Source organism: Girardinichthys multiradiatus, chromosome 9 (assembly GCF_021462225.1).
Source record: "Girardinichthys multiradiatus isolate DD_20200921_A chromosome 9, DD_fGirMul_XY1, whole genome shotgun sequence".
NCBI classification, from domain to species: domain Eukaryota; kingdom Metazoa; phylum Chordata; class Actinopteri; order Cyprinodontiformes; family Goodeidae; genus Girardinichthys; species Girardinichthys multiradiatus.
Genome location: NC_061802.1, coordinates 2,579,104 through 2,635,473, shown reverse-complemented (window position 1 = coordinate 2,635,473; position 56,370 = coordinate 2,579,104). Strand labels below are relative to the sequence as shown.

General features: G+C 42.3%; 4 protein-coding genes across 5 annotated transcripts; 1 reads left to right on the top strand and 3 right to left on the bottom strand.

The window, feature by feature from the left end:
- Positions 1 to 3,717: 3,717 nt before the first annotated feature.
- Positions 3,718 to 6,765, bottom strand: LOC124873771 (interferon-induced protein with tetratricopeptide repeats 5-like). Its single transcript, XM_047374725.1, has 2 exons — positions 6,511 to 6,765; positions 3,718 to 5,218 (listed from the first exon to the last, which is right to left on the bottom strand). The coding sequence occupies exons 1-2, from the start codon at positions 6,513 to 6,515 to the stop codon at positions 3,904 to 3,906; spliced, it is 1,320 nt and encodes a 439-aa protein (XP_047230681.1). The 5' UTR covers positions 6,516 to 6,765; the 3' UTR covers positions 3,718 to 3,903.
- A 1,577-nt stretch (positions 6,766 to 8,342) lies between these two features.
- Positions 8,343 to 10,733, bottom strand: LOC124873769 (interferon-induced protein with tetratricopeptide repeats 1-like). Of its 2 annotated transcripts, XM_047374723.1 has the most exons (3): positions 10,650 to 10,733; positions 10,333 to 10,562; positions 8,343 to 9,880 (listed from the first exon to the last, which is right to left on the bottom strand). In XM_047374723.1, the coding sequence occupies exon 3, from the start codon at positions 9,640 to 9,642 to the stop codon at positions 8,557 to 8,559; it is 1,086 nt and encodes a 361-aa protein (XP_047230679.1). In that variant the 5' UTR covers positions 9,643 to 9,880; positions 10,333 to 10,562; positions 10,650 to 10,733; the 3' UTR covers positions 8,343 to 8,556. The 2 variants fall into 2 exon arrangements, with proteins under 2 accessions (XP_047230679.1, XP_047230678.1); XM_047374722.1 differs by lacking the exon at positions 10,333 to 10,562 and having other exon boundaries at positions 10,650 to 10,710.
- A 2,745-nt stretch (positions 10,734 to 13,478) lies between these two features.
- On the top strand, positions 13,479 to 34,265 carry pomgnt1 (protein O-linked mannose N-acetylglucosaminyltransferase 1 (beta 1,2-)). The gene is made up of 22 exons (XM_047374759.1): positions 13,479 to 13,637; positions 13,734 to 13,927; positions 19,721 to 19,823; positions 21,068 to 21,183; positions 22,137 to 22,202; positions 22,380 to 22,493; positions 22,575 to 22,692; positions 23,992 to 24,090; positions 24,356 to 24,483; positions 25,177 to 25,247; positions 25,948 to 26,023; positions 26,325 to 26,408; positions 26,485 to 26,526; positions 26,606 to 26,664; positions 28,004 to 28,076; positions 28,517 to 28,645; positions 28,981 to 29,106; positions 29,358 to 29,422; positions 29,500 to 29,544; positions 29,638 to 29,773; positions 29,855 to 29,964; positions 32,806 to 34,265. The coding sequence occupies exons 2-22, from the start codon at positions 13,808 to 13,810 to the stop codon at positions 32,885 to 32,887; spliced, it is 1,962 nt and encodes a 653-aa protein (XP_047230715.1). The 5' UTR covers positions 13,479 to 13,637; positions 13,734 to 13,807; the 3' UTR covers positions 32,888 to 34,265.
- Positions 34,266 to 37,589: 3,324 nt separating this feature from the next.
- Positions 37,590 to 48,687, bottom strand: LOC124873863 (tetraspanin-1; the record flags this gene model as incomplete). Its single annotated transcript, XM_047374885.1, has 6 exons — positions 37,590 to 37,815; positions 39,976 to 40,059; positions 40,251 to 40,391; positions 41,528 to 41,626; positions 46,937 to 47,011; positions 48,469 to 48,687. Coding segments are annotated over 6 exons (678 nt in total), but the record flags the coding sequence as incomplete, so codon positions are not given.
- Positions 48,688 to 56,370: the final 7,683 nt, after the last annotated feature.

Here is a 56,370-nt window from a genome sequence, read left to right as displayed (position 1 = left end):
AATAGAAAGGCTTACAGTTTATGATGAAGGCTTCCAGGTCTGGAGAACAGTGCTGCTGAATCACTGTCACGTCGTTGCACCAACCACTGTTGAGGTAAAAACAGATTCCTCCACCTTTCGCTTTGCCGGAGAGTTCCGTGTCTCTGTCCGCTCTATAGAGCTGGAATCCTGCCAGCTGCAGCGCAGAGTCTGGTATTAATCCACACAGCCACGTCTCCATGAAGCACAAAACTGCCGATGAATAAAAGTCCCTGTGTTTCCCCAACAGCAGTTGTAGTTCCTCAATTTTGTTGGGAAGTGAGCGCACGTTAGAGAGAAATATTCCAGGTAACGGTGTTCGTAGTCCTCGCTGGCGAAGACGTACCAGCACCCCAGCCCGTTTCCCTCTCTTCCGGTGTTTCACCGCGTGAACAAAGGTGAGCGCACCTTTGACCAGAATGTCCAAAAATTCCAGAGCAGTAGGCAGAAAAGTGGGAAATAACTCCTCTGGTGTAGTAGCCCTGATGTTCATGAGTTCTTCTCTGGTGAGAGAGCTCCGGGTACCATCACAGAAGACCGTTTTAAAGCAAAAAACAAAAAAAACAATGCGCACCAACACGCCGAGGCGACCATCTGCGGCGCCATCTTGGATCTCAAACTTGGACTCATCAGACCAAAGCACAGATTTCCACTGGTCTAATGTCCATTCCTTGTGTTCTTTAGCCCAAACAAGTCTCTTCTGCTTGTTGCTTGTCCTCAGCAGTGGTTTCCTAGCAGCTATTTTACCATGAAGGCCTGATTCACACAGTCTCCTCTTAACAGATGTTCTAGAGATGTGTCTGCTGCTAAAACTCGTCCGTAGCAGAGGTGACTCTTGGTCTTCCTTTCCTGGGGCGGTCCTCATGTGAGCCAGTTTCTTTGTAGCGCTTGATGGTTTTTGCGACTGCACTTGGGGACACTTTCAAAGTTTTCCCAATTGTTCGGACCGACTGACCTTCATTTCTTAAAGTAATGATGGCCACTCGATTTTCTTTACTTAGCTGCTTTTTTCTTGCCATAATACAAATTCTAACAGTCTATTCAGTAGGATTATCAGCTGTGTACTGTATCCACCTCCTGCACAACACAACTGATGGTCCCAACCCCATTTATAAGGCTTGAAATCCCACTTATTAAACCTGACAGAGCACATCTGTGAAGTGAAAACCATTTCAGGTGACGACCTCTTGAAGCTCATCAACAGAATACCAAGAGTGTGTGGAGCAGTAATCAAAGCAAAAGGTGGCTACTTTGAAGAACCTAGAATATAAGACATATTTTCAGTTGTTTCACACTTTTTTGTTCAGTATATAATTCCACATGATTTAATTCATAGTTTTGATGCCTTCAGTGTGAAGCTACAGTATTCATAGACATGAAAATAAAGAAAACTCTTTGAACGAGAAGGTGTGTCCAAACTTTTGGTCTGTACTGTGTATATATATATATATATATATATATATATAGTCATTTCTACCGCTTATTCCATAGTGGGTCACGGGGAGCTGGTGCCTATCTCCAGCAGTCTATGGGCGAGAGGCGGGTACACCTGGGACAGGTCGCCAGTCCATCGCAGGGCAACACACAAACAACCACACTCATTCATACACCTTAGGGCAATTTAGAGTTACCAATTAACCTAACAGGCATGTCTTTGGACTGTATATATTTGAATATATATATACATATATATATTGAGAGAGAGATGTTTACATTTTCTTTACATTATAAAAAATTGTAAGCCTTTCCATAGGGATTGTTGAGGTAAAATAATGCTATCACTGATATCCTTGCGGCCTCAACCTCACCCAGTCCAGATGTCGTGAGAAAGAACAGATGAAGAGCAGGAAATTAAGATTAACACAAGTTTAATTTGGAAGATAATAAGTCCAATGATTTCCAATGCAAAATGAGTACACAAAGAAAGAAAATTACGTAAGGCCTTACGGAGATATCGTAGGTTTCAGCAAAGCATGGCTGTCTCTACCCAAATGTCTACCTCATTACAAATGCCAGCCCATCTTATACCCTCGACTTCAAAGCTTACTGACTGTGCCTTTCCCTTATGCAGTCTGGTGCTGTAAATCAGCCAAGGTCCCTTATGGTATCTATACCATGCCCAAAAGTTGACATTTATTGCTTTATTATCCATACAGCCAGCTTTTACTGCTTGCAGTTGTTGAGAACTTCCTAACCTCTGTTTCACCCTTGTTCCATCCTGACTCCTGCTGTGATCTGTGATTCTTCCTCAAGGCCCACTCATGTTAAATCTCAGTTTAATGTTCCCACATGCAAACTAAACTAATAGCATGAAAGTACATGATTTTAATTCTCAACAGGAACCAGTCTTTCCAGTACTTTAATTTTATCTTATTTGTTAAAGTTGAAGAGACATTCATAGATTTGCATTTCCCATCTCATGTGTGATGAAGTTTGTCAATTTTGGTGTTACAAATTGGAGTGAAGCTGAAAGAAGTCCTGAGTGAGTGATCCTTGAGTTTACTGGTGGCGAGCCAAAAGTTGGGGGTTACACATGTTTGTTCCTTACAGAAAACCCTGCTGTAGAACTGTGGGTAACCACAAATACCTCAGAATGATCTGGGTGGGTGAATCTGAATCATTGTGAATTTTCTATCAATACTAATTCCTTAAGAATGATCAACCAAAACCTTTTCCAATGTGCATTAGCATAAACAACAGTTACATAAAGATATCTGATGTGGCTTTGGAGCCTAAAAAAACATTGTTGGGTAACAATCCCACACATTAATGCTCTTGTTGGACAAATGAGGCTACAGGTAGTTATTTGGTTTGATTTGGGGTCAAACGCTTTCATATGTTAGGAGTCACCTGGCCCTCACAGGGATTTGAACCACATTAAATTAAATTATTAGTTATCCATCCATCCATCCATCGAGAGGTGGGGTTAAAATCATCAAAAGCTATGAGATCCAGAGTACAAAGGTCACTATCCCTTTCAGTAAAGGCATTATCAGTATTTACCACTACACTGGAGAAGAAATCTAGAAGCTGTTCTAAAATCCAGAGTAATGCTCTGGAGGTTTGGAATATTATCTGTTTGAATAAAAGGATTAAAATTTAAATCTGTCCAGATGGAACCGACGCTGATGTCAGGAATCTGGGTTGGACCTGAACAGGTGTGCTTCCACACACCTGTTCTTCATCAGTTGTCTACTGCTGCATATGAGGAGCTGTTGGCCAGAGTGTTAACCCATGTGGGTAAACTCTACCCACCATGCCTGTTAGTTCTGTGTGTTCTCCTCACTAAAGTCTCCTTGTGTTTCTCCCTTCCTAGAGATTATCACCAGACCAAGCTCTCCCTTCCTCGTGTATATTCTGGATCTCATGTCTCAAGGACTTCTACAGCTGAAACAAGCTTTCTGGTTTCTCACCCTCAACTGGCTCCTTATTACCTGTGTTCTGCTGGATATAACCTGTCCGCCCTCCGACGTCTACTTTGTTGCTGCTCTGAACATCAACGCCCTCTACTCACCACCACAACCACTACACGTACCTCTCCCCCCAGTTTCCTGCTCCCTCTCCCTGGTGTTCATCTTCCACATGAATCACCGCAGCTTCTTGTCAAATGAAGCTGACCTCAGGGTGGAGGCTGCTCTAAACTGGAGAACTTGAGGAGTTTTTAACTTAAAAATATAAATGAACAACGTTATGCGAAGATAAGGCAGTTAGACCCAAAGGTGTTTATTACTGTTACAATTAAAATTTTACAGCAGACAAGAAAACGTTCCAGCATATGAAGCAAAACCTCTGAGCTGCTTGAACAAATTCATTTAATATTTACTTTATTCCAGTTATGTTTTATGTTAATGTGAAGCAGCTTAGTTCAGTGAAAGACAGACATAATTATTCCAGATTCAGTGTTGGTTCTGATAGCTCAGCCTTCAGTTTAGTCAAAAACTCCTTTATTTCCCTGCACATTTCAGGGTCTTCGTTTCTTCCTGAAGTCTTCTCCAGCTCTGTGATGCTGCTCTGTCTGTACTTGGATTCTTCCTTAATCTCTGCTGCCTTCATGTGGTACTCAGCAGAACTTTTACTCTCGTCTCTAATGAAGAATAAATGTCTTGCGTAACAGTTGTAAAGCATCTGTTTTCCTGCTGGATCCAGACCATCTTGTTCCAGCAGCTCTTTGTAAATCTGATCAGCTTTTTCTATGTCAACCTTTGCATATAAGTCTGCTAGACACATTTTTTCTTCTAGGGACGATTCAGGATAAGCTTTAATCACTTCCTTCCACAGACGGATTGCTTCATCGATCCTCCTGGGATCAGGATAGCTTCGCTGAGCAAAGATCTTCCTTGTGTAAGATTTTGCAGCAGACCTTTTAGTATAACGTGAATCAGGATGTCTCCTCAGGGCCTCCTTGGCTATTTCAACAGCTTCATCTACAGAAATGTGCTTAGTGTAAAGATCTAGTAGTGGGACGATTCCACAGTAGTTATTCATGGGCCTTTCTAGAATCCTTTCAGCTAATTCTCTCGCTTCATGCTTAATTGAAGCAGCTTGTGCCTCTAGATAAAGAGCAGCAACACATAAGTTATCTGGATCTCGTTCTTTGGCAGATCTAAGTTCCTCCAACCTCTCAGCATACAGTTTCTTTATGTTTTCTTCTAGATTTTGTGCTGATAATATTGCAGAGCTGCTCTGCCACTCCAGGGTGTCCGGCTGCTTCTGGATGGCTTTCTTGAAGAGCTCTGCAGCCTGCAGCTTCTTCTCTTTGTCAAACTTCATCAGGGTCCAGGCCTTCTCAGCACATACCTCTGGGTGGAGCTCTTCCTCAGGTGGAGCTGGGTATTTCCTCATCAGAGCATCAACCTTTGAGAGGTAATCTTGACTCTTCTCATCTTCATCTATAAGATGGTGCATCCAGGCCAGATTCCCAAAGTTCACCATCAACCAGGGACCTTCATCAGTATTTTTCATCTGCTTGAAGGTCTCAGTGGCCTTGTTGAAGAACTTCAGGGCCTCTTCAGTGGAGCCCAGCTTGTACTGGATGAACCCCTGCAGGTTGTAAATATGACCCAGCCAGAAGTTTCTCTCTTCAGTGCCGATGACCTGCAGGATGTTCCTAAGATAAATCAAGTTTTGCCGACTAGCTTCCAGATCCCAAGCGAAGTGGCTCTGCAGGGCTTTCAGTTTGGACTCCAGAGTCTCGGTAGAACTGTTGGGAAAATCATGTAAATGTAAGACAGAAAAGTAATCAGATATGATTTTTTTTGGCCAAAATATATTTATTTCAGTTTTAATCGGTTGAAAGAAACACAGCTGAAAGAAATCTGCAAGAAGTAGAAAAACAGTAGTAGTATTACTGAGACACAGCATTTAATTCAAATAACAATACAACAAAGAGTCTTGATCACAACCCATCACACAGTGGGAGACAGTTAACATCTATCGGACCCATTGGTTGACACTCGGTCTGTGAGTCTTTTTCCAAAACAACCATCTACATCTTTTTGCATTGAGCAAACTTATGTTTATTCATGTCTGTTCATTTTAATGTCATTTTATTTTTCTGGGTACAGTCCAAATAAAAACAACTTTGGATCCAATATTATTTGCTTGGAGAAGATTTCCTCAGTTTCATCCTTTCCCTCCAAAACAATGTCATTTTCCTCCAGTACCACAAACAGTGAGCCAGAGTCCCTCTGTCTTCTGTATGTTTCCTTGTTATACCTGGTGTTATATTAACCTGCATTAACAATCTGAATTGGATCATTTTAAGACCCGTGCTAATAGAACTAAAGTGGGCCAGTGTTCATGCAACTTGCCAATCTTCTTCAGATTGCAATAAATCTTCTTCCCAAGCTTTAAATCTATCAAAGGATCCTTCAGAAACATGCAACATTGATGAGTAATAAAATTCAGATATGATACCTTTCTTCAGACAGTCAGATATGATTTAATCTGCTCTGCAGCTCCCAGAGAAAATCAAGTGATTATGATTCAAATGACAGCTTTGAAAATATGAAGGAGGGAGGAAATAAAAGAATAAAGCAAGATGTTCTGATGAGAAGAGAAAGGAAAAATGACAGAAGGAATTATATTTAGATATTTATCAGCTTGATTTAAAATTTAACGTTTTTAAACCAGTTAAAACAAACATTTTAATGAGAAATAATTCAGAGAAAATATCCAAAACAGAGAAGAAAGGTTTAAAACACTGAGCACCAACTGCTGGAAATCAGGATATAAAATGTTTTATTTCTTCTGGGTTTACACCTTTATACATTTCTTTCTTAACCCCCAACAACAAAAACAGATGAAGTGACTGAAGAGGAATTTAACTCCGAACAGACAGAAGATCAAAGCAGAGGAAAGCAAAGCGGGATAAAGAACAAGAAGATCAGACCTGAAGAAAACCAGAGCAGAGGGAAAAAAGGTCAAATCAGCCCAATGAGAGATGAATATTTTCACCTAATCTCAAATATTTCTCATTATTCCATCACTCACCTCATGTTTCAGCTGTTTTCTGTGTGAATCCCTTTGAAGGTTTGTGGATTTTGAAGCTTCTCCAACGTCTCGGTGAGAGGTGCTCCTGGAAAGTTCTCCACCTGAGCTCAGAGACACTTATATATGTTTGGATGTAGCTGCAGGAAGTCAGAGAGATTGGTGGAATGAGGTTCAACAGAAGGAAACACACCAGTTTAACCAGTCTGGGAGAGGCTGGGGTTTAGTCTCCTTTAGATCTGACAGGAATAGAAACTTAACCAGAGAACCTAAAGTAAAACTTTAGGTTCTTTAAGAAACTTTTCTTCTCCTGGCGTCGTTTTCTAAGCTAAAATGTGGTTTAAAGTGTTTCAGACATTAGAACCTGTTACATTAGATGCACTTTAAAACTAATTTCCAGGACAGTTTTATAATAAGTGACCCATGACCTGGATTATGTCAGACTGAGATCAGTGAAGGTTTGAGGCGTCTGAGAAAAGATTGAATCCAGAAAGCGGAGAACAAGTCTGGATCAGGGGCGCTGCTCAGATTTATCAAGGCTGGGAGGCTGAGCCCGACCGAGATGAGCCCAGAACAGGAGCCTGTCAGTCCGCATTAAACGGATCAGATGGTTGATATTTAGGGGAAAATAATTATACGAGGAGACGTGTCAGTCATATGGATCTGCTGGTTGTTCCGACATGAGATAGAAATAAAATCTGTCATCATATTTGCTCCGTTCTTGTTAGCAGCAGCTGTAAAACACAGACGTTACAGATTTATTACTGATCTGAATCATGGATAAAAACCAAACTCATGTATCTGTGTTTTTTCTGTTTCTACTTTAATTATTTGAGAAGAAACATCTCGTCTGCTTTTCCTTCTCTTCTTCACTGGACTAACATCCTTACAGCTCTTTGATGTTCTTCTTCCTCACTTTGACTCCAAATAGGCTTTCATTACTTTATTGGACATACGTGAAAAATATTCAGAACTATAACTGGGCTTTAATATAGATTAACAATTGCTCAGTGTTTTACACACAGCATATTTCAGACTCTATTAACGTGATTTCATTGTTATTGTTGTCTGATATTTTTAATGATTTCCTTTTATTTTCTGCCGTAACGTAAAACCGTCTCACTTCAACATTAAGTCTAGTTTGCACACAGCAGACAACATGTGCAGCTCCTGCAGCCTCTATAACAACAAGCCTGGTTAAACGTCACATTATCTGCTACCTTTGTCTCTATTTCTGTGTTCACATCAAACTTTATTTGACTACAGTCATGTTTCTCTCATGAACACTTTCTCCTGGTTTTATTAACATCTGTATTTTATTTCATAGAGCAACGTAGAACAGAATTGTGAAGAAGAATGAAGGTGATGCCTACATTTCAACATATCTGACAAATAATCTGAAAAGTGCGGTGTGCATCTACAGTTATACTGAGTAAATGATGTGTTCTGATGAGGCTCGTTTGTCAGGTTAACCTTTTGAAAATAACTTTAAGCAGGTATCAAACATACTTCTCATTAAGCTCATTTTTCTGAGTTTAAATGTTTTTATTGGTCTGATGTCAAATTCTAACCTTAAATGCTGTGTTTTCATTGGCTGGAAGCAGAAAATCTTCACTATCAGAAACAGAGGCTTGAAAAATCAATCTAAACCGGATTAATCTATACAATGTGTTTCACTTAGTGATGAAGTTACTAAAATAAATGACTTTTCAGTAGTAATCTCTTGTATTGAATGGATTTGCATACTCACCGAGCCCGAACCAGAACTCGGTAGAACCACCTGCTGATGCAGATCTTTGTGGGTTTGTCTCAAGCAACAAATAAAAGAAACAAACTTCTTTATTTCCTCAACAGCAACACTTTTATTCTGCAGATTTTTAAATGAGTTAAAGGTTGTGATAAAACACGTCTTTATTTATCATTTTAATATATTTTTATTGTATTTTACAGAGATAAAATCTTTTGAAATGACACTAGAGTCATATGCGTTAAAGTGAAACATCATAGTGATCTTATATGATCTTCAGTGTAATTTCAGGTCTTTAACATTCACTGATTCTGGGTTTCAGGCAGATATCCCAGCCTGGTCAGAAGCTCCTTGATCCTCCTGCACATTTCAGGGTCCTTGTTTCTTCCTGAGGTCTTCTTCAGCTCTGTGATGCTCTTCTGTCGATAGTTGGATTCTTCTGGAATCTCTGCTGCCTTCATGTGGAACTCAGTAGACCTACGACTGTCCTTTCCATTAAAGTATAAATGTTTTGCATAGTGGTTGTAAAGCCTCTGTTTTCCTGCTGGATCCAGGTCTTCTCTTCCCAGCAGCTCTTTGTAAATCTGATCAGCTTTCTCTTTGTCGACCTTTGCATATAAGTCTGCTAGAGTTATTTGATTTTTAAGAGAAGGTTCTTGATAAGCATCCATCATTTTCTCCCACAGACCGATGGCTCGGTTGATCTCAGGGGCTGGGTTGTTCTCAGGTTTGTAGTCCTTAGAAAGGATCTTCTTCACGTGGCAGATTGCAGCAGATCTTTTTAAATAACGTGAGTCAGGATGTCTCCTCAGGGCCTCCTCAGCTAATTTAACAGCTTCATCTTTAGATATATAATTTCTGTACAGCCGCAGTAATGGGCTGATTCCACTGTAGCTGCTGGCGGGCCTCTCCAGAACCTTTTCAGCCAACATTCGAGCTTCAGTCTGAATGTGTTCTACTTTTGCAGCTCGTGCCTCCAGATAAAGAGCAGCAATGTATAAGTTATCTGGATCTCGTTCCCTGGCAGATCTTAGCATCTCCAACCTCTCAGCATACAGTTTCTTTATGTTGTCTTCTAGATTTTGTGCTGATAATATTGCAGAGCTGCTCCGCCACTCCAGGGTGTCCAGCTGCTTCTGGATGGCTTTCTTGAAGAGCTCTGCAGCCTGCAGCTTCTTTTCTTTGTCAAACTTCATCAGGGTCCAGGCCTTCTCAGCACAGACCTCTGGGTGGAGCTCTTCCTCAGGTGGAGCTGGGTATTTCCTCATCAGAGCATCGACCTTTGAGAGGTAATCTTGACTCTTCTCATCTGTACCCAGATGAAGGTGAAGCCAAGCCAGATTCCCAAAGTTCACCATCAACCAGGGACCTTCATCAGTATTTTTCATTTCCTGAAAGGTCTCAGTGGCCTTGTTGAAGAGCTTCAGGGCCTCTTCAGTGGAGCCCAGCTTGTACTGGATGAACCCCTGCAGGTTGTAAATATGACCCAGCCAGAAGTTTCCCTCTTTAGTGCCGATGTCCTGCAGGATGTTCCATAAACAGGGAAGCCTGGGTCCTCCGGGATTGAGGTCCCAGGTAAAGTGGCAATGCAGGGCCTCCAGTTTCTTCTCCAGACTCTGAGCAGAACTGATGGGATATAAAACATGAGAGAAGTTAACCTGCAGCATTAGAAATGTCACATATTGTGTAGCAGAAAAGATAGATGGAAAGAAGGGATAATTATTAAAATTTTTAAAGACTCGATGCTTCAAAAATACATTTGGAAAAAATTGAAAAAAACTCAAACTCTAGACTATATCCAATAATCTGAGCTCTATATCCAGAGCAGGAAGATGTAAATGAGGTGAATCTGCTGTATTGTTCATGATGATGTCAGCAGCCTCAGCCTAAATGATCATCTCCAACGCTCCCCGTCTGTGGAGAAGTTCTCTGGTGCTGCTATCTCCTCTCTAACTTCTGAATGCAGCAGGAACCAGAGCTGCTCAAATTTCAGGCTGATGCTGAAAGCAGAGGGAACGATGCATTGATCTACTGGGAATGTCTGTTGGTTCCCACCGTGATCCCAGAACCAAATCTACCTTTAACACTCCTCTCTTCTCCTCCACCAGCAGGCTCTGCTCCTCTGTTCACTTCGCTGATCTCCACCTTTTTTCCTCAGTTTTGTTTTGGTCGTTTGCTTCACTAACATGATCCCAGTATCCAACATCAGTGTTAATGTTAGTTCAGATGTTTCTGTCTGGGACGTCGTCATCATCAGAACAATGATTGAATGAAACTGCTCCGGTTCTGCTCAGGAGGTTCAGGCCTCCTGTAAACAGTCTCATGTTAACCCTGTTTAATTCAAGCTTGAATAAGTAAAAATCTGCAAGTAAAAGCAGCAGAAAGAGTGACTCACCTCATTCTCCAGCTGTTTGGTGTCTCTGTGAAATAAAACCTCCTCAGGTTCTGCTCTCATATATTCTCTCCTCCTGTAGGTGCAGCACCATAAAGATGTTTAATCACAGTCCTGCTGTTCATGATCTCCAGCTGAAGGTTTAAACTTTCATTTTCCATGAAATAGAAACTTAGAGAAACATGTTTGTTCCTCTGAGGAGGTCAAACCTCCACAAATTTATTATCACCATAAATGGACACAGAAAGGGATGAAGGTTCTGTTTATTAAGGGTTCTGATCAGATATGCTGTTCTTTTTATGTCTTTATGAGCAGGTAAAATGAAGGTTATGGTATCAGATGTCCTTTATTGTTGAGATCTTCCAGGAAACGGTGAGATATTCCAACTCACCAGTTAAGGTCCAGTTAAAATGAAGCAGTTTATGTTTCTGCCTCATTAACAAACTGATTTTTACAGACAAGAACATGAAGAAGACATTAAATCTGTTTATTATGAATGATTAATAATGATGGCTTTAATGCCTCATATTACACTAATAAAGTCTGTGAGTTCATCTGAGATGAGCTCACAGACACCAACACTGTAAAAACAAACCTCCCTAACAGATATTTTCTGCTAAGTTAGAATTTTTATTAGTATAGTTTATCACAGAAATTCTTGACATATCTGATAACTGATGTTTTAAAAAAAACAAAATCTTTTAAGGGAATATTTCAGCTTTCTTTATAAAAACAACTATTTAAAATGTATGTATAGATTTACTATATTTCCTCAAATACTGACTGCTTTTAAAATGAACTTACAGTAATAAGCTCTCTCTCTTATCTTTTTTCTCTTGTTCTCGGTGGAAGACACACGTTTTCTCTCCCTCCTTCCCTGCTGATCTCTTCTTCTGCTTTTTGTCTGTGTTTTTCTCAGAGCCTCTCTTTGCATATTCTCCAAATGTTGAAATTATTGATTTAGTCAGCTGGTCTCTCAACGTAATTGATCAAATTTTCTTCAACGGGAAGACAGGGTAAAGGAGACACTCTTGTCCAGACGGGACGTTCTTCTCTGGATACACAAAAGATTCTTGGCAGCAGTGGAAGATTGTGTTCCTGACTACGATGTCGGTCGAGGACGTAGAAGATGTGTACATATTTGGACTTTTGATAACAGGATTTCTGCTTTTTGGAGTTGGTGGTTACCTGGCTTATCGAGTGATTCACAAAACGTGGGCGACTGTTAAAAGCATCCCAAAGCTGCCTGCGATGTTAGATGGAGTCTGTAGAGCGATCAACACTCAGACTGAAATGTTAAGAGAGCAGAATCACAAGCTGGACACGATTCTTGAACAGAATCGCAGCCTGGCAGCGGTTGGACTCAGAGGTAAAAGGATATAATCTTGGAGAAGTTGTACGCTCCAGATCTGCGGAAAATACCAGAAATTTGGCTATTTGGATTCACAATTGAGACATACCAGTAAAACTCTTAAGGTGGTTGGAAATTCACAACTGCCTGAACCACAACATTTATTGTTTTTCTAAATCTGGTTCCCCAATGTGGCCTTGGCAACTTCTGCTAACTGGCTATCAACAAAATATCTCCTGGATGTTATATAAACACGACACTCTTCCCCAGCACTCCCCTACCAGCTGTGTGCTGATAGGACTATGCAGCCGATTGATAAAACTTCCACCTCTCTTCTCAAGGACAATGGCGCTTCTATCAGTGTTGACAGTCTAATTCTTACAAACACACTCAGACTTATATATATTTACACCCTCAAGATTCCAGCGTATCCTTGATAAAACTTTACTTATGTGTGTTGCTTACCTCTGCTGAGGTTTTTTGTACTACTTCAAACCCTATTCTGCTAAGAATAGAGTCTGAAATATGATTTTTATTCCTCCTATCTTACTTCACCTAAATGTGTGATTTCATTAGTTTTCATAGATTTTCAGATTTCTCAGAAGGATTACCAGCAAAAGCCAAATATTATTAGTATTAAAATTTGGACTAAAGCTGTTTTTACACCAATGACCAGAGATTTTTTGATTTCTTAGAAGGATTGTATTACAACTATTTCATACCAGTGAAACCAAACATTATTAGTATTAAAAAGTTTGGACCTACCAGTGACCCAGCTTCTCTACTTAGACTTCAGTGAGCGGCCATGACTGTTACTATTTGAATGATGCGACCACAGCTGCCTCATACCAGCAACCTCAAGGATTAATATTATCATTTTTCTTCTAGCACAAGATGAATTCCTTACCACAGAGGAATAATGAGCTAATTACCTCTATTAGAAAGATTGGATTAGAACCAGCTCTTACCAGTAAACTCCCAAGGATTATTAATGTCATTTGATTTGTTTTTCTGTGTTTTATTTTCTGTATCATTGTAATGTTTTTCCTCATTTACAGCGCTTTGAGTGCCTTGTTGCTGAAAAACGCTTCATAAATAAACCTGTCTTGACTTAACTTAATGTCACTGCAATAATTCTGTGTTTTTAAATAATATTTCTATAAATTCTATGTTATGTAAAAGTTTTTTTTAGGTAAATTTAAAGTAAATTATTTCCATAAAGATGTTAAAATACCAAAATATTAAATGAATTTAAGTTATGTTATCATTAGGAAAACATTACACTTCTTTTGAACTTTAAACTGACAGATTTGTGAAAACTGAAAACTTGAGAAAACGAAGCATTTTAAAGTATAACAAAAAAATCTTCCAGGAAAATGTACAATACTAATTTAATTTATTTATATTATTTTTTGATTGTTTATTTGAGCATTTCTGCTTTTCCCTCTTTATCCACCTTTATATTCTCCAGCCAGCAGGGGGCAGCAGAGCGCCGACCCACCGGAAGTAAACAGAGGATGAAGAGCAGAGCCTATAGGTAGCATCATGTAGCTGCAGGTTCCTGCGGGTTTCAGTGGTTCTTCTAAGTCTGTCTGCTGACTCGGAATGAAGCAAGCAGAACCAGCATCTGGGAAGAGCCTGTGAGTTTACCGCGAGTTTTAATCAGAACCGAACCGGCAGCGGTACCTCTGCATGTACAGTCAGCTAAACTTTCTCCGTGACCTTCTATCTCCCAGGTGACCATGTGACGGTGGCCCTCCGTGGGTCAGTTTGGGGGTGGTCTTTGTGGATTTGTGGAGGATCCTCCGGGATGGAGACCTGGACCCCGAACCCCCGGGCCAAGCCGTTCATCCCGCGGCAGCAGAGGAGCTGGTACCTGACCTGGAAGTACCGTCTGACCCAAAGGAGGAGCCTCCGGAAGTTCTGTCAAGTAAGTGTGGTTCTGGTTCTGCTGGCAGAATTCCTTAGGCCATTATGAAACGTGTGTGAAATGTTCTGCAGCACCAGAGCTCTCTGAAGAGTTCTGTTCTCTGCAGCTGATTAAAAGCCCAGTGGTAGGGCTGGGCGATATGGCTTAAAAATAAAATCTCCGATTTTTTTTATACCAAATCCGATTAATCGATTTAGTTTCCTCTTTCATTTCATGAAAACAAATTTGAGAAATTATTTTCAGAAACAATCATCCACCTGGAAGTTGACCTGACTTCAAATCTCAACTAAATACAAGCCGTTAAACGTGTTTGTAGAACAAGATGCAGGCCTCACCAAGATGGAAGACCCTGTCATCATTAACCCTGAAAATACAACAAAAAATGCCTGTGATATTACACATTAGCTAGTTTCTCAGTTTTGAGTATACATCTCAAAACAAGCCTAACTTCACTTGTTTAACTTCAACAACTAGCTTAAAAAATAAAAGAATATATAAAAGTGCCTTGTCTTAGGGTAAAAAACGTTTCCCCTTTAGAATATTTTGACAGTATATTTTCTTAAACAGAAAGTCAGCACTGTATGCCATTATCAAAACATCTTCCCCTTTTGGGACTAATACAGTGCAAAATAAAATTGCATTAGATTTCACAAAAGTTTTAAGAAAATATAGCTTATGTATACAAAAGAGTATTTCAATAAATCCCTGATACAATCATGGAAAAGATTACATCATCCTTGATTTCTTTTTCTAAATGTGTATTACTTGAAGAAAACAATGAACAAGAAATCAAGGGTTATGTAATATTTTTATTCTATGACTGTATGTAAACCAAATGAAAGAGTTACTTTTCAAACATATATTCATTGCATAGTCAGCAAAATCAATATGACATACTTGCTGTCTTTTGAGGTTTTTTCTACAAATTTTTGGCAAGAAAAACAAGCCTGTCTACTGCATCTGGCTTCAGGCATGCCCTGTAGCATGTAACAATGCCCCCTCCCACACTAAAAACCCTCTCTGATGGGGCACTTGTAGCAGGGACAGAAAGATATTTCTTGGCCAGTTTCCTGAGTCTTGGAAAGTTTGGTTCATGGCGCTTCCACCACTGAAGTGGATCGGTGTCTGGGTCGACCTCCGAGGTCAACAGGTAGGTTTGCCAGCTCAGTTTCTATTTTCACAGTCTCTGATTCATGGGGACATGGCACTGGCACATTTTTTTTTGAAGAAGTCATTTTCTTAATGGACGGAGCCTGTTCTTCTTTGCACATATGCACAGCTGCACCACTTAGCTGGTGTGATGCACTTGTTTCAGCAGGTAAAAACATCAGTTCAGTGACTGCCCTTTTTTTGATGTGTTCCACCCTGTCTGGGTCAATGTAGGTTGTCTGGAACCTGGGATCCATTAGTGAGGCCATGTCTAAGAGTTCATCCTGCACATTGTTGCTGTATTTATCATTAAGGTACTGCTGTATGTTTATTTTTATTGTTTTAGTGAGCTCAGCGTCTTCCTCCGCTGGCTGTAGGAGACTGGTTTTAAACAAATGGAGAACCGGTTTAATGTAGGAAACACTGACATATGCCTCACCAGACAGGGCATCAGTAAAGTCTTGGAGGGGTCGAACAGCCTTATTTACAGATTCCAAAACATCAATGTCTTGCCAAGTGGGCACAAGATGCCGGCTTTTCTTGTCTGAACCCAAGACACGAACTATCGCTTTTTCCTGTTCCAGAAATCTCTGTATCATTTTTTGACGCGAACCCCATCTAGTTGGGGACTCTGTTATTAGTTGATGCAGGGGTAGACCAAGCTCAGCCTGTACTTCACTCAGTTCTCTTCGTTTTTTCCAACTGTAAGAAAAGGCAGCAGTAGCCTTTTTACAAACCCCTATGGCACGTTCAATCCGTGGGTCCTTCACACCATTCTCTGTATAATAATGAAAACACAAATGCATCAGGTTTACTGTTATAATAAACTACAATTAACTTACTGGTCAATTTTGACTTTTTTCTCTGATAGTATTTTACAGATGTAGGGACACAGACACACACATACTTACATGGTACATGTACATACGTATATACATGTTCTGATATAGAAAGTTCCCCTAAACTCAGGCTCAATTTGCAGCGAGGAGCCGATTTCTGAATGTAATCAGAGCTATGGACTGGACCCATACTGCTATAAGGGCCCCATCTGGAAGTGAACATGAATTTATGAATAGAAAGTGTTTTCATTTAATAAATGTGCGACCTATTAGTGACGCGCTGATGTGTCTCACTAATGCAGCGTTGGCCTCCTCAGCTCATGATTCCTTTATACTATAGTAATTATTATAAGTGTTGGGAAGAAAACCTCAAGCAGACTCTGTGGCGATGGTGGCTTCTAGATGATTTTCTGTTTTTTTATGTGGCGTCCTGAATGGTTTTAAAGATTTAAACTACTTCACATAGTGTGTGGTGACAGTCTTCCTAATAGAAATATGGAAGGAATATTCACGTCATTATAATCAGCATTGAGCTATAATTGAGCTCAGTGCAGCAGCTAGAGTGCCGTGTGGATGTGATGCAGACATTGTAGAATTTAAGGGGTTCGAACCGACAACCTTTTTATTTCAAGTCAGGCTTTTATCACTGCTGTCCTCTTTGGGTTGAACGGTGGTTACTGCGGTTTAATTTTCCTACGTTACAGACCCGCGTTCAGGTTTAAAACCATCTCACTCAGACACATCCTTGTAGCGAGTCAGGAGTTGGAGTTGTTCCTCCACCTTCGCAGCAGCAACAGCTTCAGGTATCTCAGAGTCAGCGCCTTGAGTCATGGGGTCAAACTGATGAGGCTCAGGGTCGCTGGGCTCTGTAAAGCCTCCCTTAAAGGGGACAGAAACTGGACAAAGTTGTTGGTGCCCCTCAGTTCATGAAAGAAAAACCCACAGAAATAACTTGAATCTAACAAAGGTAATAATGAATAAAAATTCTATGAAAATGAACAAATGAAAGTCAGACATTAATTTTCAAACATGTTTCAATTGAATTATTATTAAAAATAAAGACCTCTAAATGCAACTATCTGGTTTAATATGAAAAGAGCAAAATTAGTTTGACGTTGATTTCTTCTCTCCACCGGTTGAGGATGGATCAGGTCTGAAGAAGAATGAGGGGAGGGATCACGCGTCTGTGATCAAATTAAGAAAAAACAAACGGTAACTTCTCATCCGTCCAGGAGGGGGAAAGATGAAGAACCGTTTAGTCGACTGAATCAACAAGAAGGAAACTCATCTCCTTGGAAATAAAACCTCTGTGGGTTTTTCACCTGGGCCGGGTGTCGGCGTGGTCTCCGATCGGTGAATAAATCTTCTGACCTTCTTGTATCAGACAGATTTCCAGCTTTCAAGCTCTACCAGGAATGGCCTTGTGGAGAAAAAGTTCGCCTGCGAGCTTTAGTCTCTCCAGATATGCGCCTCCGTTGCTGTCAGATGTGATTCTCATATTAAAACTATTCTAGATTTCAAATATTTTAGTCTGTTTAATACCTATTTTACTTCAGTTAGTTTCCTTATTCCAGCTTGTAATGTTGACATTCAAAATGTTGTCCTTGGTTGTTCTCCATATGACATCATCAGATGATTTGAAATGCTGTAGACTAAAATAAAGTTAACAATAATAGAATTGAGGATGCAGGTTCATACTTACACTCACATACCAAACAGAACTTGTCCTGAACAACATTTAGCTTTCCTTATCAGAAATGCTTCCCTTCAACAAAATATTTGGAGTGTGTTGATCTACATCATCGAGGAGCAACTAGTCAACGTGGAGTTGCCAAAACCCCTTACTGTAGACAGTGTCTACTCACCATAATTTCATGTAATTTCTTGTTTCCTTGCTTCCCAGAATACAAATTCTTTCCCCTGGACCTATAGGAAGCGCACCAGCATCGCTGTACTCTGGTTTGGTTTCCCAGGGGACAGCGTGCGATGTATTCGCTCCAGTATGAATGACTTGTCAGATGTTAGCCCCAGCCACTTCGGTAGCACGTTGTTAATAAAGTCGAAGAGAGGTTCCCTCTCGTTTGCAGGTTCTTTCGTCTTCCCTCATTTTCCAGGTCATCTGCTTTAGCCTCCAGAAATAGGATTATTGTTTTATTTCTTTGGTAGCTGATTCCAGCGATGTTTCTGTTGTTTCGAGTGTGCTCTCTACCTCTGCGATGCGGGCCTCAGCCTCCTCCATGTGCGCCGCCTGGTTTAATCTGGCTTAACCTCCGACCCTTTACCCTCCAATGCAGTCAGAGCGTTTGCCATTCCCGTCAATCTTACATCGATGCTAGCCATGTTAGCATCTGTGCTGCACGTCGGGCTCGTTGTGGTTGTTTTAGCGCCTGTCTTGCGTCTTTGGGAAAAGATTTCACACTTGTTTCACAGACGAAGCCTTTGACATATCAATGCTGTATTCTTCGAGCCACATCCACAGTGTTTACAAGGGTTTTAATGGAAAGTTAGGAGCTATCCCACTTTGCTGCCATCTTGAAGTTCGGTCACATGAGCCCCCCCTCTCAGCGTAGGCATACTTGAGCTTGGACTACAAAATCGCAGCGAGAAATAAAATGGCGGACAAGCGAAATAGATCAGCCGGAAGTTCAAGAGCTTATTTAGCAAATACTGTGTTGTAACAGATGGAGAAAAGCGAACGAACTGAAAAATACGACCCAAACAGAATATAAAGATATCTCTTCAACACCTGGAGAGACTAAATTCAGCTTTTCTGCTCTCCTACAAACTCCAAGTACCAAACAACATGGATTAATTAAATAAATGGCTAAAAACATGGACTTTGTGTGATATGTCCCCTTTAACCTTTCCCTCGTCCTGGGGGCGGAGTCATTCTTTTACATGGGGTTTACTGACAGACAGCTGGACGGGTCGGGTCGTACAGTGGCCTCACAGCGACCCTGGAGTCACAGGGTGGATCAGACACTTTATTGTTATTTGTGGTGGACTCCAAGCTGAACATCTTAAAGGTTTTACATCACAGTGAAGGTAAAACAGACGAGCGTTACTAGTGTCTGCCTGACAGCACCGTTAAACATCATCTCACCTCACCGCTCAGTCCAGGTTCTATTTGAAACTGGGTTTAGTTCTGCAAATTAAATTATACATTTTTCTGACTGTTTGTCTCCGTAATTCATGACAATGCAATGAAATATGAACTATGAGATGAATTTGTACATGGTTATTGTTTGTTTCCAGATATTGAACGGAAGAAAGAAGGGATGAAATGGGGTCGAAACTGAAAGGTCAAATTGATCCAGATTCTCCTTCCTACTTCCAGGTCCTCACTGTGAAACAAGTCTGGAACTTTATATGTCAGTTATTACATTTTTTTTGTCAGTAGGCAGACAGGAAGTGGGGTGGAGAGAAGGGAAAACATTCAACACAGGGCTCATGTGGCAGGAGGAAGCTGGAATCAAACCCACAACTTCCCGAGACCACTACTCCTCCCATTAAGCCACAGTTGGCCGTGTTTAACGTCCCCAGCGATGATTTTCACCACAAACTAAATTTAAAGAAATAAAATAGTCTGGGCAAAGATGATTTTGTCACAAACTATTTTTAATCATGACTGTTGGATGTGAGTTTTTCTTGTAGTTTGGACTATAGGACCCATACAGCAGATATAGCCACCTTCCGGTACTGGAACCTTCTCTGGTGCGGTCCAGTAGAAACAGAACCATGGGAAGGTTTCCTGGTCCTGTGACTGGAGTTTTCAGCAGAGAAACCGTCTGTTTTCCTTCCACAGGCCGGTGCCATGCTCTTCCTCCTCGTTACCGTCATCGTCAACATTAAGCTGATTCTGGACACCCGGAGAGCTGCTGATGAAGACGCTCCAGCTCAGGAATACGGTGAGAAAAATGCTTCCGGTTTATCATTTTATTTCTGCAACCAAACATGTTTCCTGCTTTTGTTTCATCAACTGTAACCCTAACATCTGGAATACTGATCCTTCTAAACATAATCTACTTTTGCATCCTAAGACGTTGCTTCCCAGATGTCTTGAGCCAGGACTGAACCCTGCATCTGGACATAAATTGAGCATAAGACTTCCTGTCTTTACAGTCTGGTTTGAATCCTGGGAATCTGGATGGCTTCCTGGTTTTGTTTCGATCTTGTTCTGGTTTGCTCCAGATTTGATCCCACTTTGTAGCTCTGTATTGTATTGCTGGACTTTGTGGTTGTGTCAGCTGTTGCTAGGTGACGTTTTTGGATGCAGAGGCTCTACTGTTCTCTTCCAGACGGCATCTTGTAGTGATTACAGATCATTATTAATACCTGAAATTATCAACAGTAAATAAAGATTTAATACAACAAGGTTTATTCTTCAACCGTAAATAAGGAGAAAGTTCTGTCTGATTTGGATCCTTAAATAAATCAAGATAATTGTGGCAGTTTTTTAATGAGCAATCTGCATGAAAACCCTCAAAAAGAATTTGTGTTATTAATTTATCAGCTGCAGGTCAATAACATAACTCACTATGTCATTGGCTCAAAAGCGTTATTATATTATTGGCAAATTATTGTGTTTTTGGCTCTATTACATCTAAAATGACAACATGACTAGTTTCTAAACTTCCTAAAATTCCTCCATAATCTTTCAGTGTTTCATTTGCTCTTCAGAGGGAAAAATCTCTTCAGTCCTCCTGAGGAAAATGGTTTTAAATCACTTCGGTGATTTTCTCACACACGCTGAACCCTGAGTAGTTGCATGTTTTCCTGAAATAAGTTGAAGTTTTATGTGCAGGAATAGAAGATATTAAGACTGTCAGTGAAGTTTAAAAGTTCAATATTGAAGCTTCAAAGTCTGTAATGAAAAGAAGGTTAAAGGAAATGAAATCATCTTCCCAGTAACTCTGGTTTTAGTTTTCCCTCCAACACTTCCTGGGAGGAAACGTCTGCCACTAATGAGTTTGTAATCAAAGTTCCTGTGTGGATCCCAGGGTTCTGAATGCTGCTAACGGACTTGTTCTGTGTAATATTTCAGCTAAAGTTACCATTACTCCATATTTATTCATGTCTTTGCTTCATGTTGTACACGTTGTTTTTTGCACTGTAAAGATGTAATTCTTCTGATCTATCAACGCTCCTGTAGAGGATGTGATTCCCAACATGGAGACTCCTCGCAGGCCGGCCAGCGGACGCAAAGTTCTGGACATCGAGGTGTACTCGAGCCGCTCTAAGGTCTACGTGGCTGTGGACGGCACCACGGTGAGAAACCTGCTGTAGCTTTATAAAACTACCATTCCCAGTTTATTCAGGTTCTGGTTTTAATTTGGGTCCAAGTTTTAAGCGTCTGCAGAGGAATGCTGATTTTACCTGTGAGGACACCCTGGACAGGTGGCCAGTCCTTTACAGCGTGACGCAGAGACACACATAGACACACAGCCATGTACACACACACTCATAAGGACACCTTAGAGACCATTTAACCTAACAGTCAGGTTTTTGGACTGTGGGAGGAAGCTGGAGTACCTGGACAGAACCATGCACGCACGGGGAGAACATGCAGAAAGACCATGGCTGGGGTTCGTACCCAGGACCTTCTTGCTGTAAGACAATGGTGCCACCAGCCGACATGGATTATATAAAGCACCTAAACCTGATCTGCAACAGCGTTTCTGTAGTATGGAGGTAAAACATCAGAGCTTGGATAGAGGTTAGGATCTATGGTGAGTTAATCTCAGCTTGGACCTCAGAAGGTGCTGTTGGTTCTGCTCTTCTGACCTCGACGTGTCTCTACACACATGAAGTCTGCAGATGTTTTGGAGGCTAACAGGACTCTTTGTGAGGCTGCTGGTTCAGCTTCTTTGGGTCATGAAGTTCCATAAAGTAAATCTCAGTAAATAAAAGCAGTTGATTCTTTAATAAGTTCAGTAATAGATTATAATTTAAAGGTTGATAGTAATGAAATGGAAATAACTGATTTTCTGAGCATTTCCTCCGAGAGTTCCTCTATTTATCTCGTTTTAGAGCAGATGCTGCCATCTAGTGGCCGAGTTGTAGATGGCAGCAGCTGCATCTATGGAGCAACTTCCTGGGGGAAAACAATCATCTCCATCTGGAAAAACGCAGCTTCATCGTTTGTTCTTGTGCTTCTTTACTCTTCCTACCTGACCTGTTTCATCACATCATTAAACGGGTTGTTTCTGTCCCGCCGGCAGGTTCTGGAGGACGACATGCAGGAACAGGGCCGAGGGATCCATGTGATTGTTCTGAACCAGGCCACTGTGAGCATCCACTGTTTTCTCCATAGATCCAATCCCATCCCCTGCATGATAACAGCTTCACGGATCACCTGTTTAAATTCTGCGTGTTCCTGTAACTGATCCGAACTCAAAGCTTTGATTTGGATCCAATGTTTCCGCTCTCAGGAGGTTCTGACTGCTCTGCTTTTATCGTTTCAGGGTCACGTGATGGCCAAGAGGATTTTTGACACCTACTCCCCTCACGAGGACGAAGCCATGATCCTCTTCCTCAACATGGTGACTCGTGGTCGGATCCTCATCTTCACCATAAAGGTGGGTGTGTCGGTTTGGTTTCAGAGGGCCATCCAGCTGTTTGAGTTTGGTTCCGTTTACCGGTTGGGTTCTGTTCTGCAGGACGAGGGGACGTTCCACCTGAAGGACGCTGCCAAGAACCTCCTGAAGAGCCTGGGCAGCCAGGCATCCCTGAACCTGAGCTGGAGAGACATGTGGACCCTGGTGGTGAAGAAAGGAGGTCAGATTCACTCGGGGTTTGAAGGGGAAACTTCCTGGTAAATGATTGCTCATGGGTCCAGGCAGGCAGACGACCCGTCCAGGAGCCAGTTATTTGACAGAACAGCACATGGGTTGGTTGAGATCCGATCCAGAGCTTCTCACAGTAACAGCCTGGTTGCTCATGGTGGTCTGATGCAGGCTGAAACCTCACCTGCTTACTTTGGATCTGTAGTGTGCAAAAGTTTCAGGTCATCAGTGATGATGCAGCAGCGGTGGTGGAGAGTGAGTGGTGAGGGTATGGCAACCATTGCGTCATATCATCATGTATGACGTATGAATGCAATGATTAAGTTTTCTCACTTTTTATATCAAAATCTCATGAATTTTCTGATTTTTAACAACTTAAATTCCATAAATTCTTTCCATCTATGCAAACTGAAATGTTCTGGCTGTATCTGAGCCACGGCGGGTCGACGTCTGCAATTTTGGTTCTGATCCATTTTTCTTGTTTGTTCCTCATCCTTTAGATCGATCAAAAAGTACATGAAAAAATATCTACCTGCTAAAAGACAATAAATCATTCTGGAGAAACATCAAAGAATGGACAAAATAAATATAAATAAATTTGCAATTATAATAATTAAAAAAAATGTACATTTTGATCATCGAATGGATGAAAAAATCTAAATTAATTTCAAGATACACGAGCTGGACACTTTATGCTGTTTGCATCAACAAGCCAACGTTGAGCATAGACTGACTCCGTCGGGTTGGATGTTCCTATCTGGGTCTCTGGGTCCAGTCTGAGGCCCAGATGCACAGAAATCATCTGGTTTGTGTAACGCTGAATGCCGATCCCAGATTCCCCGTCTCAGACTGGAATTTTTTCTTTTCCTGTCTCCAACTAGAAGTTAGAAACATTTTCTGGTTCATCGTTGAAGAAGCATTAAAAACAGACGTCATTTTCAGTTTGTTAAGCATTCAGTTTTTACCTCTAAAGCACTCGGCGCTGCAGCGAAGTCCACGGTTTTTTGTTCCGATGGGAGATGGAGGAACAGCTGATCCAGTGGAGATGCTTTATTTTGTCTCCGAAGTTCAAACTGATGTTTGGACCCAAAACAACCTAAAATAAGTTGCTTTTAAAAAAGTTCTGGTTTGAGACAAACACTTCTGGGCTGAAACCAGATTCCCCAACTACCTGGGGGGAAGTTGGACCAGGTTGGTTTCCTCTTCAGAGGAAGAACCGATCTGATCCATGTGATCCATCACTTCATGTCTTCAGGACGCCAGGGTAGAATCTTTATTCCGTGTTTTTCAGGTCCAGTGTGCGGAGAGAAGCACTCCAAGTCTCCGGCTCTGTCCACGTGGGGCGATCCGGTTCTGCTGAAGACCGAAGTGCAGCTCACCGCTGCTGAAGGTATCTGAGCTGGAAAAACGTTGTTGATGTCATGTTGATGTTCGTAAAGTGTTGGGATATTCCTTTACGTCCAGACTCCACGCTCTGCTGTAACCCTGTTTTATCATCTGTTCAAACTCAGACGGTTTCAGAGACGGAGAAAAATATTTTATCCACGGGAAACTGGAATATTTAACTGAGGCAGAAACCTTTCAATTGAAAATAAGCCGTTTCTCCGTAAAGTCACGTCCTCCTGATCTATCTTCTCCATCCCACCGTCCTGCAGAGGCGGAGTGCCACTGGGCCGACACGGAGCTCAACAGGAGGAGGAAGTTGTTCTGCAGCAAAGTGGAAGGATACGGGAGCATCTGCAGCTGCAAGGACCCGGCGCCCATCGAGTTCAACCCCGATCCTGTAAGATGCTCGGCTGAGTCTGAGATCCTGATGTTTGGTTCCTCAGCAGCTCTCTGCAGGAACATGTAACCCGGTTATACTCACTAGATCAGCACATATAGATGTTAGTCTGGGTTTTAGGCTCTGAAATGTTTAAATGAGTTCACAAAAATGTAAGTTTTAGTCATGTTAAGTTGTATGACACTGCCACCTGCTGGCTTAAAGCTTGACCTGCAGCAACATTTAGGCTGGTCAGAAAACAACAGTTCTAATGGCGTTCTGCAGACCTCCGGACCTGTTGGTCCTGTACAGTCAACATCAGCTGGTTCCTTTCTACAGAAAAGCTGCAGGAACTCAGGATGCATTTATTGCATGGCAGAAAGTTGAAGGCTCGGTTCTTCATCAGATGTTGATGTTCTCCAGTGTGTCTTAGGACTGGCTTCTCTGTGCTCCTGGCTCAGACAGTTTGAATCGTCAGCTGTCTGTTGGCTCTGCAGACTCAGCCTGGTGCTACATTGATGTTTTGCTACCATAAATCATAGTCTAACCTCCAGTTAAATCTGGACTTTGGCTGCAGCTCTGCAGCGCCACCTTCAGATGTTCATGCTCACTGTAACTGACCACAGCTGGATCTGAGTTCTGAAGCACAAGCAGAAATATGGACCACCCCTCTGAGCGATTCATGGTTCTGATGCTTTTCTTCTCTGCTTCCAGCTTCCCAACAATAACGTCTTCAACGTTCCGGTGGCCGTCATCGCCGGGAACCGACCCAACTACCTGTACCGGTGAGATGCAGACCGAGCTTCAGAACCTGTTTGATCCAGTTTGAATTAGGTCGACACAGTGAGGAGACAGCAGGAGAAACTTTAGATTTTCACTGATGGGTTTTGAAAACTCCAGGATTTTCTGGAAGGACCTCCTGAGTATAAGTGGGAAGGTCAGGTTCTGTCAGGTGATTGACTGCAACCACAAATCCTTCTGAAGGACACAGATCAACGTCATCCTCATATTATTAGTCTGCTTTTATTCTCAACAGTCTAGAGAAGTTCTAGAGAACTTTCAGCACGTTCCCACAGATTTCTGCTGTGCATCATTCCCAAAGCTCCTGTAGCTCCTCCTAAACTTTCCCATATCTGCTCAGTTTGGTTTTCTAGAAACCGTTCCTGATGCTGTCAGGATCTGTCCTCCAGCCTCACCTTCTGGTTCCTCAGGAGCCTTTAGAAGCATCCATGTGGTGTCCGACCATAAATCCTTCCTCCAGGGATCTAAAACTCGGTCACAGGAATATTTAGTCATTCCGACTGTTGGAACTGTGGAAAACCTCCAGAATAATCCAAAATCAAACATTAACTGTAGATGGTTCTGGAGCAGTTCTCAGGTTACTGTTGGTTCAACATGAGGAGAAGTAAAAGCTTGTTTCTTCTTCATTAAACGCTGTTTTCCTGAAGAAAACCGGAACTGAACGTTCCTGTCGTCTGTTTTCAGGATGCTGCGATCGCTCCTCTCGGCTCATGGAGTCAACCCGCAGATGATCACCGTCTTCATCGATGGATACTATGAGGTACTAATGCTCAGCTTCATCATCAGATCCTGAAGTTACCTCTGACCTGACTGAATCTACTCTCAGCTTCAGAAAGTTCTCGTAGGTTTAGAGGACCGTATCTTTCCTCTGTTTGTCTTGTTGTGCAGCGTTCCATAGGTTTATTTGGACCTGTGTTTGTATTCTGTGATATTGTGTGTCGGATCAGTCTGTCTGCAGGTCGGTTCTCCTTCCTGTCCTTCTGATCCTGTAGATCAAACATCATGTAGCAGCAGAAGCAGGAGGAGCAACACACTAAATCATTGCTATGTGTTTGATCCAGGAGCCAATGGACGTGGTGGAGCTGTTTGGACTAAAGGGCGTTCAGCACACGCCCATCAGCATCAAGAACGCCCGCGTGTCCCAGGTAAACCAGAACTCCCAGCTCCAAGCAGCTTGTACTGGTTCTGATTCTGTAACAGCCCATTTTCTGTTGGTTTCAGCACTACAAAGCAAGTCTGACGGCCACCTTCAACCTTCACCCTGTAAGTCTCAGCATCAACATGCGTTTCTGGTTCTGCAGAGGTCCGATCTCATGACAGAACGTTTTCTGTCCTTGAACAGGATGCTGGCTTTGCCATCGTTCTGGAGGAGGACCTGGATATCTCTGTGGACTTCTTCAGGTGAGGAGATGGAGAAGGTGGGAAAGTCTTCATGCTCCTCAGGTTCTGCTCAGTGACATGGACTCCCTGAAGGACCCGGTTCAACTGAAACACCAACTGTGTTTCCAACCTGTAAACATCAGCGTCTCTGTTCTGAGGAATGTCCACTAGGGGGCAGCATATCCCCAGCAGTTCTGCTCTTCTCTCCAGACTTCCTTTGTTGAATGCTGTTCGTGGCGGAAAAAGCTGTAGGTTCTAATTGAAGGACCAACCTCAGATGGACAATGATCTTCTCCTGCTTCCTGATTGCTCTTCAGGCTTTCAGAAACCAGAACTTCCTCTAAAGCTTCTGTTCTGTAGTTAATCTGTACAGTGGTTTGCAAAAGTATTCAAACTCCTCAGAGGTTTGTTGGAGAACATTAGAGAACAACCAGCATAATGAAGACCAAGGAACACAGCAGACAAGTCAGGAAGGAAGTTCTGGTTCAGTTTAAAGCAGGGTTAGGTTCTACAGCAATATCCCAAGCTCTGAACATCTCTCAGAGCTCTGTTCAATCCGTCATCTGAACATGGAGAGAAGATGGACCTACCTTACAAATCTGAACTTAAAGAAAGCCACACTAAGACCTGTTTGCAGTTTTGCTACAAGTCAGAGGAGACTCAGCAAACATCTGGAAGAACGTCCTCTGCTCAGAGGAGACCAAACGTAAACCTTTTGGCCTAAAAGAGAAACAGAATATGCAAAGCATAAAATAACACTGCAGAGATGACGAGAAGATGGAAGGAGATAAATCCAGGACCATCCTGGAAGAAAACCTGTTAGAGGCTGCAGGAGAACTGACACCGAGGTGGAGATTCTCCTTCTACCAGGACAACCAGCCTAAACATACAGCCAGAGCTACTAAAAGATGGATTAGACCAAAACATATTCATGAGTAAGAATGGCCTAGTCAAAGTCCAGACCTAAATCCAACTGGGCATCTGTCCACAGGTGTTCTCCATCGTGTCAAGCTAAACTATTTCACACAGAATGGGCAACAGATCCAGCCTAGAAGAAACAAAACCCCAAAAAGACTTGCAGCCAGAAGCGGTTCTATAAGGTTCTGACTTGGGAGCTGCATTCAAAAAATACATGCCACACTTTTCAGTTTTTCATTTATGAAGGTGTTAACCCATGAATCGCTTCCTTCATCATATTAACGCTGACTTTGTGTTGGTCGTCCCATCAAAGTAAAAACATTCCAGGTTTCCCAGATTCATCCCTGTCCACCATGTCCCCGTGTCTCCTTGTCTGGGTCCAGTCCGGGATCTGTCTGGGTCCAGTCTGGGTCCTGTCTGATCCGTGTACGTTTCCCAACAGCTTCCTGAGTCAGACCATCCACCTGTTGGATCAGGACGACAGCCTATACTGCATCTCGGCCTGGAACGATCAGGTGAGTCTCGACCCAATGCTTTGTGCACATGTTCTGACTCTGCATGTGAAGTCAGAACCGGCAGGTTAACCTGTTGGTTCTGGAGAAAGGCTGAAGTAGAGTTGTAGATGTTCAGGCTTTCTCACAGTTTCAGAAGGCGACCAGTAAAATAATCAAATTCTGTCCTCTGGCGCGTTGTGGATCAGAGCCTGAAACTGAACATATGAAGAGGAGAATTTTCTTTTTTTGGTACCAGATTTAAAAGTAATTAAATGACCAGACTCTCTTTTTTTAATTCTGGATCTGTCCCTAAGTATTCCAGAAGGAAAAATGAGACAGAGCAGCATCAGGTTGGACTAAATGATTTTGACTATCAGAGACCGGTCCTGGTGATCAGGCAGGTGGAGATGGACTGATCTCCATTCATGGTCCGGATGTCCTGACTGTCTGTTTGTGAGCAGGGCTACGAGCACACGGCCGAGGACCCCGGCCTCCTCTACAGGGTGGAGAGCATGCCGGGTCTGGGCTGGGTGCTGAAGAAGAGCATCTACAAGGACGAGCTGGAGCCAAAATGGCCGACCCCTGAGAAGGTCAGTCGCTCAGGAAGTGGAAGCTCTTCAGAAACATTTTTAGAATAAACTAAAATATTTAAATATATTAATTTAGTTTGAATTTAAATTTATAAATCATAAAAGCGATATTTAAAAACTCAGCCAGACTGCAGATTTATTAATACATTTTCTTAACAGCTTTCCCAAAGTCTCCAGTAGATGTTGGAGAAACTGTGTTAAAATCTCTGCTGAGATTAAATAAAATCTTAGGAGTAGAGAAACAATAAAGAACATTTTAGCTTGATTTGAAGGAAAACGTCTTTATTTTCTGCACACATTTAAACCCTGTGACGTCTCTCCTGCTGCTGCTGCAGCTCTGGGATTGGGACATGTGGATGAGAATGCCGGAGCAGAGGAGAAGCAGAGAGTGCATCATTCCCGACGTGTCGCGCTCCTACCACTTCGGCATCATCGGCCTCAACATGAACGGATATTTCCACGTGAGACCTGAAGGATGGTTTTTACAGAACCATCACACACACACACACACACACACACGATTGGAAAGTTTTCATACCTTTTCCTACTCTACTGCACTTCTCTTGACCTTTATGACCTTTGTCCAAGTTTTTATCCAACTTTAAACCAACACTAACGACCTGATTTAACAGAAAGCAGAAGTTGAAATGTTTCCACTCTTTGTAAAGACCAGATGGGTTTTATGGATCCAGTTTTCTTCTTCTTCCTGCAGGAAGTGTATTTCAAGAAGCACAAGTTCAACACGATTCCCAACGTGCAGCTGAGGAACGTGGACAGGTGCGTGCAGCAGCTGGATGCTGTTTGTTGGAACTCTGCAGTATCTCTGATGGGTTTCCTGTTTCTCTGCTTCCCAGTTTGAGGAAAGACTCGTACGAAGCGGAGGTCCAGAAGCTTCTGAGGTGGGTTTCGCTGCAGAGTCTCGGACCTCACTCCGGTTTTAATGTCTGTTAAACATTCCCACGGTGTTCCGGATGTGTTTGTCCCTGATCCAGAGAGGCAGAGCTGCTAGACCACTCAAAGAATCCCTGCGAGGACTCGTTTGTTCCGGACACTGAGGGGAAGACCTACGTCATGTTCATAAAGATGGAGTCTGAGCTGGACACGTCCACCTGGACCGAGCTGGCTAAGGTAGACTCTCCGCCATCATCCTGGGTGGGTCATGGGATGTTTCCCTGGTGAAGGACATGATGTATCCGTGTTGTCCGGCAGTGCCTGCATGTTTGGGACCTGGATGTTCGAGGATATCACCGAGGACTCTGGCGGCTCTTCAGGAAAAGGAACCATGTCTTGGTCGTAGCCGTGCCGATCTCTCCGTACTCGTGAGTAACGCTTAGATTGGAAGAAACAACCAGAATCTGTGCTTCCTGCTGCTGCCCACATGGGGGAAGGAAGACTCTATTTGTAAGGAAAAGCTGTTTAAACTCCATAAACCTCCTTTGTTTGTGCGTCGGTCTGCCGGGACCAAATATAAACAGATTTTCCTGCTGCTTAACTCTTCCCAGACATTTTGTTTCCATAGTTACGGATATTATGGGGTTTCAGTTTCAGACCAATAATCACAGAGTTGTTGCATGGTGAGAATATCGTCTTTATCCTGGCGTTCCCTGTGATTCCAGCTTCTCGGTTCTGCTTGAAATTCTTCGGAGGTCCATGTTAGGATTTCCATTCATTGCACAGAGCATTCCCAAACCAGAATCAGAACCAGACCAGCAGGCGAGTGAGTCACTCCAGAATATGTCCTGATGAGGAACACGGTTAGTTACAGCTTCCAACCCTCCCCTCGGGTCATTCCTTGGATTTAACTCACTAACAGTCAGAGTCTTCATCACTGAAGGATCTTTGTCCTGCTTTTTAACGACCGGTTCTCCAGGTTCTGTTCATCTGCTGGAGATGAGAGGTTTCTTATTTCAGGCCTGAACACGGTCAGGAACTGGACTGATTGATTCTGGTTGATTCTTCCTGGGGTCAGCAGAAGGTCAGCACATTGCATTAGTTAACTGAATATGAGCAGATTTTTCCTTGTGAGATTTTAAAACATCAAAGTTTAAATTAGACTTCGTTTAGTTTTTTTTAATGCGTCACATTTTGAAAAAACTCAAAATCCATTATTGCAAATTTAAGGAGAGGAATTAAAAAACAAAACTTCTACAACAGCTTTTAAAATTCAGATTCTCCTCACATGTTATCCTAAATAACGGTCTGATTAAAGGACAACGGACTAGATGTTTCAGGAACCTTCTGATTCATGTAGACATGAAACTTTAGATGAACTCAGGAATCCAGCAGCAGGTTTTATCACAGTTCTCAGAACGGAACAAACCCAAATATAACGTAAAATATTACAAAGCAATACAAGCCCTGACAGATTAAATTATTAATGTTTTATTGTCAGAAATACAGGTGTTGGACAATGAAACTGAAACACCTGTCATGTTAGTGTGGGAGGTTTCCTGGCTAAATTGGACCAGCCTGGTAGCCAGTCTTCATTGATTGCACATTGCACCAGTAAGAGCAGAGTGTGAAGGTTCAATTAGCAGGGTAAGAGCACAGTTTTGATCAAAATATTGAAATGCACACAACATTATGGGTGACATACTAGAGTTCAAAAGAGGACAAATTGTTGGTGCACGTCTTGCTGGTACATCTGTGACCAAGACAGCAAGTCTTTGTGATGTATCAAGAGCCACGGTATCCAGGGTAATGTCAGCATACCACCAAGAAGGACGAACCACATCCAACAGGATTAACTGTGGACGCAAGAGGAAGCTGTCTGAAAGGGATGTTCTGGTGCTAACCTGGATTGTATCCAAAAAACATAAAACCACGGCTGCCCAAATCACGGCAGAATTAAATGTACACCTCAACTCTCCTGTTTCCACCAGAACTGTCCGTCAGGAGCTCCACAGGGTCAATATACACGGCCGGGCTGCTATAGCCAAACCTTTGGTCGCTCATGCCGATGCCAAACGTCGGTTTCAATGGTGCAAGGAGCGCAAATCTTGGGCTGTGGACAATGTGAAACATGTATTGTTCTCTGATGAGTCCACCTTTACTGTTTTCCCCACATCCGGGAGAGTTACGGTGTGGAGAAGCCCCAAAGAAGCGTACCACCCAGACTGTTGCATGCCCAGAGTGAAGCATGGGGGTGGATCAGTGATGGTTTGGGCTGCCATATCATGGCATTCCCTTGGCCCAATACTTGTGCTAGATGGCCACATCACTGCCAAGGACTACCGAACCATTCTTGAGGACCATGTGCATCCAATGGTTCAAACATTGTATCCTGAAGGCGGTGCCGTGTATCAGGATGACAATGCACCAATACACACAGCAAGACTGGTGAAAGATTGGTTTGATGAACATGAAAGTGAAGTTGAACATCTCCCATGGCCTGCACAGTCACCAGATCTAAATATTATTGAGCCACTTTGGGGTGTTTTGGAGGAGCGAGTCAGGAAACGTTTTCCTCCACCAGTATCACGTAGTGACCTGGCCACTATCCTGCAAGAAGAATGGCTTAAAATCCCTCTGACCACTGTGCAGGACTTGTATATGTCATTCCCAAGACGAATTGACGCTGTATTGGCCGCAAAAGGAGGTCCTACACCATACTAATAAGTTATTGTGGTCTAAAACCAGGTGTTTCACTTTCATTGTCCAACCCCTGTATTTCACAGTATCGTCGGCATAAGCATAGAACTGAATAAGAGTGGCCACAGACCTGATCCCTGAGGAACACCTTAGGCTAAACGAAGAAAGCTGAAGGAGATGCCTTCAGCTTCTACTGGCTGAGCTCTGTTGGCGGAAGCATGTTTCAACACGTTGAGACATTCCACTGAGAAGTTCTTACTTTAATAGGACCTGCTCCATGGTGTTGGAAGCCCTGCAGAGGTCCTAGAACCTTAGCAGGACCACCTGCTAAAGACGAGGGCAGACTCTTCTTCTCCTCCACAGAAAGGTTCAAATGTGAGTCAGACATGGAGGAATAAAACCTGACTGTTTTCAGGCAGGTTTAATTTAAGGCAAACATCACAGTTTATTACAGGAGTTGATTTGCATGTTGAGGGGAAGAGTCAGGACCAGAACATGAACCAGGATGCAAGTTGTTCCGCCTCAGTTAAATCCGTATTTGATCCGTGTGTCTCGTTTCTCCTCGACAGTGTGAAGAAACCGGCTGCTGTCACCCCCATCCACCTAGAGCCCCCACCCAAAGAGGAGGGGGCGCCGGTGGAGCAGATGTAGAGCCGAGGATCCAAACATCTGCCTGATCCGTCACACAGCAGACAGATGATCCGGAGAACCAACCAGAACTCCCTCAGTGATGAATTCAAACATGAGGATTCCTGCTGGGAAACTGAGTTTCCAGAAACCTCGGATCTCAGAACAGTTTGTTGATGGTCAGAGACATGATCCGAAATCCAGCTTGAAATGGAGCAGAACCCAAACATGGTCCGCGTTACTTGTTCATGACACTAAACCCAGTTTGAACTGGGTCGTTATGGAGCAGAACCCAAACTTATGAAGCCTCTGGTTTTAGAGTTCTGTTTGCTTTTTAACACGTAGAACTTTTCATTGTCAGAACATTTTTTAGTCAACATTTCAAACGATTAAAGTTTTAAAGCGCAGAAACATTTTGATCCAAACGACCAAACATGAAACACTTCTGTTTGTTTTCTACTAACATGTCTGATTTCAGCAGAACTTTAACTGGACCTGTATTTAACAGCTTCAGAACAGATTCAGAACTTCAAATTAGTGCCGTTAGTGGTTTGACCTGAGCTTCAGGATGAGCTGAGGAAGTTCTTCCAGAAAGGAGAACATGAATGTCTTCTTACTCGTCATGTCGTGATTTTTACGGAACGATTGGAAAATGTCTGCTGATTTTCCAACAATCAGGAGATGATGAAACCTTCGAGTGGAACCAGCCTGAACGGAAACATCAGAACCCAGTCTCACTTTTCTGCCCTCTGGTGGCCGTTCGGGACATGCCAGCTTCTTGCAGAGTAATGTACATCTCCTCACTGGTCCGTCTGCATGAGATCCAGATCACATCCAGACAGGGATTCCCTCTGGCTGCTGAGATGTTTCTGTCTGAGGTTATTAAACCAAATTCATTTCTCTCCAACCCTGAGGTTTCAGAAACAAACTAAGAAATAAATCCTGGATCAGGACTTTAGAAGCTATAGTTTGACAGCCTGTATCTCAGGTGTTCAGGATGGGAGTAAAATTAGTTCTTATTGATAAAACATTTTTAGATTTTACTGCATGTGGTTCCCCTGAAGCGATATGAGGAAACTCGTCAACCGGAGCAACAGAACCTGTAGCGGTTTGCTGATCGGGTCAGTTTTCAGGAGAAAAACCTTTTAGGATAGTATATATTTTTAACGTTTAATTCCAACCATTCAGGAAGATTTTCCAGGTTGGGTTTAAATTTAAGTCTAAACTCAGATCTGCAGTGTTACAGGACCTGGGTTCTGGTCTTTTAGTCGTCCCAGTTTTCAGTCGGACAGTTTTTGTATTTTAATTTGCAGTGAAGTAACGAGGAACTCTGTCAGTTGTCTTGGACTGAACGTTTCAGATGTTTTTCCTTCTCAGACTGAATAAAGATTTTTTAAACAGATTTTCTGTTTTTTTCTTCAATGTTTAAATATTTAATCCAGTTGGATTTTCTTGGTCTGAATATTAAAAGACTAAACCAGGAGCTCAGATTTCATAGCCGCCTCCTGATTTCCCTTAGCAGCGTCCGTTTGGAGAACCAGATAAAGGAAGTGTGCACGGTGGAGGGCTGTCATGTAAATCTGTGGGTTCCTTGGTTTTCTGCAGCTGAAAGTGGCTTCCTGACCTTCAGCTTTGACCTTCACAGGATGATTGAACGTCAGGAGCAGACCTCACTGCTGCTAAAGCCTAAACAGGAGAGAAACCTCACAGAAACGACGTTTGTATCTTATCTATACGTAGAAAACTCCTGGAAGGAGATGTGGATCCAAAAATGCCTCAATGTAAACGTTTTAGGAAAGTTTAGATTATTTTTACATAATTCTGACAAGGAAGTAAATATGAGCTTATCTCCAGTCCAGAAGGGGTTTACGTTTGAGAAGAACCAAAGGAATTTGTGGAAGGTCCACCAGAACTGATCTAGTAGTTCTGGTAGCGGCGCAGGGAGTCGTCCAGTCAGATCTAATAACTTTTTAAACAAGTTAAAGTTGAGCTGAAGTTTCACTCTGATATCTTCATGGTTTCCAGTGGCTTGTTCTAGATCGGGTTGTGGAGATGAGTGAAACCCAGATATGAACCTTCTGTTCTGTACAGCTTATAATGTGGACCTTCAACTGGCCTGTACACCACCGTCTGAGTCATCCCACCACTGTTCCTGAGTCTTCTCTACCAGGCATGGTAAGGATGCAACAAAGTTACAAAAACAGCTTCCAGCTCCTGATCTGATGATAAAATGTACAATTCATTGATTTAACTTTTTGATGATGGAACCAGGATGTTAAATTTCAATGAAAGGAGTCTGATTCCTGCCCTCATGGCATTAATAAGGAAGCTGTGAAGTATTTAATGAGGTATTTTTACCCCTACTTTATGCTTCAGAGATTTATACAATGTCTTGTGAATGATGTTTGTAATATTTAGTCAGAGTTCATATTATTCACTGTCTGACTGAAATCAACATGCAGTTAGCTTAAACTTTTCTCTTATTTACAGGTCCTTCTCAAAATATTAGCATATTGTGATAAAGTTCATTATTTTCCATAATGTCATGATGAAAATTTAACATTTATATATTTTAGATTCATTGCACACTAACTGAAATATTTCAGGTCTTTTATTGTCTTAATACGGATGATTTTGGCATACAGCTCATGAAAACCCAAAATTCCTATCTCACAAAATTAGCATATCATTAAAAGGGTCTCTAAACGAGCTATGAACCTAATCATCTGAATCAACGAGTTAACTCTAAACACCTGCAAAAGATTCCTGAGGCCTTTAAAACTCCCAGCCTGGTTCATCACTCAAAACCCCAATCATGGGTAAGACTGCCGACCTGACTGCTGTCCAGAAGGCCACTATTGACACCCTCAAGCAAGAAGGTAAGACACAGAAAGAAATTTCTGAATGAATAGGCTGTTCCCAGAGTGCTGTATCAAGGCACCTCAGTGGGAAGTCTGTGGGAAGGAAAAAGTGTGGCAGAAAACGCTGCACAACGAGAAGAGGTGACTGGACCCTGAGGAAGATTGTGGAGAAGGTCCGATTCCAGACCTTGGGGGACCTGCGGAAGCAGTGGACTGAGTCTGGAGTAGAAACATCCAGAGCCACCGTGCACAGGCGTGTGCAGGAAATGGGCTACAGGTGCCGCATTCCCCAGGTCAAGCCACTTTTGAACCAGAAACAGCGACAGAAGCGCCTGACCTGGGCTACAGAGAAGCAGCACTGGACTGTTGCTCAGTGGTCCAAAGTACTTTTTTCGGATGAAAGCAAATTCTGCATGTCATTCGGAAATCAAGGTGCCAGAGTCTGGAGGAAGACTGGGGAGAAGGAAATGCCAAAATGCCAGAAGTCCAGTGTCAAGTACCCACAGTCAGTGATGGTCTGGGGTGCCGTGTCAGCTGCTGGTGTTGGTCCACTGTGTTTTATCAAGGGCAGGGTCAATGCAGCTAGCTATCAGGAGATTTTGGAGCACTTCATGCTTCCATCTGCTGAAAAGCTTTATGGAGATGAAGATTTCATTTTTCAGCACGATCTGGCACCTGCTCACAGTGCCAAAACCACTGGTAAATGGTTTACTGACCATGGTATCACTGTGCTCAATTGGCCTGCCAACTCTCCTGACCTGAACCCCATAGAGAATCTGTGGGATATTGTGAAGAGAACGTTGAGAGACTCAAGACCCAACACTCTGGATGAGCTAAAGGCCGCTATCGAAGCATCCTGGGCCTCCATAAGATCTCAGCAGTGCCACAGGCTGATTGCCTCCATGCCACGCCGCATTGAAGCAGTCATTTCTGCCAAAGGATTCCCGACCAAGTATTGAGTGCATAACTGTACATGATTATTTGAAGGTTGATGTTTTTTGTATTAAAAACACTTTTCTTTTATTGGTCGGATGAAATATGCTAATTTTGTGAGATAGGAATTTTGGGTTTTCATGAGCTGTATGCCAAAATCATCCGTATTAAGACAATAAAAGACCTGAAATATTTCAGTTAGTGTGCAATGAATCTAAAATATATGAATGTTAAATTTTCATCATTACATTATGGAAAATAATGAATTTATCACAATATGCTAATATTTTGAGAAGGACCTGTAGGTCAGTTAGGAAGAACGAAACTGTTCCTATTTGTTAGATGTCGGAATAGTGGGAGAGAGAATAAAACCTGGGGTCAGAGGTTTACATACTCCAAAATTACTGTGCCGTTAGAAATATTGGGAAGGTCCAATGAAGCCATGGCTTTGGAAGCATCTGATTATTCCGGTTGTTTGGAAACGTTTCATTTAAAAGGACGCTCATCGGAAACTCTCGGGTCCCTTGTGTGACATCCTGCAAAATGAAATCAGACAAGATAGCAGCAGGAGAATTATGGACCTCCACAAGTCTGGTTCTTCCTTGTATTCAATATCCAGATGCCAGAGGTTTCCATGTTCATCTATTTAAATAATGATGCAGGTTTAAACACCATGGAAATGTCCAACCATCATGCTGTTAGGGATGGTGACGGCTTCTGGGTCTGAGATCAACAGGTTTGGTGCTAAATGTGGTAATCAACCCCAGAAAAAAAGCTAGAGAGCTTGTGAAGATGCTGGTGAAGCTGGTGAGAGAGTCATTATTCACAGAGAAATGGGCCCTGGACCAACATGGGCCCTAAATGTTAAAAATGACCGTCATAAAACCTAATAGCTGGCCTAAAGTATTTTAAGATCCAAATAAAACAAAGAATTTGTTGTTTTATTTATATGTATTTATAGTTCGTAGATATCAGTAAACGTTCTCTTTGTACTCAATTTAAATCAAGTTAAACAAGTTAAAGCAGTGAGTGAAAGAGAGTGACGTGGCAGCGAACAGCAGCAGGATCTACTGCCCCCACAGTTAGGGAGGAGAAACTTCAGCTGACTTTTCCATCCAGGTGAGAGAACAGGTACATGGAGATGATCATGGCAGCGATCTGAGGAACAGGAGAAGAATCATTATTAGCTGAAAATATTTTTTATTTCTGTAAAGTTTTAGTTTCTCACTTTACTTCCAAGCCGAGCTAAAGTACGAGCTGCAAGGTTCCCAGAAAACTGAATAAAAATGGTAAACCTATCACCCAACTTTTTAACAAATGTTTATAGAAAAGACATAGATCCAGTTTTCTATATGTTGTGGTTCTGTCATGGTTGACATGCTTCCTCAATGTCACACGAACTGACACAAGACCTGCAGAGCGGCGCTGTGTTCCCAGCTTTTTAAAAAGGAATCACAGAAAGCGTGTTTCCACTGAAAGAACTCGTTCTTGAATCAGTTCAGTGCAGGTTTCTTCAAACTTTGGTGTTTTGTTGAAAACTGAGGCATGTTTCCACCAGCTTTGGGAACCAAGCGTACGCCATCAAAAGTGGGCGTGACTCAGCACAGAAGCACCCGCCCCCCCCCCCCCAGGGAGACGTCATGATTTGAGTAGAAAAACCAAATTCTGCGGCGCTCGAGTTGGACGGTTTCTCGTACCCTGAAATTGATTTTTTTTTCCAGTATAAAAATGTAAAACCAGCTTGAAATGATGTTCAGGAATGGGAACAGGCTCCAAACCACGTTGGTGGAAAAGGGGTAGAGCGTGTTCCGACTACCAGGAACCAGGACCTCCACCTGTTCTGGCAACGTTCATTCCAGGTTGTTGTAAAAACATTCAGATTGCCAAAATTAGAAATATCCTGTCCAGGAGTGATGCTGAAAAACTGGTCCCTGCATTTGTTACTTCAAGGCTGGACTATTGTAATTCTTTACTATCAGGATGTCCACAAAATGCAGTTAAAAGCCTTCAGCTGATTCAAAATGCTGCAGCAAGAGTTCTGATGGAAATTAAAAGGGAGTTTTTCCTCTCCACTGTCGCTACATGCATGCTCAGTATGAGGGATTGCTGCAAAGTCAACGCCAGTGACTGTCCACTGTCTCTACATGCTCATCCAGGAGGAGTGAATGCTGCAAGTCACTGACTGGATGCAATCTGCTGGGTTTCATTAGATAGAAAACCTTTTTATCCAATTTGAATAAATAACTGAATCTTGACTGTTTGAAAGTTAGGATCAACAGGAATGTATGAACCTGACTATTGTGAAGTGGCTTGAGACAACATGTGTTGTGAATTGGTGCTATATAAATAAACTGAATTGAATTGAATTGAAAATTGCTGAATATTGGACCATATATTTACCCTCACAGAGCTACAGATGGGTTTCTGTGTGGTTCATTGTGTAGCCCGCAGGTGTTCTGTAGATGAACAGTAAACTTAGGACTGTGTCCGAGTGTCTGGGAGTCTGATTTCTGTAATGACTTGTGACCATGTAGGAAGCCTCCATGTTCAGAGTGACTTCAAGGTTTATTATTCATTACATTACATTTATTCATTCATTTATTATTCATTACAGGATGACAGGGAGTCTCCTCCCTTAGTGGAGAAGTTCAGGTATCTTCACGTCTTGTTCCTGAGGGGTGGAGCTCAAATAACAAGGAATTTAGACCAAAGCATTGCAGTTCCACTTCAGAGAGACCACAACTAAATGGTTTAAGTGTGAAACCAAGGTTCCCTTTAACTACTGTAACGGGCTGTAGGTTGACTTGGACCAGTTATCTCTACTCCAGAACTCTGCTGCAGGGCTTTTAACCGGCAGACAGAAAACACGTGGCCTGGTTTATCGTCTCTTTTCACATTGATTTTAAACCTTGTCCAGCTGGGCATATCTTACTAAAACTGTCTAAGGTCACCGGACATCTGCAGTACTTTCTCCCCGCCTGTGGGACAACTTACCTCGACTCACCTGTAGCGCTCCATCAGAGCTCTTTAAAAGCTCATTAATGACTCACCTCTTTTCTTTGGCTTTTAGTAATGGTTTAGTTTAAATAATTCATTAAATGGTTATTCTTTTTATTTGTTTTACTGGGGCCTTTGGTTGACTAGTTTTGGGTCTGGCTTGTAAAGCACCTTGGTACAACGCTGTTGTTTTTAACGAGCTATATAAATAAAGTTGACTTTGACCAAACTGAACCATAGCAACAGTGGTTTAATTGTTTAGGAAAAACTCCCAGAACGTCAGTCTTCTATGATCCATAGTTTGTTGTTGTGTATTTTTACCTCTAACAGTCCAACTCCGGCTGCGATGCCTCCCACAGTGATGGTTTTTTCTCTCAGGATCTTTAGTATGTGATCAAAGCAGCCCTGAAAGAAGAACCTGACATTAATCTGCTTTAAAAACACAGTGAGCCATAAAACATTGTTTTAACCCTAATCAAACACTATCAAATCAAACTCTAAAGAAACAAAGACAATAATGAACCTCGTTTCTCAAGTATGTCTATCATTACCGGGTCAGTCAGAGAATCAGTACAGACAGCAGGCGGCACACCAACCTGGACAGGTAGGTGTGCCGCCTCGGCTGGGCTGCAGGGGTCGATGTTGTGGCAGCAGCTGGGTGGGAGGCCGTATTCGTTCTGATCCTCAAACTCTGAACCCATAAAGTCGGTGTAGTTGGAAAAACCACAGCACTTCAACTGGAGGGAAACATGCAAAAACACTAACTACACTGCAAGCAAAATAGTATTTAGTTTGAGTTTGTAGAAGTTGCTGAAAAGCCAGTTTTCAGTTTAATCTTTTGATTTCTGAAGGACAGTCAAAGTTTTCTCTGACATATGCTTGTAATCCTGAACATTTTCAGATTAATAATCAGGTTTATTTAGCCTTTTAACCCATGAATCATTCAGCTATAAAAAGCTCCTAGACTCATAGAATGAACCAATGTTGTGGAACGGTAGCAGAGAACTTGGGAAAGATGCAGTTTTAAGTTCAATCTGGGTTACCTTCTGTCTCTGTGTTGGTCTTAGATGGACTGGTGACCTGCCCAGAATGTCCCCTACCTCTCACCCGGTCACTGCTAGAGATAGGCACCAACACCACCACCAGGGCTTCAACCCCCTTGAGCTTCCAAAAGCATATTAGCATTCTTTAGCGTATGTTGCTTTAGGTTAGTTTAGTTTAGCAGAGTTCACTTGAATTTTGCAAGGTGCAGTTTTCGCTTTCCTTAGCTTGTTTTAATTTGCCTTATCCTAGTTTAGCCTCTCTTAGCCTTGCTTAGCTTAGCTTAGTTTAGCTTTATCCTAGCCTAGCTTAGCTTAGTTTAGCTTACCTTAGTTTAGCTTTAGCCTAGCCTAGCTTATGGTACCTTAGTATAGCTTAGCCTCGAACGTTTAGAAGGAGGAACATTTAATCATTTCTTTAGTTTATATCTAATTACTATAACCTTTCATATTAATTAGTCCTGTGAGATTGTAAGAAACATTTTTCTTGGATTTTTGTCCTTTTTCTGAAACACACTTTTATACAGTTAAAGGTACAGAAAAAATGTTGTTCGGTCTGACAGCGCTTCTGTTGTTCTATTTGGGTTTAAAAAAAAGACCAAGCAAGGATAGAGTCAGCAACTAGCCTGATAATGAGTAAAAAGAAAACTGCCATAGTCTAAATAAAACTATAAAATACCTCCAGAGAGCTGGTAGAACTAGACTAAGTCTCCTTTAAAACATTAAAGAAAGTGTGTCTGCCTGGAAGGAAATGTGGATGAGGGATGGACCAGAAGGTTTTGGAGAGAACTATAGGAGACATGATTGGACTGCTGGATGCAAATATCTCTTACATCTGTCATGGTGGTGTTCCAGATCCTGGTGACCATTGGATCAATGCCATAATCATTCTGTAACACAGGGGTCGCCCATGCTCTGAGGATGTTTTCAGCCTGGAAAACACAAACATTCAGATTCATTGATGGGTTAAATTTTCTAATCTGATTCTAAGTTTGTTAGATCTGCAGAGATACCTGGGTTTAGTGAAGCAGATGAAAATCATCACCTATCCCAGCAGCCAGGGTAGTTTTTTGAGGGAGGTTTTCTCCCCAAATCAGAGTAGATATTTTCCCCAGAAAACTGCCCTGGGAACAAGGTAGGACTTCTGGATGAAGCCTGAATTGAATCTAATCTAATCAGCCAACCTTTGTGAAAATATTTGAAGGAAGCCCATATTTCTGCTCACTGGTCACTGGCATCTGAATCGGCTGAGTGACGATGGTGGAGCTGAGCTGGTTAATGTTTCTCCCTCGGCTATCGTTGCACTGGCGGTGATGTGGTGTGTTTGTGTGGTTGGGGGGGGGGCGTGGTGAGGGGAAGCCAGCTCTGGGTGCTTGCCACTGGCCAGGGACCTCTTGCTGGGTGAGTTTGTCCCGTCTTGGTGTGGATCAGGGGTTCCGTTGTGGGCATGGTGCTCGGTGGTGTCTACTCTGTTGCCCCTGTGGGTGGAGGCTGGGGTGGCTTTGCGTGGGGTCTCTTGGATTGCCGTCATGGTGAGCTGTGTGGTGGGGGGCAGGATGCGGTGGTGTGTGGAGCTTGTGCTGTGTGGGTGTGTCTTCGGTGGCTTTTTGGGAATGGAACTCACCTGTAGGGGTGTGCCCCTGTGGGGAGGCGATTCATGGCGTTTGGGTTCGGGGGCATGTGTTCAATATCTGTGTCCTGGTTGGGGATGGCTGTGTGGGAAAATTCATGTTGGGGTTCATGGGGGGCTCATGGGGTTGAAATCAGAATTCATTGAGGGATTGTGACTGTTTCATCCTGTGGTGGCTCTGGTTGGCGGGCTCGTTTGGACCAAGGAGACCCCTCTTTTGTACCTGGCCTCTCGGATGGGGGTCGAAAAAAAGCCACCCTGGGCAACTGCCCATATAGGCTATATGATAAGATTGCCCTTAATAATAACCGTGATCAATCAGAGTTAATGCTCAGATGTTCCTTTTTACACAAATACAGAAATTTATTCCGGTTTTTCCTCACTAAATGTTGCAGTTTTAAATAATTTTTCCGAGCAAAAGCTAAGCATCCAGATGGAGAAATGCTGGAAATGTGACTGTATCACAATGATCAACAAACCAGATCAAACGTTTGACCGGTCTGGCAGCAAGAACCTCCTGATGGACCTGGTTCAGAACAGAGTGTGGACTTCCTTTAGGCCTAGATATAAGCCTTGCAGAATAAATTCATAAAGTATTTCCAACCTCTTCTTCAATAGATCAGGCCACAGCTGCTCGGGCTGTTGGATGCTTTGGTTATTGCCTGATAATAATGTTATCTCATCCCTGATGCCCTCTGGTGGCTGTTCATGGTATGCCATTTACAGCCTCGTCATATTGGATCAAATTACCATCAAATTGGGCCTTTCCACTTTTGTCACTGTGTCTGACATTTCTGCTTCGATTTAGGGAAAATTATCTCCCCATTCTAATTTGAAATATCTTCATTCAAAGTTGAGATAAAAAATCTTTTCATTCGCATCAGATTTATCTCTTTCGAAGACATTATGTAGATGAGAAGCTTGTAAATCTAAATATCTTTCCGTGGGCAGTAAGAAAATCACTGTGGAGCTTTAACTGTCAGGTCTTCCTCAAAGACGTTGGATTTCTGTGGGAGTCAGAGACTGATTTAAGGAGACAGGATTTCTGTCTGTTCATCACAAATTAAATAAATCTTCTCCCTCTCAAAGCACCTGGGAAATAAATGGGAAAAATAGAAATAAATCAAATGCAGCCGAGATGTTTTTCTCATTTTTTATTGTGCTAAACTATGGGGCATTTACATATATATTGATGCTTGTGAAAGCTTCGATCTGGACTTTTCAGTCTGGTTTTCATATTTATCCAAAGCTGAGCTCGCTTAAAGTCGTTTGCTTCCCAGTTTGTCTCTCCTTCCTCTGTTTTTCTGATATGATTAATAATCCATTGTGCTCAGTCCCACAAACCTGGAAGATCTGAACTACAGTATGTGCATGTGGATTGGACGTGTGTGTGTGATGGTGCTGAAGGAGATGCCCCAGGGGAAGCTGGGATATGTACCATAATTAAAATGTGTCTCCCAAGAAGCTGAGAGCAGCTGAGTTCAGAGTAGATTATAAGCAGACGACTAATTCATCACTGTCATTCTCCCTTACGCCTCTCCACCTCCTGCTGAACATGTGCACACAAACTCACACTGCTGCACATGCACAAAGACAGCTGCCTGTGCACATGGGCACCAACTCAGTGCATGTTCAGAACAAAGGCTGCAGGGACAGCTCAGTCATCTTCTCGTTTTGTTCTGTTGATTATTGGTGCTGCACAGCAGGGTGTTCAGCTTCAGTCATGAGGTCCGATGTCCTGCAGGTTTTAGATGTGTCCTCGTTCCAACGCAGCAGAATCAAATGGCTGAATTACTTCCTCAACATGTGGCTAGTTCTGCAGAGTCCTGCTACCAAACCATTAATTTGTTTCAGGGCAACATCTAAAGCATGCAGGATGCTGTCCATTAAAGACACACTGGTTTTCCAAAGATTCCTTCTGTGAAATACAAGAGTTATTTTGGGTCTCATTTTGGGTTTCTAAATTCTTCGACGTTATCTGTTTAAAACAGGTCAGAAAAAATGAATAGATTTCCCTGGAAAAAATCAGTTGTTGCTTTAAAATCTTTGCTGGACTCAAATCAGGGAACGTTTGGATGACCATAAGCAACAGTTTTAACAGCAGCTTTGACACATCTCCATCTGTAACCTTTTCTGTGTTGGGTCTGTAAATACGAAGGGCTCAGGAACAGATGGTAGTCAGTGAGCTTTAACTAAGAACATCCACGTGTTTAAAGTTAGCTGGAGCTGTTTTTCTTCTCCAGTTTGTCTTTTTCAGCTTCCATCCAGTGGTCATCCATAGTTTGGGTTAGATTCGGTTATCTGAATGTCTCAGGGTCTGAAACTAACAGGATGCCGCGGATGACTTGGTCATAAGTTTCACAGGATGGTCCAAAAACTGGAGGAGAAAAATACCCAGCAAGTGACTGGATGAAGTGTCCAGGAACAATTTAAACTCATTCATTTGGGTAGAAATGATGGATTGGCCTCCAGGTGTTCTTCAGAATCTGGTTGGACCAGCTTTGGTTTTGCTTTTTTCTTGTAGTCTGTAATTTTTGGTTTCTTGGTTTAACCATTTGCTTGACTCTTGGCTGCAGAATCTGATCCTGATCTGAGGAGACCAGAAGTCAGCAGAACCTCCTTCAAATATTACAGCTACAAAGAAGAGAGGGTTGGTTTAAAACTTTTGCACAGAACTGTATCTGTGGAAAGTTTTGGGATTAATCCTGAAGGCAGATTTGGAGCGTTCCATTAGTTTTATTTAATGTCCACTAGAGATGTTCCTTATCAGGACCTAAAGGCTTCCTGCAGCCTGTCAGCAGTTTAATAAACTAAAGAGCGAAGCGGTGATGAAGCGTTCAGCTTGTTTAACTGTGTTAGGGTTTGAAAACTTTTGTATTGTTTATCACTCATGTCTGCTCTAAGTGTCTTTCCCTCCTTACATGTCACAGAAAGGGAGATGGGGAGAGGAATGAGTTATGCTTTTATCAGCAACATCTAGGGCCTGGTACCGAGTCATCACTCCCTCTCTCTGTTTAAAATCAAGACACATGAACCCTAACCTTTCTGACCCCACACACACACACACACACACACACACACACACACACACACACCCTGAATGTGTGTTGAACTGTGTGTGAACCAGCATGTATAAATAAAGAGAGAAGGGTGCCAACACTTTGTAGTCTGTACTGCAGAGATACCCTTGCAAGTAAATTGACTGTATCGTTCTTACCTCTGAGTTGACTAATTAATACCTAACAAACTGATTTAAATGGTTTTCAGGCTCTAAAGGTCAGAACAGCAGAAAGTTGAACAGGTTTGATCTTATTATGGTTCCTGCAGCAGAACCAGGAGAAGGGAAGGATGTTGGTTTCATGGGAACATAATGAAGCATCACGGAACCGGCTCGGTCCGAGGGATTAAATTAACAGCATCTGTGCAACTCATCCATCTTCTTATTTCACACCAACAGAAGCCAGTTTCTAACAGGATGCAGAGGCTCTAAACTGTAGTTTGTGTCAGTCTGAGTAAGTTACTCACAGCCAGTTAATTTACCTGTATAACACAGAATACGTCTACAGCCTACTATTGACTTTAATTCAGTTTCATCCTTTAAATCTCAGGCCTTAACGCTACATTTCTGAGGGGGACTCATCCTGACTGTTCCTGTGGCGTAGGGGCAGAGCGGACGGTCCAGGCTCTTTAGTCATAAAACGACAAGTTTTCAGGGGAAACCTATAAATAAAGACGTTGGAGCGGCGCTTGGTTAAAACACTTATTAATGTGTTTGTTTTTCTTCATGACCCAGTTACCACCGTATGGTTTGGTCTGATGTTTTAGTCTCACACAATAAAACTAAGTACATTAAATTGAGCTTTACTCTAGTATACTTGGAGTCACAGTAATTATCAGTGTACTTTAAATATTAAAAGTCTGCAGTTTTTGAATCAACTGTTTGCCATAAAGTTCATGTTTGGTTTGGTGGGAGCAAAGCTGCCATGGTTTTGCACATGAAACACGTTACATGTGTGTGTTCAAGAAGGAATCGCCATGAACTGAAGATGGGTCAGGTCTTAATATTGTAGCCAGTACCTTAACAGAACCCTACGGCTTTTTGATGTTGAAGAAGGAGAGATTCTGCTACTGTCTTCAAATCCGTTTGCAGCTGAAACTCTTCTCTGTTCACGGCAGCAAGCATCGGATCAGCACATCTTCTCCAGGCATGAATCTTCTGACCTCCTCCATTCTAAAACCTTCTAATTAGTATATGTGGCTCTAAACGGACGCAGGGCTTTTCTGTGTGTGAGAGATGGGGACAGATATGCAAATGAGCTGTTTTGCATATAAAATGCTTTAGCTCCAGAATTCCAGAGTAATAAATTGCTCCGAGTCAGAGACGGCGCTGGTGCCCCTGAGGCGATCCTGCGGTCATTAAGTATCTGGATGTAGTGAGGCAGACATGAAGTCAGTAATTCACTGATAGCTCTGCGCTCTGATGGAAAATTTACACACAGATAAAATCCAAACTGTGAGAGAGTTAAAGAGCGAGAGATGAGCAGGGAGGAGAGGAATTCACAGATTAAGGTTGACATAGTGAAGAATAGGATGGAGAAGGAGTGAAACTCACAAATGAAGAGTAGGCCAGGGCCACGACTCCAGCTGCCACCTCAGAGATGAAAATAACCAGGATGATGGAGAAGAACTGCAGGAGAAAAGCATTACAGGGTGTCACAATAAAGGCGACGTTATGCTGATCAGGCTCAGCTAACCACAGTAACATGTTGGTCTTCATCTGCTCGGCCCGTTGCAGCTGCTGCTCATGCAAGCCTGACTCGCTGCAGCACCGTCAGTCAGCTCCAGGTGGACATGATGGGACTCTGTGTGGGGACTGCGCTGCTCGTTAAACTCGCTGCAGCGAGCTAAGCGGCAGTTAGCCTCATTGTTAATGAACAGGATGATGTGAGCTCTGCTGTTTGGGGGAAAACAGAGCTGATGTGGAGATTAGCTGAGCGACTGATGATCAGACTGATTCGTAAATCCAAAAATAGTTGGTTTAGATATGTGGTTGTGGTCCAATATTACTGTAACTTCTTTCAGTTAGAAGGTTTCCATTAGGTCACATCACAGCGTTTCAATCAGGTTGAGGTCTGGACTTACTGCACCAGCTTGGTTCTCTCTTTTTTCAGATGTTCTGTTGTAGATCAGGTGCTGTGTTTGGGATTTGTTGTCCCACTGATGACCCAATTTGGACCAAGCTTCAGTTGATGGACAGATTGTCTCACATTTAACTCTAGACACCTTTGGTCTACAGAGGAGTTCATGGTCAATCAATAACTGCAAGGTGTCCATATCCTTTAGTTGCAAAACAAGCCCAGACCATCAGCCCTCCACCTCCGTGCCTGACAGTTTGTATGAGTTAGTTGTTCTGATTTTCTGTATTTTGTTTCTCCAAACATAGCATTGTTGGTCTCATCTGTCCAGATGTTTTCCTTCATTCAGATGCAGCTTTGCCAACCTAAGTCCTGCTGCCATCTTGTTTTTAGAGAGAGGAGGCTTTCTCCTTTAACCTTTCCAAGCAGCCATATTGGTTCAGTGATTTTCTAAATGTCCTGTCATGACCTTTAACCTTTAGCCTGCAAACCAAGACCTTTAGAGTCTGAGATGGAGCTCCTGGTTTTTGATCATTTCTCTGAGCTATACGCTCTGACCTTGGGCTGAATCTGCTGGGACGTCTGCTCCATGGAGGATTGGCAGCTGTCTGAAATGTTTTCCTGTTGGGAATAATCTCTCTCTCAGTAGAATGATGGACCTCAGATAGTTTGGAGATGAACTTCTAACCTTTTCCAGCTTGAAGAGCAGCAACAAGGTCACTGCTGATGACTTTCCTTCTTGGTATTGTGTTAACACACCTGCAGGCATGGCAGCAAACTGCCAGACCTTCAGCTTTTATAAAGGTGCTCAAACTGATGAAGATCAGATGATGAATGTATTTGATGAGCAGCACTAGAGCGCTATGGATTCTCATTATTCATGTTAACGCTTTGGAGAAATATCGTTAAATGATGACAGTTTAATATATCCTTGAGTCATTGTTTGTAAAGCTAGACTTGTTTCTTTTGCACAGGTAGACCCTGAGGTTACCCCTCCACCCCTACTCACAGTCAGCTGGAGACACTTGCTCTCCTTGCGAACCCCACAGCTTCCCAGGAGTCCCAGCAGCACCAGTGTGGCCCCAATGGAGATGCAGAATAAACCAATGTTAATCAACTGCAGGAACTGATTGGAGAATGGCGCCAGAAGGTGGAGGAAGGGATCCCTATCTACAGTCAACCATATTCCCACGGCGAGAAGAGACAGGCCACTCAGCTGCAGGAGGAAAAGCAGATTTCAGTATGTCGTGGAAAAGAATGAAGGAGAACGGAAAACCAGACCTACTTCCTATTAGTAAAAAGCAAATTTACCTGGGACTGTTTCAAATGTAACAAATCTGCAGCCAATCAGAAGGAGGGAATCTGAAGATCACTGGATCTTTTTTCAATGTTTTTAATACTGATGAACAGTTTTTCTCAGTGTTTTAAGATTGTTCCTTTTATTACCTTTGTCATTTAAATTTTACTGTACAGTATGTTTAGCTTTTGTCTGCAGCTGAAGCAAATCATTTTTCAGGATATTATTAATAAAGTTTACAACCCACAAACCAACTTAGCAAACCACCAACTAACCAAATAACAAACTAATAAACGATTATAAATGATAAATGAAATTAATCATTTAAGTAACTGTTTCACCAATCCTCCAACCAACAATCCAGCCAACAACCAACAAACGTATCCACCTCAAACGATTAAGGAGGCAACCCATTAACCAACTAACTAGTCAATCAAGCAAGAAGGAAACTAACTTTCATCAAACTAATTAAGAATCCCTTAAACCAGCCAAATAACCAGGGAGGCAACCCATCCACTGAATAAGCATGGTCACACCAACCGACCGACCGACCAAGCATTCACTCTTTCTGAAGGAGGATAAATCAGTAAACTTGAACTGATTCAGAAATGTTTACCTTGATTATTGTTTGAAACCAGGAGGTTTAACGGATCCCTTTATCTTAAAAGCTTCAGTGAAACTAACGTTTTGTTTTAAAAGCTTTAAATGTAAATGTAGGTTTTATTGGGACCATCAGACAAAGATTTTCTGGTCATAAGAATGAATTAAGTTTTCAGCACGCTGAAAATATGAGTCGAAAAACATTTTCTGCAGTCTGAAAATCACTCGGTCACATCTTTTCTGAAGCTTAACATTTCCTGCTGTGACTTCTGCAGCTGGAGAACCAAATTCATCAGTCAGGGATGTTCAGGCATGAGAACAGAGAGGAGAATGATTCCTCATGCTGGGAGCTTCATCAGAGTCCAACTGGTTCTGACTCTGCAGGAAAACTCACTTCCCTGCTGCCAGAAATGTATCCCAAACATTGTTGATTATCCACATTAGGTGGCAGATATTCCGACTCTGGAGTCGTTTGAAGTTAATGAGATGAAAACAATCCAGTTGGGAAGAAAATGGAGCAAAGCAAGAACCAATGCTGCCTCCATGCTCTGAGATGTTGATGCAACGTCTCTGTTCACACTGAAAGCATCGAAGCAATGAACTGGAAAGGTAAAACATGAGCAGACTAAGTGGGATCATACTCACAAAGACAAGCAGGTGGAAGAGACTCGCCATCAGTTTGGTGAATGTAAAGCAGCTCATTTTATTCTGTAAAAATAAAAAGGAAGACGTTTAAATTTTCCTCAGTCTGTCACATAAAAATCCATCCATCAGCAACAATGAGCCAAATAATGACAAAAACGTCATATTACTGGAAGAAAATCCAGAAAATAACCAGATTTCACCTTTTTACCAGCGATGATACAGCCAGAGAAAGCTGTTTCCAGGTCAGCTGATCCTGAATCAATCTGCAGGAATGATGTCCAGGTAGATAAAGAGCCTGGGTGGGGCCCCAGGGCCATCAAGGTGAGGATGCAACTCTGCCCCCTGCAGGACACTTTTAAAAATGAGACCATGGAGAATACTGCACTGAACAAGATGAAAGGGTCAAGTTTTGTCTAAATTCAACCTGAAATTAAATCCAATTAATTCTAACATAAAAACTGCTAATACTTAATCCCTATCAAAGGAAACCTGCAGATTGTTCTGAATCATCTGTTTGCAGAAATGCTTCATCCTGAGCAAATATGTGGAGACAGTGGAGAGGAACCACTCTCTTTAAGCGTAGTTTCAAAAGTAGGCAGGGTGCCTGCCGGGCTGGACCTGGGACCCGGTTCCACAGGAGAGGAGCCTGATGACTAAACGTACTGCAGCGTTTTGGATCAGCTGGAGGCTTTTTACTGCATTTTGTGCACATCCTGATAGTAAAGAAGTACAGTAGTCCAGCCTTGAAGTAACCAATGCATGGACTACTTTTTCTCCATCACTCTAGGACAGGATATTAACATTTTTAGTAGAGATGAAAAAAATCCTAGAAACCAGTTTAATATGGGATTTGAATGACATGTGCTGGTCTAAGATAACATAGTTCTTTATATTGGACCTGAAGGCATAAAGCAAAGATAGCCAGGGAATATTTTCCCAATTCAATTCAATTCAGTTTATTTATATAGCGCCAATTCACAACACATGTCGTCTCAAGGCACTTCACAACAGTCAGGTTCATACAGGGGTTAGACAATGAAAGTGAAACACCTGTCATTTTAGTGTGGGAGGTTTCATGGCTAAATTGGACCAGCCTGGTAGTCAGTCTTCAATGATTGCACATTGCACCAGTAAGAGCAGAGTGTGAAGGTTCAATTAGCAGGGTAAGAGCACAGTTTTGCTCAAAATATTGAAATGCACACAACATTATGGGTGACATACCAGAGTTCAAAAGAGGACAAATTGTTGGTGCACGTCTTGCTGGTGCATCTGTGACCAAGACAGCAAGTCTTTGTGATGTATCAAGAGCCACAGTATCCAGGGTAATGTCAGCATACCACCAAGAAGGATGAACCACATCCAACAGGGTTAACTGTGGACGCAAGAGGAAGCTGTCTGAAAGGGATGTTCGGGTGCTAACCCGGATTGTATCCAAAAAACATAAAACCACGGCTGCCCAAATCACGGCAGAATTAAATGTGCACCTCAACTCTCCTGTTTCCACCAGAACTGTCCGTCAGGAGCTCCACAGGGTCAATATACACGGCTGGGCTGCTATAGCCAAACCTTTGGTCACTCATGCCAATGCCATACTTTGGTTTCAATGGTGCAAGGAGCGCAAATCTTGGGCTGTGGACAATGTGAAACATGTATTGTTCTCTGATGAGTCCACCTTTACTGTTTTCCCCACATCCAGGAGAGTTACGGTGTGGAGAAGCCCCAAAGAAGCGTACCACCCAGACTGTTGCATGCCCAGAGTGAAGCATGGGGGTGGATCAGTGATGGTTTGGGCTGCCATATCATGGCATTCCCTTGGCCCAATACTTGTGCTAGATGGGCGCGTCACTGCCAAGGACTACCGAACCATTCTTGAGGACCATGTGCATCCAATGGTTCAAACATTGTATCCTGAAGGTGGTGCCGTGTATTAGGATGACAATGCACCAATACACACAGCAAGACTGGTGAAAGATTGGTTTGATGAACATGAAAGTGAAGTTGAACATCTCCTATGGCCTGCACAGTCACCAGAGCTAACCCGGGTGCTAATCCGGATTCTATCCAAAAAACATAAAACCACGGCTGCCCAAATCACGGCAGAATTAAATGTGCACCTCAACTCTCCTGTTTCCACCAGAACTGTCCATCGGGAGCTCCACAGGGTCAATATACACGGTGTTGGGACCCGTAGCAATTTTCTTTTTCCTTTGCATTTTAAACAAAGTTCCCTTAAAGGTTAAAAGTAGTGTCTAATCACTAGTTCTCCCAAGAAAGGTGAAAAATTAAAAATCAAATGTTTCCAATATATGTATATTGAAAGATACATATATAGCTGGACATACATTTGTTAGATGTTGTTGCTTTTAGCAATATTCTCATAACTTTGTTGTTGTTTTTGTAGTGTCTGCCAGAATAATGGAATTAAACTCCATTATGAATTCAGCAAACGTGGAGATGCAGAAAGTGGTGAGTCAAAGAGAGAATGCTGTGAAGTTTCAGCTCTCAAAAGCTGAGGAGAGGACCAAGAAAGCTGAAGCAAAGTTAGTGGACCTGAAGGCAGATGAGCTCAAGAAAGCTTTATCCCAAAAGCAGGAACAAACCCCCACCTCTCAGGTACCTGATTTGCATTTTCACTCACAGCAGCTGCAGCAGCCACAGCAGGGGCCAGACTCAGACAGCAGGCATACAGCACCTAGGTCGGAGTCTCCCCTTCCTAAATTTAGCCAAAGTGTCCAACTTACTTCCACAGACCTTAACAGAAATGTTGGAAGTCAGATGGTCTCTAGTGGTTCCCTGCCAAATTCCATTGCAATGAACAACCACCAAGATGACCGAGTGCCAGACTCGGCGTGCACAAGTGGCCCAATTCGGTAGAAGGAGCAGTCTTCCAGCCTGATTGGCACCCCTCTCCTTTCTGACTCTGTGTCGACCCCTAGGGGCCAGGAGAGAAGCACATGGCTCTCAGGTGACTCAATCCAACCTGACCCAGCACCACTTGCACGAGTCCATTCATTAGAAAGCTCTCATTTAAAGCATGAGAAAAGTTGTTTCCTTCCCCAGAGGTTAGGTCAGGATCTTCCACCATTTCATGAACCTAACCAACGTGACTTCTCAGATGGACGTGGTCCACCTTGGGAGCATGGTGTCCGTTTCAAACAGCTTGAATTCCTTGCTAAAGACATAGAAGTTTTTGATCCAGGTAGCCAGGAGTCAAATATTGATGCTTACCTGTTTGAGGTTGAACATTGTCTTCTTGACTTGCGTTTTCCTTCTGATCGTGAGAAGCTGAGGCTTATTTGGAAAATAACAGCTAAGAGTGTTCATGTGTTCATAAAAATTCTTCCTCCAGAAATTAGTGACAGCTATCCAGCTCTCTGCCAGGCTCTTAGAGAAGAGTACTATGTTTACAGAGATGAAGCCGCTGCCACTATTGATGCTTTGACAGTTTTGCAAAAACAGTTCGAACCTCCCAGAGAATATTTCCACCGTTTAAAGACGGCTTATTTTCAGGGATGTTATGCTCCAGGTCTTGAAGAAGACCACACGTTTAAGTCGTTGTTTCTTCACAACCTCCACGTTAGCGTGCAGTATGACGTGACCATGCAGTGCATAACAGAGAATCTCTCCATGCAGGAGACTCGTAGATATGCTCAGCTTGTGTGGGAAACACGTGTCCGTTCAGACAGAGCAGGAAAAGGCAAAGTTAGAGTGTTAAACATTCAAACTGAGAACAGGCCTAAGAAGAAGCGCAAAGTAACTTCCCAAGTGATGCAACAGAACCAGGGGGGTGGTAACTGGCGTCAGCCAAAAGAAAAGCAGCCAGTTAAAAGACAAACACCTTTTCACAGAGCAACATCGAACTGTAAGGTTGGTGATAAAGAGTGGAGCCACTCCAAAGATGTCATCACAGAGGAGGAGTTTGAGATGATCTGCAGGTGTGTAATAAGTGAGGTAACGGCGTTCCTAAAAGACATGGCAAGCTGTTGCAGTCCAGAATCAACCCTGTAAAATCTTTCAAACAAGGTATGAAGATGGTAAATAATTTCCAACACCCTATATTCTGTTTTAATCTTTTTCTTTCTTATGGTTCTGAACTTGAGAAATTAAAGTTTAAAAGCAGTATTATTATGGTGTGAAAATTATTACATGACTTTTGTTTTGTTTTTCTCTTTAAAACATTTTATTAGTGTTAGTCTCTGCCCAAACGTGCCTCACTCCTGTCCAAACATTAACCTCTGAACCAAAAGGAACTGTTGAACTCTGCCTACCTACAGGACCCCAGTGACTCTTTTCTCATGGCTGAGGACGGATTGTTAGCCCTAAAGACTGTGGACTTCATCCCATTCTTCGGAACTAAAAGGGGGGATGTTGGGACCCACAGCCATGGATTTCAACATTAAACTCCGGTACGGACCTTTCTGGAACTTTCAAAATAAAGTGCATTAACCTTCTTCTGGCACAGCCAGGAAACGGGATAACTGTGGACTTCCTGTGACGCCACTACCCAAATAAAAGCACATCTGTTGCTACATCCGCTCTCTTTCCACACGGTCTTCGAGAGGGACCGGTCAGGGGAGGCCCAGTGCGCTGATGTCTTTTGCTGGCAAAAAGACATAAACTCTTCAAACTGGATCCAAGAGTGTCATACAATCATCGATCATATGCACAAGATAAGTATGAGTGGAGCACTGTTGGTGTACCCGGTGATTTCATTCATGAACGGGGGTAATTAAGGTACAAGCATTGCTTGACTGTCTCTCCGAGCCCCCGCAGACGCAAACGGTGTTCGAGAGAAGCCCCAAGCAAAGACGCGGTCTCCCAGCCTGGAAGGAAGACAGCAGAGACCGCAGCAGACAGGACGGGCCGCCCAGCTACAGCTCTGGAGCTTACCCTTTTGTTCCCAGAACGAACACACTTTCTGATCGTGAGAAGCTGAGGAGGTTAGCGGGAAGCTAACCCTTTGTTCACTGTGGATACCTTCTTCAAACTTCATCGCCCCTTGGACAACATTTCCTCACTGTGGTCAGAGGTTAGGTTTGGGCAGATTAACAGTTAGGATGAAATAATCTGAACGTTTTCAATTATGAAGTTTAGTTTTGTTTTGTGAAACTCGGCTAGCTTAGTGCTAGCAGGCTATCTGTAGCACACGTGCCGGTTTGTGTTCTTTGTATGATTTAAGGTTAAGATAAACTTTATTTAAAGGGTGATTTTAAACAGAACATTGATCATAACGCGCCGTCCGCGCTTATGCATTTTAACCCTTTTATTAACCCTGGTATTTTAAAGGTATGTGTTGATTCTGGTGCTAAGCTATTAGCTTCTTTGTTAGCTTAACTGCTCACTGGTAAAAACACGTGCTAGCTGCTAAAGAGTATTTAACAGAAAGGTTGTTGGTTTTTAAGCTAGTGAATAATAGTTCTTAAACATCATTTACTAAATTTGATAACTAAGTAAAGACCATTAAGCCCCATTTCACCAGAAAGATTTGGCTCTTTTCCAAAATACTCCCTTAATAATATTTCTTTAAATATTATTTTAATAAATAAAGGCAGCTAATTAGACACCGTTGAGAAATGGTCATCCAGAAGGTTGGTTTTATTCAGCAGATCATTATTTAAAACATTATTTTATTAAAATAATATTTTATCTGATCTTGCATTGTGAATGGTTGTCTAAAGGTTTGCTGATTATTGTCTAAGTTGGTTCTAAGACTAACTTAACTTTACTTCCAGATTCTTCAAGATAATCCTTGGTTCTCAAACATAAACATTGCATGGTAATGTTGCATCACTCTTTTGGTCATAATTTCCAATAATCTTTAATCAACTTGTTTATATTGTGCATAGTCCATTAGTCTTCTGTGATGGAAATTCTTGCAGTAAGCATTCCACAGTGTATGACCTTTGGGTTACCTTACTCCTATGAACATCTGTGTTAGTGAAGGAAGCTGTAAAAGCCATTATCAGACGTTTAATGGTTAAAACCCACAGTTAGGATGATGTGTTGGGAAGGACAGATGGGTTCCTTGATAACTTCGTCACCTCTGAACCCGAGAAGGGTCTGGGGTCATAAAACACAGACTCTTTGAAGTTGAGATAACACTGTCATGTTCTGGTATAAATACTGTGTGTAAATGTTGATCGGGGCTCTGCTCAACTGACTAACCTCAGTGTCAGAGTCATTCAAACGCTGAATGCCTTTGAATAAAACTTATAAAGACAAAGTCCGGATTTTCTCTTGTTATGAGTCAACTTCTACCCACTTTGATAAGAAAATTCCACAACACTTCGTTATTCTTTAATTCTGCTTGGTAGTTTAGTTGGATTGTTTTAGCGTAGTAAAGAGTTTGTTGATTGAAATATGTTTGAC

Excerpts from the sequence above, each read along its gene's own strand:
- pomgnt1 (XM_047374759.1), top strand. The coding sequence starts at position 13,808 with ATGGAGACCTGGACCCCGAACCCCCGGGCCAAGCCGTTCATCCCGCGG. Across the intron at positions 26,665-28,003 it reads ATCTCTGTGGACTTCTTCAG|CTTCCTGAGTCAGACCATCC; the intron begins GTGAGGAGATGG and ends GTTTCCCAACAG. Across the intron at positions 29,774-29,854 it reads CCTGGACCGAGCTGGCTAAG|TGCCTGCATGTTTGGGACCT; the intron begins GTAGACTCTCCG and ends GTTGTCCGGCAG.